Source organism: Eucalyptus grandis, chromosome 1 (assembly GCF_016545825.1).
Source record: "Eucalyptus grandis isolate ANBG69807.140 chromosome 1, ASM1654582v1, whole genome shotgun sequence".
NCBI classification, from domain to species: domain Eukaryota; kingdom Viridiplantae; phylum Streptophyta; class Magnoliopsida; order Myrtales; family Myrtaceae; genus Eucalyptus; species Eucalyptus grandis.
In genome coordinates this window covers 20847881-20919462 of record NC_052612.1, presented here as the reverse complement: position 1 = coordinate 20919462, position 71582 = coordinate 20847881, and the positions used below count along the sequence as shown (strand labels likewise).

Genomic DNA, 71582 nt, shown 5'->3' with positions numbered 1-71582 from the left:
GTGAGAGGGAACGGGTGGAAGTGAGCTTCGGTAGAAAGCCGCTTGGAGAGGACGAGGGTGGAGTCCCAATGCCAGGATCTAGTAAAGGGGACGACTGGTGATCAAATTTTAGACATCCTCATCTAGTTCGATGACGTGTATTGATGTCCTGCGACTCTGATCTCCCTCGTGGTCATTAAACCTAGTGCTTGCAAGCTGCTTTAGCGGGGATTCATCAATTATCTGTTTAAAGGAGCTAGCAAATGATAAATTCCATGTGGTGGTCCTCTTCCTTTTGGTTCTATGAATGCGATTGCCAGCTTGAGTTCTACGCATTCACTACTTAGTGCTTCATCTTTTAATAAAAGTTCTGGGACTTTTGGCTTAATCTCTCTTCCATCAATCCTCGTTCTGGAGTCTACACATGCTTCGAAGGCTTGTCTAAAGCTAAAAATGGAAAAAAGAGGGAATAGCAAGGGAAAGATAAGGAGAAGATAAAAATTGAGACCCATGAGGAAAGAAAAGAAAAGGAAAAGGAAAAGGAAAAGAAATTAAAGAGAAGGAGAATAATGCCAAAAGGTGGGCCACATAAGGGACAATATAATCAAAACACTATAATATGGAGTGTCTAAGCTAAATGAGAAGCAAAAAATGTGCGGCCTTTTAACTATTGCTTTCTTGTTTTAGGGAGGAAATGCTCGAGTTTTTTCTTATTCTAATACTTTTTTTTAATTATTATTTATTTATTGTTATGTGTGAGTAAAACATTTCATCATAACTGGCATCCACTCTTTTTTTTACACTCTTTAATGGTAAGATTTACTACTAGTTGCCCATTTACTTCTAACGCCATTAATATGTCATATAATTTAGAATATCCCCCACACTGTTAGAATACTTCAAAAAGCCATCATAGTACTAATTTTAGAATACTAATAATAGCTAGAGAAGTATGAAACTAGTCTGATTTTTTTTGTTAGTGACAAGTTGCAATAACGTTATTTCATTTATTTGTCAAATATAAGGTATCCCCACATTTTTAAAATAACTCAAAAACTCATCATAATCCTCAATTTAGAATATTAATAAATTTAGGGAAGTATGGAAATAGTCATTCTGTTTTTTTTTTTTTTTTTTTTTTTTTTGGTAGTGATAAGACATAATTGTGTTAATTTTATTGAAACCAGATAAAAAAAAATGTCAATACCCGTTTGTTAGTGCACAAGTTATGAGAGCTCATAGCATTGTTGATTTCCTGTATACGAACACAATGTACTGATAGGGATCATTTGGCTAAGACGGATATCCTAGTGGACCATTTGATACTTGTATGGCAAACTTATATTTTTCCATAGTTTGTGGACTTAGGGAATTGTGCAAATATGCATTTGGTAATTTAATTAATCTTATCATAATGAAATGAAAATTCCATATGGGATATTAAATGAACAATTCATAGCAGCTCAAACAATGGCTTCATTTTTTTCGTATCACAGTCTATTTTGGCATAACATGTTTCATTTGTTCATGAAGACTAATTGCATTTCCCTAAGAATCCTTGTTCATGTAAGAAAGTTGTCTTAAATTTCATATCATGTAAAATTTTTAGGAAATTGCAAAAGAATTCGTGTGGTATTTGAGGCCTTAATTGCGTTCTTTGGGTCATAACTCAATGAAAAATGTTCTCCAATTTTTTTATGCATAAAAAGTAACGAGTGGTATAGACTGCAAGGTAATTTAATTAGTCGTAACACGTTTCATGCTTATTCCAATGCAATATATTGGGCCTTAGTCATCAATCAATTGAAATGGCATCAAGCGACCCCCCTTAATTGTGTCTTCTAGAATGTTGTGATTTGTGAAAGGATGTTTGGAGATTCCTACTTTGAGGTCATAACTCAATGTAATCAAATTTATAATGTCATTTTTCAATATGTTAGGTACAATTTCCTCAGCTTAAGTCAATGGTTCTCTCCCACGTGGACAATTTAAGCAAAATATGGGGAGACAATTTTCAAGAAACTCTCACTTTTGAACATTTACAAAATGTGAAGGTTGAGAATTGTAAGAGCCTTGAAAATCTATTTCCGCATTGGGTGGCTACAAGTCTAACCCAACTTGAGGAACTTCGAGTGGAGTCATGTGAGCTCGAGGAAATAATCACAAGTGGAGATGACACTTCACACTCTACTACAGCTCAATTTTTTTTCCCGCAACTAACTTCTCTAGTGTTCCATGATATGTCACAACTCAAGAGCTTCAGCCCTGACTTGCTCCCTTTGAATTGGCCATTCTTGAAGGAATTGCGAGTGACTCACTGTGACAAATTGAACATACTGTCTTTTGTGGCATCCATGAACAAGTGGGCTCAAAGAGACGATCAACACGACCTTTTAGACCATGAAGCAGGCTTCTTGCTTGAGAGGGTATGATTGCAACCGCTAATCTTTTATTCACCCACTATAACTCATGTGCACAACATAGTCATGTCACATTATGATAATATAGTAAACATGAACCCTTTACATAATAGTTCATTGACAACATAAGATATTTCTAGCATCTTTAGGTATACTTTTCATTTGTGGACACCCAAAATATTTTTAGTAACACTATGTGCACATCGTCACTTGAAATTTCAAGGAACTACATATTTTTGTTGACAGGATTAGATATTCTCAATAGTTGGTTGGGGTGATTATCGTGCCAACGCCTCTACTTAAAAATTCTCTTAAAAATTTTCGATGCCAATAAAAAAATGTGAATTTCCTATGGATTAAATTGAGAATCAGGCACTGACATTTAGCAATTTCTTTCCAAATTGCAGCAAGACGACCATCTTTCTTTTGATGTTTTTTGGGTAAAATGGATTTTCATTTATTTGTTTGATCATTCCTATGTCGGTACAGTTCTTTCCCTTTCTCTAATTATTACAATATGAGCACACAACCAACCCCGGTTGCCTGTTGGCCATAGTGGAGCATTTTTTTACGATTTGCATTTTCTGGCATGACTTTAGAAGCTTGGACTTGTATGTACTATTCTAGAAATTAATAAAATGTAAGAATAGGGCCCCTTTTCATGGGAGTTAACCGACTTGAGTTTACCTCTAATAGCCCATGATTTATTGTCAAACCTTGTTGAATTTGTTTCTCTCATTTTATTGGCAATTTGTAGGGCATTCCCACCTTGGAGAGACTTTTATTATTTGACAAGGATATTCAGATGATATAGAATGGAAAATTTTCTGATGACGTCTTTGGCAAGCCAAAAGCACTAACATTGGCATGCTTTCATGATGAAAATGTTGTCTTTCCTCCCATATCCCTCTTGCAAAGATTTCAGAACCTACAAAGCCTTGAGGTTTTCTGTAGTTCTTTCAAAGATATATTCCCTGATGAAGAGCTTGTTGACAAGGGAAAACATATGGTGCTTGAAAATTTGAAAGAACTTAAGTTACGCAAGTTATACAACTTAAAGCGTGTTTGGAGAGAAGGCTATTTGGTGGCAAAAATTCTTCAGAGTATCAACAAATTTGAGGTTTGGGATTGTCCAGGTTTGACAACATTATTTCCAACCGTGACATCCTTTCAGAATTTGACAAATTTAGTAGTGAAGAACTCCTCTGGATTGATACATCTTGTGACAGTTTCAAAGATAGTAAATTTGGTGCATCTCACCAACATGACTATAAAAGGATGCGAAAGAATGGAAGAAGTAGTGACGAACGATGAAAATGGAGAAGGAAAAGTGATTTCTCTTGAAAAGCTAAGAAGGTTGACACTCCAACATCTACCGAACCTAGTATGCTTTTCCTCCACCACAAGTTGCATCTTCAAATTTCCATCCTTAGAAAATATTGAAGTGGAAGACTGCTCGCAAATGAAGATTTTTTCCAAGGGCACGCTAAGCACACCAAACCTATGTTTTGCCTCACTATTCAAATACAAGTGGCAGGGGAACTGGGAGGGTGATCTCAATTCAACCATACAAAAGTTATCGGCATAAACAAATGCCCATAAAATTGGTAAGATTTAATTAATGTCATTCTCATTCACTATTTTTTTTCGCTTGCCTCTGCTTCTCAATTGTCCGACACCTGAAGCACCAAAAGTTCTAAAAATTTTATCGTTTTAATTGTCTAGTCACTGATTAAGGGAAGGGTAGATACCGCAACTGGTATGGAGATCTAGAAGTTACTGAGACTCAATCAAAGGTTGAGATGAAGAAAATTCCTTTCAAGGTAGCGATTCTATTTCCAGTTTTACTCTTTCTAACTAAAAAAATCACGGTTTTGCAAAGCTGCTGGTGATAGATAATTAGGTAATAACATGATTTTCTCACCATTTGCCCCCTCAGCACGACTGCCTAGATCACAGCATCCTCATTTTTCATAACTAAACTAGACATCCCATTTCCTTTCTTTTTCCTCCGAATCTCTTCTCATTCAAACGAATGAAGATGTTGATCCGTTCTTTTCTTTTTCTTTTTTCTTCAGTTGTAGCAGGTAACCAAAGTTTTAATCTTCATTTCTTTGTTATAGGAATTACTAGTGAGATTCTTAATATGAATAAATGCCTGAAGTACTGCATACGCTTTGTATGCCATGAGATTCAGAAAGTTTGTGAATCTTAGCCTATTAGTAATGCGTTGCTTTGTATCATTTTTCCTTCTGGCCTCTACCTGACTAATTCAGCTAGGATGGAAAATTGCGAACGCTAGGTGAACCCCGCCATGCTGGCTTCTCATAGTTCTAAACATTCGAAAAGGGTAACTACAGCTCTCAAAGGAGCAAACAAGGATGAGCTGCAGTATCCCTCCTTCACAGTAGTTATCGGTCACATAATCTATTGAAGCAAAATGTGGTAAGAAAAGATCCTGAGATAATAGTTCTTATGTGCAAAAATGGACAGGAATGAAATCTATTAACTTCTTGTATGTTACCATCGTATTCCTACATGATTCGGGTCTGCCTCTGAGATTACACACGTGTTCTGGCAAAAATTTCATGTGTTAGTCATCATACCTTTCACGTTCTTACTCATAGATCATTTATTGATCAAAAACCAACTCTGCAGACTGTCCCAGGCGGGATTTTAAGGGAACACATCAATGGAAGTATGCAAACCACAACTCTTAAATGTACAGACTGATCATGGCCAGTGAAGCTCCTATACTACCCACAACATGGCTCGGGAAATCTCTCAGCCGGTTGGGCCTCATTTCACAGAGGAACTTCTTTGAAGGAAGGAGATGTCTGTTTGTTTGAGCTTGTTAGAATTGATAATATTGAACTCAAAGTCTCCAATTTCAGAAGGAATGTCAAGATTTAGGTGTAAACTTTGGTATACCTACAGAAAAATCTATGCTTCGCTATGTTTTGTTTAGTTAATCAGATCAAAGAAGGCAAACCTTTCTGTTGCAAAATTGCATTTCCTGATGTTTTTTGGAGAGTAGTGAACATCGCACCTGGACATTGCATTTTCCAAACTTGTGGGTACTTGTGTGCCTAATTTCCATCCTGTTTGTGTACTGTGTCTTTATTCAACCAAGTATAAATCGAACTCATCCACAGCATCGGATCGATAAAATAAAAGGTCATAAGAGATCCTTATCTATCGCCAATATGGAGAGTCGATCAACAACAGAGACTTTAGTATATTTCTTGAAGTAAAATCTTTCACCATTGAGGTGGTCACAGAAAAGGAAAGAAAGAATGTCCTGCATTAACTCTGTTATCTTGAAATATGCAGTGGTCTCTAGATATCAATACACAAAGATTCCAAGGAATGTTGAATTAGGGATAAACCTTGCAGGCCATCAATAACACAAAAGGAATTTTGAATAAGAGGGCTGGTCTTTTATCTTTTTGCCTTACAAAATGGGTGAACGACATTAATAGAACAATAATGAATCTCATGATAATTATAAAACTTAATCGCCATAAAATTTCCGTAACTCATGATCAGCAGCTATCCCAATGCTATTGACCTTAGGGCTTTGAAAAATAAAGTAAAAACACCATCTGTCAGTGAACTTGCTTATATCCCGCGGAATAAATCATTAGCAGTAACTATCCAGCAGTTTCTGAGTAAGACACAGCCGGATCAAAAGAAAGAGCACTACTCGGCTTGCTGTTTTTTCCTGATGAGATTGCAGAAGCGGCTATTGACTTCCGCTCCATAGATGTGCCCCATCTAGGAGCGTTTTGTCTCCAAGTATCTCTTGTTCTCCTTTGTTATGGAAGTTACTAGAGGGAGTCCCATTGATAGCCAAGCCATAACCTTTAAGCCCCACATACTTCGACGGGTTGTTCATCATCAGCTTCATTGTTTTGACTCCCAAGTCACACAGCATCTGCACCGTAAGTCAATATGTTAAGCACTAAATACGAATGCCTTAAATGCTATGAAAATTCTGATGATGGAGTGACTCTTTGTACTGATTAGATCTTGTCCACTGAAGATGAGAACTTGAGGCTCTGCTTTAGTTACTAGTTTCCTCTAGTCCTACAAATGATGTACATCTATAGAATAGTCACTGAAATTCAACTACCTTTAATTTCATATTAACATTTTAGTTTCTTTGTCCTCGACAATGGCCATGAATTGAACTCATTCAGAATCTAAACTATGCGAGATCTCTCACATCAGTGTAATTTCTGACTAAAGGAAGGAATGTCGGGTCACCAATTTTGTACTCTCCAGGGTCAATGGGCAATCCGAGCTCCACATTTGATATTACGGTGTCACGCCCATCGTCCTGCAGGTTATAGGCACATAGTTTGTCCCTCAAACCTATGCCTCTTCCTTCTTTCCCTCGGAGGTACACCAGCACGTCCTTACCAGCCGCTTCTATCTGCTGCAGTGCAAGTGCAAGCTGGTTGCATAACACCGAGAAGTTTTTGTTTAGCATACCAACTGCAAGAATCGTCCCTGTTTTGGGGCATTGTTCGTTGTCTCGCTGGTTAGTGTCACAATCTATTCAGCCTCAAGAACCGGAATAAGATCCTCCTTAGAATCTAAAAAGCTGAGAATAATTGTTATTAACACCTAAATTTTTGCATAAAAAAAGAGTTAATTTTTACCAAAAAAGAATTGCATAGCATATAATTTTAGGCACATCTTATTCTAATAAGGAATAACGATTTGATATGTTTAGTAAATCTTTTATATTTTCAAACAATATATACTGAGAGATATATTTCGCTGAAAATTGAAAGGTGATAGAATATTTCAGACGTGATATATATTTGGCGTTGGTCTTCAGGTAATATGCATTTTTGACATAATAAAAGAAAAATCATATCTTTCAATCGTCGATGGGCGTGAACAAAGGAAAGAAAATGAAATAAAATCAAAAAAATTACGCCTTGGCCGCTCGAGATGCAATCGAAAATAAGAAGGAAATTTTGCTTCTCCCATACAGGGGCTCAATTTCGTTGCATATAAAAGGGGGTTAGCCCCCACGAATGAAAGGGGGAGCAAATTCGGACAAAAAATTTTGAGAGAAAAAATTCGTGCAGTGAAAAAATTCGTGCAGGAGGGGCTTTTTCTTCGTTTCTTTTGAGTAAAAGAAAACAGCACAAAAAGGGCTATGTCCGTCGGGGGCTTTTTCTCTCGGTCAAAAACTCAAGAAAGGGGGAAAAAACTCTTTTTGTTCTTTTTTAGGGGGAGGGGTCGAAGTCAGCAGAATTTCTGCTGAGAAAGGACAACAGGAACAGGGAAACAGCAGAGAGAAGAGACAGAGAGGGGACGTGCGGCAAAGAAAAAACGCTGTTCATCTTTTTCCTTGCAAGTTCCTCTTCTGCCGCCGACCCCTGCTGCCCGAGCTTCCGCGCCGCACCACCGCGCCCGCACCTCCGCGCCGCGCCTCCCTCGCCCCCGAGCTCGCGCCTCCGCAAGCCTCTGCCTCGTCTGCCCAAAAGCCGCGAAGCCGCCGACGACCACCGTGCCCTTGCCTCGCCTGCAGCCCGTGTCAGTTCGCCCATCGTCCCCTCGCGCCAGTCACCGCATCAGCATCGCCGCTCCGCGCGCCCGAAGTCGCGACGCTGCCTCTGCCGGCCCTGCTCTCCGCCCGACGCCGCCGTTGCTGCTTCCCTCCTGCCGTCGCTCGCCCTCAGCAGCTGCCGGAGCCCCTCGGCCGCCGCCTACGCATCCGCTCGGAACTCGACGCCGCCGCGCCTATGCAATCCGCGACCCAGCGCCGAGCACTGCCCAGCTAACGCCCGTGGCTCCGGATCCGCTGCCCGACGCCGTGCCTCCGAAGCCCGCGGCCTGCTCACCTCCGCCGGTCCTCTCGCCGGAGCTCCGACGCCGGCCACCCCTTGTCCCAGCAGCCACAGCCCGATCCCGGTGCAAATTGTCAGTCGCAAATCCGGCGCACCGGCCCTTTTAAAAAAAAAAAAAAAAAAAGTCAGGGTAGTTTTTTTTATTATTTTTTACCTTTTTTTTATCAAGTTTAGTTGTTATTGCTCAAATTGAAACCTTCGATGTCGATGTTCATTTTATGAATATTGTAGGCATTATTCGTAGGATTTTGCCAAAAAAATTAATGTGATTACTAATTTGATCCGAAAGATGTCGGATCGTTTTTTTTTTAATTATATTAATTTTGAAGCATTTTTTAATAGATTTTTGATTATTAAGTTATTATAATTATTAATTTGGTCTGTAAAACTTCGAATCAAATTTTTAATTATTTTGAACTTTCTTATATGTTGTGATGTTTAGGGTTATGATAATTGTTAATTTAATCCGTGAGACAACATATTATTTTTTTTCGATTATTTTAATCATTCATTTGATGAATATCTTGATTGGTTTAAATATAATGTTTATCTGATAATTGCATGTCTTGAAAAACAATAAAAATCAAAAAATCAAATCTTGCATGGAGTGTGTTAGTTTAATAAATTAGGATTGCATTTTTTAAGGATTGCACTTTTAGATAATTTTGGAATAGATTATGATTGAATTTTTTTTTTTTTAGATAAACCTTTAAATAATGTCTACACATTTTGATAATCTCATTTTTCTTAAAATAATATTTTTCTAAGATAAGATATGATTTAAGTCAAATTAACCTCTAAAACATATTAGAAAATTATCCCATTTTAGATAGTTTAATTAGTTTTTATTACGAATTTTAATAAAAAACATAATATAAAAATATTAGGTGCATGTCAATTAGTTTGCATGTTAGGATCATTTAATTAGAAATAGCTTGTTAGTAAAATTATGTCATGTGGTTAAAGTGCATATTTTAATTTCGAGATAAAAGAAAACCTAAAACATTTATTTGTTGTATGCATTTAATTCTTTTGATGCAATTTATTTGATTCATTGAGTGTTTAATAATGGTTGAGCATGAGAGTGGTATCAAAATAACCAAGTCCCCGTACCTAAAATCTCTGGTTCGTACGAGTAAAATAATTCTCTCATTATTTTACTTAGTATCTAATCAATCTACCATGAACTAATTAGTGGCGACTCCTAGCTAATCGAATTGGTATGGGCTTGGGAGAGCCCGAGCTTAGTTTAGACTTAGCAGCTCATTAGTGCTGTATCCGAAATTTAGGTCGCGACAATTGTTTTATCCACTCAACTAACCACAAAGTTATGTTCTCAATTGCACTTTTCCCACTAAATCCCTTCACAAGATTGAAGAACAGAGAGCAAAAGGCAAATGCTTCACACCAAAGATTGAGTCCATCCATATATCTAATCGCTTTCACCAACTTCTCCTCTTGCAAGCATTGGTCCAAGGATAATTCGCTGTCGCTGGAGTAGCTTTGTGCCGGAGACGCCTCATCAAGTTTGTCCTATGTGACATACTCATACACAGTCACAAAGCAGTCCTGATTTTGCACCTAGTCTGGATTTCATCGAATGTTTTTGTTGCCCCAACAGAACAGATCCTTAAGAATTGTTGTCTCATCCTTTTCCACGAGGAATGCCAAAAACTTCTTGAGAAAGTATAGGGAGAATCTTGCAAAAAGGGTGTGATGGTTTTAATTGGTGATGTGCTTAAGGCCCGTCCGCCCATGCTGGGCCCAAAAGGCCCGGCCCACGGGAATAGGGCCCGCGGATGGGGGAAGGTATAAAAGGGAGGAGAGAGAGAGAGATGACACTGGTTGGAAATTCAACGTACGTCTTCTCCTCTCCCGCGCATTCTCTCTCAAAAAGAAAAAGAAGAAACAGTAAGGCAAAAAGGCACGTTTCTTCTTCCCTTCAAGGCGTCATCGGATCGAACAGTGCCAAATCTCATCCTCTTATCGGCGTCGGTGTCTAATTTGTGGCTAACAAGGTACGCACGAATCCGTGGTGTGCTTTACGATCGGTGATATGTGTTATTCCCGGGCTTCGTCTTCCGCATTGATTTAGGGGTTTGATTTAGTGTCAAATCCGGTTTTCGGGGATCCGTTATTCTCAACATTGGTATCGAGCCCGAGTTCACGTTTTTCCCGACCCCTTTGATGTTTTTTGATTGAATTTTTGCGAAGAAAATCGGCCGTACGGATCGGGGCGAGAAATCCCGACACCCGAGCGCTGTTCGGCCATTTTTATGAGTTTTTGTAAGGCGAAATCGAATTCTGAAGACACTAGATGAAGGAGGTCATCGAGGCGAGTCCGGCGACATGTTGTGCGCCGCCAGGCGATGCCGCACGTGCCCGGAAGCGCTGGCTCGCCCCGCGCGTGCGACACACGCGCTAGTCGGCGAACCAGCACGTGTGCACCGGCTGCCGGCGAACCGGCACGCGCCGGTCACGGACCGACGCGTGCGGCGTCACCCAACGGTCGGTAACCGCTGGGATGACGTCATCGATGACGTCTGCACGACGACGTTTCGCCAAGCGGTCACCGGCCGGCGACCCAACCGGCGACCCGACCCGACCCGAAGGACGCCGGCACGCGCTCGGCACGTGTCGGATGACGTTTGCGTGACGTCATCCCGTGCACGCGTGCAGCACGTGCCATCGGTTTGCCCGAACCGGCCCGACCATTATGTCCGGTTCGACCGGTCCGACGACCGTTGACCCGAAAAAAAAAAGAAAAAAAAAAGAAAAGAAAAAGAAAAAGAATTTGTTTCTTTTTTAATTATGTCTGTGTGGGTTAGAGGTAATCCATTTTTTATTCTGCATTTGTTGCATGAATCATGGAAATTTATGTATTTTCCATTTTGTTTATTATGGATTATAAGTGATCCATTTTAGTTCTGCATTTGTTGCAGGAATTATGATGCGTTATGCACGATACCTGCAATCCCGAGAACGGACGAAGGAAGAGCTAGACTGAAAAGGCTGATGAAAGAGTTAGCTGATTATCGGTGGCTTGATAATGATTTAGTATCACACATGGTCAAAGTCAATCAGATGATACAGGAAATCATCTGGAATGGTTATCTTATGCCGGATTTTGAGAAGATGCCGGCTTTGATGAACACTCTTCCACCTGAATGACAAGCCGTGTTAGATCGGTTATGGGAGGTCAACGTGGTCCCGGATTATAGGAGGCTAGTGAAAGCTTTTGTAAGAGAGTACTATAGGATTGAGTTGGCTAAAACTTCAACCCTTAGATTGAGCGCCACATGGCGTAGAGTGAATGCGCCTTGGTGGCGATATGAAAGCTCTTCAAAAGTTTTTCCATGGTTGGCAAATGTGCCTTCAGTTTTCTCAGATGTTTTGACTGATAGATTAGAAGGGACATTCCTTATTTATTTCTTAGATTAGTTTGAGATGTTATTGAGTGTGAATATCTTTTTTCTATGTTGATATTTTCTTCTGTGTATATTACTTAGTGTAATGGATTGTTGTATTAATTGAAAGCATTATTGTTTTATTGGATGTCTATTATATGTTGCTTTCTGTTATTGCTGGTTGCTGTGGGTAGTTTAGAAGTTTTTGTAGCTTCATAGAATTGATTTTGCATATGACAATCATATTAATAATAGTTTTAAGTTAGGATTTTTGGAGGATGATTGGAAACGTAGTGACTTTTTGATTCTAAAACCTTACTTGAAATTGTTCATTAATATGATGGGTCTGTGCAAAAGGGATGCATAAAAGATAGGCATTAATTATTCGTGCATATAAGTCTGATGTGTTCAGATCGATGGTTTCAGCAACTAAGAACGTAATTGCTGATATGAATGGCAACAATTGTGGAATATTGAATATCAAGATTCAATATATGCTGGAAAAGCTAGAAGCACTAGAAGCTCTTGACCATATCATGGAAGATCTAAAGGATGTTGTGCGCCACCTTGAGCTAGTAGAGGACTGCCTATCGGCATTAGAGCCGAAAATAGACATTGGCTATGCTGGTCCTAGCTCAGAAAGGGCTTTGAGCTCTAAGCGCAAGCATATTGATTTGTTCAATATGTGGGAATGCAAATGATCAAGTCCTTATTGCAAGAGATCAAGAGTTAACCAACACAAGAGAGGAAAATGTCCTCAAGTGAAGAAAATGTCAAGGGTGAGGTGTTACAATTGTGACAAGAAGGGTCACTATGCTCGTGACTGTCGTGAGCCAAAGAAGGTAAACACCTCTTGTACATTTAAGAACTTTGCTTTTGTGTCAAGTTCTACTTTATAAACTGAATCCAATCCTTTGTGGACTATAGATTCAGGAGCAACAGACGATGTAGTGAAGGATAGAGGATCCTTCGTGAAATTCCGACGAATACCAACTGGAACTAAGTGGATCTATGTGGGAAACAACTCCAGAGCTGAAGTTAAAGGGATTGGCACCTGCCAACTGAACATGTGTGGTGGGCGCACCTTGTTCCTACATGATGTTCTAAATACTCTGGAGATTCGTCGAAATTTAAGTGTCTGTTTTGATGTTGGTTAAGCTTGGTTTTAGAGTAAACTTCCGTAATAACGGTGTAGATTTGTATTTGGATACAAACTACTATGATTGTGGTCACTTTCTAGATGGTTTTATTGTACTAAATGTTGATTTGTGGTGATGTCAATATATGTTATTCCCTTGTTTCACGTCTTCTACTTCATATGATAATGATGTGATTGTGTGGCATGCTAGACTTGGTCATATTGGCCAACAACATATGAATAGACTGGCCAAAAAGGGCTTGTTGGGCAATATTGAAAAATGCGATTTGCCAATATATGAGCATTGCCTAGTAGGGAAAACGACAATGAAACCATTTGGAAAAGATAAAGAGCTGAATTTCCTTTGCATTTAATCCATTCTGACGTTTGTGGTTCAATGAATGTGAGAGGAAGGCATGGGGCTGTTTATTTCATCACTTTTATAGATGATTATACTCGATCCGGATATGTCTATTTGATTTCTCATAAATCTGAAGCATTATGTTGTTTCAAAAGGTTTATGAACTTGGTTGAAAATCAATTAGACAATAAAATAAAAGTATTGAAATCTGATCGAGGTCGAGAATATTTATCTGATGAGTTCAGAAAATTATGTGATGAAAAGGGAATAGAAAGACAGTTGTCTATTCTATATACTCCTTAACAAAATGGTGTTGCGGAGAGAAGAAACAGAACCCTACTGGAAATGGTTAGGTCCATGATGGCGCATGCTAACTTACATATCACTTTTTAGAGTGATGCGTTGTTAACTGCTGCCTATATACTTAACCGGGTGCCTTCCAAATTAGTTAGTTCCACTCCATATGAGTTATGGACAGGTAGAAAACTGGACTTAAGTTTTCTTAAGCCATAGAGTTGTACTGTCTATACTCATGAGTCCTCTCACAAGTTTGGGAAATTGGGTCCTAAAGGAAAGAAGAGTATTTTAATGAGATACTCCGAACACTCGAAAGGGTATGTGTTCGTAGGTAAGCAGGAAAGTGGGAGTTTAATTGAATTTGAATCACGGGATGTCGCATTCTTAGTGGATGAATTTCCTAAAAAGGGCGAAATAGGGGAAGATTACCTCTATTTGAAACATTGGATCAAGATAATGATATTAATGGAGTTCATCCAAGTGGGAGTAATATGAGAAGTGATGAATCGAATTCAACTTATTCTCAATTACAACCACATGATGAGATGATATCGTCATTATCTAATTCGAGTGGGAGCATGATGGGGAATGATGTGCTAAGTGTACAATCTCCCATACGATGAACAAGTCGCCAAAGTATTCCCCGTCGACGTTTTGACATTGAAGGGGAAACTTTTATGATTGCTTCGCAAGATGAGGATGAGCCAAGAAATATTAATGATGCTCTAAATTGCCCTAGTAAGGAAAAATGGATTTATGCAATGAAAGATGAAATGGAGTCAATGAAATCAAACCAAGTCTGGGAACTGGTTGATCTTCCAAAAAGGACGCAGAGCTATTGGGAACAAGTGGGTTCTCAAAATAAAGCGAAAGGCTGATGGCTCGATAGAAAGGCATAAGGCTCGCCTTATGGCGAAGGGGTATAATCAACAGGAAGATATTGATTATGAAGATACATTTTCTCCTGTAGTGAGATTTACCTCGATTCGCATTATTATGGCAATAGTGGCTAGTCTGGATCTTGAGTTACATCAAATGGATGTAAAGACTGCTTTCCTCAATGGAGAATTAGAGGAAGGAACATATATGGAACAACTGCTGGTTTCATAGTGAAAGGCCAAGAAGAAAAGGTATGTCGACTTTTGAGGTCGATATATGGCCATAAGCAGTCGTCAAGACAATGGTATATACGATTTCATAATGCCATAATGGCATATGATTTTACAATGATAGATAAGGATCATTATGTATATATCAAAAGATCCAAGAATCAATTTGTGATCATATCATTATTTGTTGAGGATATACTAATTGCCGGAAGCAATATGGAACTTGTCAATACTGTCAATAGTTGGTTGTCTTCCAATTTTGAATTGAAGGATATGGGATTGTAAACCCATTGACACTCCTATTGCAAAAGGTGAAGGATTGAGCCATAGATTTTGTGTCCAAGGACTCCACAAGAGAATGAACAAATGAAACATGTTCCTTATGCTAGTCTTTGTTGGGAGCTTGATGTACGCTATGATGTGTACAAGACCTGACATATGTTATGCAGTTGGAATGGTGAGTAGATACCAATCCAATCCAGGTCAAGCACGTTGAAAAGCCGTTAAATGAATACTAATGTATCTAAAGGGGACTGCTGATTATACGTTGAGTTATTATGGAAATGATCGCAACTCAAAGGCTATTCGATGCGATTGGAGAGGAGATTTAAATGAAAGGAAATCTACCTCTGGGTTTGTTCTCTTACCGAATAATGGCACCATATGTTGAAGCAGTAAGAAACAAAAGTGTATAGCCTTGTCCACAATGGAAACTGAGTTCGTGGCATTATCGGCAGCAGTATAAGAAGATGTTTGGCTTAAGAGATTATTGGATCATTTAAATGTTATTGGGAGTGCTGCAAATTTGTTATTAGTTAACTGTGATAGCCAAGCAGCGAAAGCGTACACCAAAGATCCAAAATATCACGGCAAGACCAAACCTATAGATACTAAGTATAATCTTGTCAAAGATATGATTGCACGAAAAGATGTGAACTTAGAGTACATACTACGCATAGAATGGTAGCAGATCCTATGGAAAAGCCAATATCTAGAGATGTGTTTTGTGGCCATACGAAATCTCTAGGATTGCGTAGAGGCTGATGCACTGAATATTGTAATTTCCCTAAGTGTTCACATTTGATGAATTTGTGTTTTCATCATTAATGCATATGAATATTTGTTTGATCTTCATGCATCTTAATGCTTAATGCATTACATTTAGTTGAGAAAGTATGTCGGACAGATATAAGATTAGCCCACTCACATGGGTAATCGCCTCTATTTACTGTGTGATAAATAGAAATGAGACAGTTTTTAAGCTTATTATCTAGGTGATAATCGAGAGCTCAAGTTTAAAATACGTATGTCGCCTTAACTGAGTGTTAAGATGAGGACATAATACTTACTATGTTCGAAAGTAAAATACCCCACATATTTTACTTTATCTGTCTAAGATGCTAGATGTGAGTTCTGATGAATTTTGTAAATGAGTAGATACGTGAACTCAAGTTAGACATTGGGTATGTCTGAACTATCATCTGTACGGTAATGAAATGTGTAGACATATGCTTCATGGGAAATGAGTTAATACCGTAATACGTATTTCATACTACGTATGCATGAGACGACCAATAAGAGTGGCAAAAGTTTGATCTCAACTTTTTATGTCGTGCGAGACTCTTGAAGAAAAGAGTTCCTCAATTTTTAGTCCCCTCATGACTCTTACTTATTCTCAAGATTTCTATTTAGTGTTTGCTATCTTAGGATGTTGCCAATGGTCATGAGTTCGATTCGATCTAATGGGGCATTTCTAGAAAAGTAAAGGCGAACTGAAATTGAGAGTTTGAAGGAAAGAGGAAGATCGATTTTGGAGAATCACATTGTAGTTTTGTATTCACCGGTTAACCAATTATGACTGTCTTTGGGATAATCATAATTGTGAATACAATATATATATATCATTGTTTAAAAGAGATTAAGAGAAATATAAATGTGATCGATCGATTTAGGGTACTGCATACTAAATCTACTCGGAGTGTGACGCCCATTATGAGCTACTATATATTCCTAACAGATGTATAGCAACGAGCTCTCAAAGTATGTTGGTCGCATGGATTATTCACCGGTATGAATGTTGAAGAGAGGTAAAGAGAATCTTGTTCAGCCCACCATGTGCGAGTGGGAGATGATGGTTTTAATTGGTGATGGGCTTAAGGCCCGTCCGCCCATGCTGGGCCCAAAAGGCCCGGCCCACGGGAATAGAGCCTGTGGATGGGGGAAGGTATAAAAGGGAGGAGAGAGAGAGAGATGACACTGGTTGGAAATTCAACGTACGTCTTCTCCTCTCCCGCGCGTTCTCTCTCAAAAAGAAAAAGAAGAAACAGTAAGGCAAAAAGGCACGTTTCTTCTTCCCTTCAAGGCGTCATCGGATCGAACAGGGCCAAATCTCACCCTCTTATCGGCGTCGGTGTCTAATCTGTGGCTAACAAAGTACGCTCGAATCCGTGGTGTGCTTTACGATCAGTGATACGTGTTATTCCCGGGCTTCGTCTTCCGCATTGATTTAGGGGTTCGATTTAGTGTCGAATCCGGTTTTCGGGGATCCGTTATTCCCAACAGGGTGCTATTTAGGTTCCAAATGGCTGGATTTGGCCAGCGAGGAATTGGAAGTGTGGTATGACATGGTTTGGTTATCAAGGGGTTGGAACAAATTTGTATAGCCTTGTTCCAATTGTGATGGCGCCTTTTTAGTCTTAAAATAAGAATGGCGACTCATTTCCCATGTACTCATATTCGATAAAGTGCATTCGAGATAGAATATCCGCTGCCGAATGCTAGTGGTGGAAAATCAGCCTCAAAGTCAAAGATAGTAAATTCATCTTGCCCAAAATGGAAGTTCTCGATGATGATGATGTTGTTTACGCGAGAATACTTTTTGCAATGCATTATCATCAACTCTAATCGGTGCAACCAAGACTATCTTTTGCAGTTGCTTCCTTGAATAGACTAGTCTAGGATCATAATAGCAAAATCAGTGAATGCTTACATGTTTGTTACTGACCCTCGCATAACTGTCTGTTTTATCTTGTACGTATGCTTGGTTATGTCTTTTTCTTCTTTTTGATGATAATACATTTCAAGTTGAATGATTGCTTAATCATTCAATTCTTTTAAAAGGGGCATGTGTTGACATAAAAACATGACGAACTTTTGATTATTATCGACAAATGAGAAACCAAGTCGATAAACAGTTTCATCAAAACAATTGACAACTCTCTAATATAGTCATCAACACCAAAGATTAGTTATCTATGAGAACCTTCACTAGTCAACAAAATTGCAGAATTACTTAGTGTTAGAACTTGAAGGCAATAACAATGAATTGACGCCATAACATAACCAACCTGTGGTTATTTTATAACTTCTTATAGATAAATGTTGCTTAATAGTAAGAGATTGGGGTAGAATTTCTTGTAACCGCACAAAAGATTAGGCAGTTATTTGTTTATTTAAATTCAGTAACCATTGTATGTAATAGTCGTATATAACTGTCTTTAGATACTTAAATATATCACAAGTGTATTCAATTCATTGTAAACCTCCTCAATCAATCAAACTCATTGTTTCTTTCTTTTTTTCTTTTTTTATCATTACTTTTCTACAATTTACCTTTCCCTGCATTTACATGGCTGGTCTCAATTGCCTCCTATACTTTTAAATTTCTCGTCATTTACTTCCCTTTCCAAAATCAATAAAAGACCATTTGAACCTTTGTCGATTAATTTATATTCTTGAAGGTTATTTCATAATTTTTTGTGAAACAATGATGCTCTCTAGTGATCAATACACACGTAGATCCAGATTGAAATCTAGTAATCACTCAATTGAAATAATAACTATGAATTTTAAAAGCCTGCACCGACATTGAAGGAGGAATTTCCATGAGAGGACAAGTCTTCCACCTTTTCAACTTATATAACAATGAATGAAATTGAACAAAAGAATCATGAATGTTACCTAAATATTAGCTGTAAAAAAAAATTATGATCGCCGTAAAAATGCGGACTTACGGCCAAGGAATGTCCAAAGGCTAAAGTTCTTCAGTTTATAGCAGGTACGCAGAGGTACCAAATCTCTAATTTTCATTTCTCAGTTATAATAATTACTAGTAAGACTCTCCCAGCAATAATATTATTAAATGCGTAGATTAATCTGGACTGGACGGAGGAAATAATAGGTTGACCACCTTAAACGTGATGGATACCGATCTAAATTTCAGTGAATTATCTTTGCCTTTTACCCTAATCATTATCTTTATTTTTATCCTAATCATCTCTAATGCCTAGGGGTAGTGTTTGGCCTCACGGCATAGTCTGCCGAGACCCGCCAGGCCGCAGGTGCAAAAGAGAGGGCCAAGACAAGCAATTCCCTCCTTTAGCTTACCATGCAAACCTAGACCCACTCAGACCATATCTAAGTTAATTAATTATTTGATCATTGGCAAGTCTCTGAAAGAGTTTTTATGCCGAATACTTTAATCGACCCACTCGTTGGTCAAGTCTTTGGGCTGACCATCAAGTGGCAACGGTCATACTGATTACTTATTAATACAAGCATAACATATCAGAGATATCACGAGAACTCGATACATAAATAAACGTGTCATACTCAAACATTCAATAAAAATCTTACACGTTATTTTGTATATTAATTATATCGATATTGGTCTTTGTATCTCTAAAGTAGCATGCAAGTGTTAACATCTCTGACATTATTCTTGATATAATTTCCATCAGCCAACGTATCATCCTGCTTTTAATTCGTTCGATTTCCTAGGTGTTCTTAAAGAACTTCCTAAAGCATTCCCTTGTTGATCAACCATTCTTCATCGTACTGTAAGCTAAGCTGGCAATTGTCAACCATTAATATCTATAGAAAAGATGAATAGCTTCCCAAAGCTAGCTTTTATCCTAGAAACGAATGTTTTTTCCAATTTAATGATTCATTTAATAAAGTTGGCTCCCACAGAACTAGGTAGATTCAGATCTTACAATCCATTACTCACCTTGTGTTCAAGAGATGACTTCTTGTCGCCGAAAAGGAGATGAAGAAAACCGGCAAAGTTTTGTGCCGGAGACACCTCATTTCTTCAAGATCATATTTTCTCAAACACTTCAAATTGGAAGGCTTGTAAGTTCTTTTCTTAAAAATTCTTTTTGACCTACCGAGGCTCAGAAGGTTGAAGCGTACTACAGACTCGACTTTTCTCTGTTGTTAATGTTAAAATATATCAGGCACTGCTTGTTTACTGTTTATGATGACTTTATATGTAATGAAATTAGGGTATTCCAAAGAGGTTTGTGAGAAAGTATGGCAAGAATCTTCCCAAAATGTTGCGTTTGAGGGTTCCAAACGGTGGAAGTTGGAGGGTGGAGTTGGAAAAGTAGGATTACATGGTTTGGTTGTCAAAGGGTTGGAAAGAATCTATGAAGCATTACTCTATTTGTGAGGGCCACCTTTTAGTCTTCAAATACGTAGAGAACTCAGATTTTCACATGCTAATATTTGACAAAAGCACTTCGGAGATAAATTATCCGCTAATGAACACTGACAGCAAGAAACCGAACCTCGACACTATCAAATTTGTCCCGCCTAGAATGGGAGATGCTGATGATCACAATAGTATCTCAATTGAACTTCAAAGGCTGGATGGTTTCTCCCCGGAGAGAAAAGAGAAGGATAAATTGCATCTAAAACCACATCATCACATGCCTTCCAAGGTGATCAAATCCGATCCTGTTTGTCATGTCGATGATGCTACTATTTCCCATGCAATTGGACTCGCATCAGGTTCCAAATCAAAAGGCTTCCGAACTGATGAAGGAGCTAAGCTTCTGCAACAAGATTCAGAAGGTGTGCGAATCTTCACCTATTAGTAATGCATACTTTCTGTATGGTTTTTCTAATGCTCTCTGCCTGACTGATGCATGTAGGATCGAAAATTCCAAACGCAAGGTGAGCCCCACAATGCCAGCTTCTCGTAGTTCTAAAAGTTTGCAATTACGGCTTTCAAAGCAGTCAACAAGTACGAGCTCTAGTATCCTTCCTTCACAGTAGTTATCCGGTCACATAATCTATTGAAGCAAAATGTGGTAAGAAAAGATCTTGAGATAATAGTTTTGTGCAAAATTTGGACAGGAATGAAATGTATTACCCTCTCATAAATTTCCATCGTATTCCTACATGTTTTGGCTTTGCCTATGAGATTTTACACGTATTCTGGTTAAAATCACTTGTGTCAGTCATCATATCTTTTTACTCATAGATCATTTGTTGATCAAAAATCAACTCGGCAGACTGTCCCAGGCAGGGTTTTAAAGGGACACATCAATGGAAGAATGCAAACCGCAACTTTTAAATATTCGGAAGGATCATGGCCGGTGAAGCTCCTGTACTACCCACAACATGGCTCAGGTAAGCTCTCTGTCAGTCGGGCTGCATTTCAGAGAGGAACTTCTTTAAAGGAAGGAGATGTTTGTGTGTTTGAGCTTGTCAGAATTGATAATATTGAACTCAAAGTCTTCATTTTCAAAAGGAATGTCAAGACATAGGCGTGAACCTTGGTACGCCTACAGAAAAATCTTTGCTTCACTATGTTTTGTTTAGTTAATTAGTTCAAAGAATGAAAACCTATCTGCTGCAAGTAATTGAACGGTGATGTATTTCCTGATTTTTGCAGACTAGTGTACATGTGTCCTATTTGAGAAAGTATCAATTGAACTCATACGTAGCATGGAGAGTTGATCTATAACAGACTTATATCCAGCAGCTCCTATGAGTCAGACACAGCTAGATCAGAAGAAACAGTACTATTCGGCTTGCCGCTTTTGCTTATGAGATCGCTGAAGCGGCCTCTGACTTTGGCACCATAGATGTGCCCCATCTTGGAGCGTTTCGTCTCCAAGTATCTCTTGTTCTCCTTTCTTATTGGAGTTACTAGAGGGACTCTCCCAGAAATAGTCAAGCCATAACCTTTAAGCCCCACATACTTTGACGGTTTATTCGTCATCAGCTTCATTGTCCTTACCCCCAAGTCACACAACATCTGCAGTATTAGTCAATATGTTAAGCAACAATACAAAGGCGTTGAATGCTAGGAAAATTTCGATGATGGAGTGATTCTTTGTACTAATCAAATCTCATCTTTTCAAGATGAGAATTTGAAGCTCTGCTTTAGTCACCAGCTTCCTCTAGTAACCCTAAAAATGATGTACAATTTCTGAAACAATCACTTAAATTTAATTACCTCTAATTTCTGATTAACGATATTAGTTTATAAATCTTCTCCATTTCATGAAGCATAACGACAATGACCATGAACCAACCTCATTCACTAGCTAAATTATGCAGGTCCTCTCACAATAGTTTCTCACTAAAGGAAAAAGTAGCACCATTTCCGTACTCTCGAGCGTCAAGGGGCAATCCGAGCTCCACATTTGCTTCCACGGTGTCACACCCATCGTCCTGCAGGTTAAAGGCACGCAGTTTGTGCCCCCCCAAAACTATGCCTCATCCTTCAAGCCCTCGGAGGTACACCAGCACGCTCCTACCAGCCGCTTCTATCTGCTGCATCGCAAGTGCAAGCTAGTTGCCACAGTCGCATCTAGCAGATCCAAAAATGTCTCCTGTGAGCCATTCCGAGTACCCTCACAAGGACATCCTGACCATCTCCACCATCACCCTGTTCAGACGATAAACTACAGAGTATGAAACACATGAAGAGAAATATGGCTGTCTGAAGGGAGGACATAAAACATAAAATAAGAAAAACTAAGAACACTATTTTTAATCAAAATTACGGCATTCCTATATCAAATGCAGACACATACAGTCCCCTTTTCAATCATTTCGTAAACATTAAAAAAAAAAGAAAAAAAAAAGAAATTACTGTTCTCATCAGTTCATTAATATCCTAATAATAATTTTTCCTGATGTCAAACATTCCTGCCCAGACAACGTTGTTAGCCAATTGGTACACCGGATTTATGATTGACACATGATTAGACATTTGTTTTACAAACTTTGATATAAATTTAACAGCTTTCCACTATAAAGATACCATCAATTTACCAGTACAGCTAGTTCCAGTAAAAATACTATCAAACAAAATCATGCACTAGAAATACATAAGATGAAGCACAAATTGAAGTAATGTTGAAAAACCCACTGCTACAAACAAGACTCTCAAAGTTTACAATTAATCCATTCGAAACTCTGTATTTATTAGTTTCTAAAATTCTTTGAACAATTTTAGCAAATAATTCATAATTTATCTCACCTTGACCAGTGCAAAGTGCTCATTTCCACCTAGTATCGATCTATAGCAATGGGCTATGAATGGCCCCCATACTGTTGGTAATCTTGCAGCAGCGGCAGCATGCTCAACTAGTGTATTCCTTTTCCGGTGGTACAGGTAAATTTATGCATCTAACGGGAAGTGAAATCATTTCTCACTCACACAGTATAAGAAGCTTCTCAATATACAAGTCTAAATACAACAGACAAGTACTTTTTTGACAATCTAGGTGTTCTATCCTTATTTCCTGGTGATAATGCCGAGAATGCGCCTCAAACTTTGCCTCAGTTAACAGAGCCACGGGCTCATTTACATGACATTGACAAGAAACCTAGCCAGTTATAACCAAATGCTATAGTTAGACATCGGGTAAGAAAGGAACCCATATACTAATCTAACACCGCCATACACAAAAAAAATAAAAATAAATGAGAGAAACAACTCTTCAGAACCTAAACCATTGATCTGCATGGTGTCGACGAGTGGAATAACAATCGCAAGCTTAAAAAATGAAGTAAACTTGACACATGAATAGACCAAAACAGCTCATACTTCTCTCCTTTTTGCTATGTAAAACGACAGCCCAACAGCCTTCCATAGAGACTCTTTTTCCCAACCACCCTCCCCCCCCAAAGGGTTCCAAGGTTCTTAATTTATCCACTCCCAGAAAGGGGAGATGCTGCTTGGAAAACATCTTGGGCCAAAAACGCCCAATACTTAAGAAGTAAAAGTTGCAGCTGGAATTTGGATTTGACTCCTAAGAACTATTTGCATTTGGATTACTCGGAAGAGAATACTTTACCTGATTAGATCGGCAATAGATACAATTTTTAAATTCTCCCGCTACGCAAACTTGTGAAGCTTAGGTAATCTTGCCATGGAGCCTTCATCATCCACTGCCTCACAAAGAACTGCCACAGGTTCCATTCCAGCTAACATAGCTAGGTCAACGGAAGCCTCTGTATGCCCAGCTCTTTTCAGGACACCACCCTTCCTGTACTTCAACGGGAAAATGTGTCCCGGCCTGTTGAATTCTTCAGGTTATGAATCTCTAGATGCAAGAGCCAAAACTGTCATTGCCCTGTCACGCGCTGATACGCCTGTAGTTGTCCCATGCTTTGCATCCTATAACAATATGTCTTAATTACCATCCATTACAAGGTAAGAGAAAAGCCAATCAGATGTCGTGACACAGATAACTAAGCTGATTGAAGGCTTTTAGGACGTCAAGAGTTGAAGAAAACAATATTGTTCTACTAAAGTATGAAAGAAAGTGGGAATTATTCATCATTTTTTTTATAATATTCATTTCCTACTTCACAAATCAAGACCACTGGGGACAAGGAACAATCTAAAGTGTCTTATTCTCCAGAGGGCTGTTTCTTAAAGTACATAAACCTCTAAGAAACCAAAGCAGAATAACAATACATACACGGAATAAGAAACATAAAGTTTAAATTTTCCCTACCTGAAGGAACCGGTGCCAGTCAATTATCTTCAAATAAGTTTTGAGAAAAATTTTCATGGATTGAACAACAGATGTAGAATAAAGTACATACCACAGTCATAGTGTACACAGTCCGAGGCTTCTCTTCATTCTCTGTCACTCACCATCAAAGGAAGTTGCAAGCGCTCCAGATCTCCCTCTTTCATGCTCACGCAAGTGATCCTAGTGTCGTGCTTCACAATAAATGCCATAGCCTCAGGCGTTGCCTTTTCTGCTGCCAGTATAAGATCACCCTCATTCTCTCTGTCCTCATCGTCTACCACCACTACGATCTGGAATTCAGTTCCAACCATGACATAGACATTCATGGATGAAATATTAAAATGAGCTCAATAATGTGATACAGAAAACACACCAACCTTTCCTTGGCGGATGTCCTCAATCGCTTCTGGAGTAGATGCAAAGCCTGCTGTGGGTTGGTCCAAGTCAAATTCACCACCTTTGATGGGGAAAGAAGTGCTTATAGGTGCAGTATCAGCTGCAAACGCCCCAAACGCTATTGCATCAGGCTGAAATCGAATGCGAACTGATTCCTCACCAATCAGAGTCTCGCTCACAGCAACATCACCAGGATAAGACAAAGTTTTACCTCCGCCAGGTATCACTGCAGCTTTTGCTTTAACAACACCCCTCCCATTGGAGGATAATTTACTACCCAACAAATCTGCAGTTAGATCAGATGAAAAACCAATTTGCAAAGAGGGGTTTGCCTGAAGCAGCAAATTGGATGATTTTGAGCTTCTGGAAACTCTGCATGAAATAAGGCCAGTTAGATATTAACCATGAGGATTAGCTTGGACAAAAGCATCAATCTTGGCACATTCGCAAAAGCTACTTAAACTCAGCGCATCCGTTCTCTAGAAGTCGAAACTAACAATGAAGGAACTAATGGTCAATCCTTTCGAACAACTAGTTAGCAGTACTCGATACTTGGAGGAGAAGCATCCCATATAGATGCCTACCAGAGATGGTCTTGTTTTCTTCCCAACTTCTTATATGGCTGCTGATGCATCAATCAGTCATGGGAATTAACAAGCAAAAAGGCAGGTTGACTTTGCAGAGTGAACACAGGCCATCAACTTCATCAATTACTTCAAAAAGCACATCATGATTTGACTACTTATGGACAGGAGCCAACATCTCCAAATATGTTCTTGTGAGACAAAGACAAACTTATCCCTTGTTAAGTCAAGCATAGGAGGATGACAAAATTAAGTCAAGCTAAGTGGGTTCGACTGAGTGTTTACTTCCCAAGCTACCAAGGATGGACTAAGCACAAAGCTAGCGACAAACACAAAATCTCGTCCACCATTTATGAGCTGCCTCCAAATTCTAACGAATTGAGAAATTGATAAGATGATTGACTTGCAATTGCAATTGTAACTAATGGATCAATGTTGTGCATATTCGATCGATCTACATGATCTTGGCCAATGCCACATAGATTTTCGTCTTATGTATTACCCTAGTATGAAGGTTAGAAAAGGTCGCGTCACCTTTGCCTACCTTGGCAAGGAATGCTACACCCTCATAGTACTTGGACTAGGGTATGCGATTCTGTATGGGTTCCACTTGGAACCTAAATCTATTTGTTAGAACAAGCTCCCTAATTTTTAGATCCTAGAACCTACAATGTCACAAGTTATAAGGTTGGTTCCCCCGTCATACGTTTAGGGTTAGTTCTAAAGTCTACCAAAATTTCACGTGTATTCTTAATTGAACTATTACCTTTAATGACCATCATTTGTTACGATTCACTAATATAACTCATATTTATACATATGGAGATCATGAAATATTAACAAAATTATAGTCTACATCACGGATATCATTGGAAATAGAAATTCAAATTAGTGATTTTCAGATTACACACTTATCATTGGATGCAACTGAAAATACTGCACAATTACGTGAAGATATAGAATAAGAAAAATACAAAGACTTGTTTTAAGTTCCACATACCTAGTTTCAATTTCCACTGGGAACTTGAACCAACTTATCATAATAGATTTCTCAATTCTGGAACTTGGTATCTACCTTGCATATTCAAAAATTTGAAACAAGACGGTTCCCACCAGTCCGGTTTTCAGGTTCTCGATTTTACCTTAGAACCATTAAATGCGATTTCAATAGTAATATATTATTTCAGTTAGAAAATGCAATAAGATGTTTGGAGGAGTATAAGTGATTAACAAGTGATAATTCATATCATGGAGGAACTCTACGTAGAGTTGCATCATAATTAATGGGTGGCTCCGCAATATTTTATGGGCACAAGCATTCTAAATAATTTAGTCTTATGGATCTTAATTATTTGCATATGGTCTTTTTTTTTTCCTAGGGGCTCCTTTTGTTTGGGCTTTTAGTTTTAATGTTTCTACGGGCCGGCCGGCCACCCTGGGTAACCCACTCACGTGGGAGTTCTGCCGCCTCTTCATTTTCAACCCAACCTAAGATCTTTAGGAAAAGGGCTTCACGGGGATCTGAGGTGGGTCCCTAACCCTTTCGGGCTTGACAGGCATGGTTATTGATAGGAACTTATTGAATCCACCGCTTGGGCTCAATCCCTACCTTAGGCTACTCTAACAATGCAGCAACAATCACCTAAGCCTAGCCATCCCTCCACTCCCGTGCAACAGCGAATTGTGCCTCTTGAATAGGTTCTTGCTTGTATTCTTTTTTTTTTTTTTTTTTTTTTCATTTTTGTTATCCACACAACTATCAACTATCGTGAGAAAAAAATTGTCATACTACTCAGTCTAGTCAACGTGTGATCTAGTATAAACTCAACATTACACGTTCATATCTTCGTTCGATTAACATGAACATGGACAAAAAAATACAATTGTAAAAATAGAATTAGACAAAAAAAAATATGAATCATATTGGATAAATTAAAAAATTAAATTCACGCGATTTATCCCAAAATAAATAGTCAAAAATGATAATTTCGCGACCGTCGCGATTCAGCGGCGACTCTCAGGAGCGCCCTTCCCGAGCTTCACCGCCTCCGCTCCGTTCCGCGTCTTCTGCGACGGAGCGGAGCGTCCGAGCCCTTTTCCTCACACAAAAGAAAAATTCAAAAAATAAAAATAAAAATAAAAAATAGCCATATATCTCTCCGTTAGCGTTGGGACAGGCTGGTTTCGAATTCTGTAATGAGCCCCGCCCCCTCAATTTACCGTTATCTCCTCACCCACCTTAGCCCCTCATCCCGAACGACCCCGTGCCATTCCCCCATCTCCCGGGGGCAAAATCGTAATCTCGCCCTCCTCAATTCAACCGCACCATCGCCCCCTTCTATCTCTCTCTTCCCCCTCCCCTTTCCTTTCTCTCTCCTCAACCTCCGCGTCTCCCTCGAGAGGCCTCCGTTCCGATCCGCGAGAATCCGCCATTGTCGCCGCTTCGAAACCTTCCGGCTCGCAAGCCGCCGCCGCCGCCGCCGCCGCCGCCGCCGTCTCTCCGCCGGATCGATCGGTTGCTGGCCTCGGTAAGAGGAGGCGGAGCGGCCTCTCCCTCTCTCTTTCGAGAGCGATGGGGGATTTCAACCTCGCGCTCGTCATCGTCGCGGCCGTCGTGTGCGTCCTCGTCTTCCTCTTCAATGTCTACCTCCTCGTCAACTACCAGCACCCGGACGACGCCAACCAGGCCTACTTCCCCAAGGTCGTCGTCGTCCTCGGCCTCTCCGTGGCCGCCATCTCGATCCTCATGCTCCCCGCCGACGTCGCCAACCGGCAGGCCTGCCGCCACGCGATCTACAACGGCGCCTGCAACCTCACCCTCCCGATGAAGGATCTGTGGCTCGCCATCTACATCGTGGACGCGGTGCTCGTCTTCTTCGTCATCCCCTTCGCCATGTTCTACTACGAGGGGGACCAGGACAAGTGCGTTTGGTTTAGGGTTTTTTCGGAGCGGCGAGGTCTCCGATCGAGTGCTTTTTCGTGCGTGCGTGTGATGCGGCCGTTGATTGGCGGGTTTTTGGTTGCAGGAGCGTGGGCAAGCGGATAAAGAGTGCGTTGATATGGGTGGTGACCACCGGCATTGTGTGCGCTCTCGTGCTTGGCATTTTGTACGGTTAGTTCTTGAATTCGCTACAATCGTCATTTCGTTTTAATTAGCTTCATGCTCTGGGAAAGACGCGATTGAAGTTCATGAGGCAGCGGTTTCCGCCAGTCAATTCATAAATGAGGTTCTGAATTCCATCCGATTGAGGATGCGATAGGCTTGTGTGCATTGGACTGCTACTTCCGGTCTAGTGGATACTTGATGAATCGATTGCTCAGCTGTGGAACAGTCCGTCTTCCTTTTTTATGATAGATAGACATATGTTTTCTAATGGTCAAGTCCGCAGATAGAGTACAAGATATATCTTTTAGCAGCTGTAGCTAATCTTGATTGTTTTGAGTTTCCGCTTAAATGCGCAGGGATTATGATATTATCTCTCTAATCTTTAGCTCTTGAGCCGAGAATTCAAGCATGTCTGCTCGAGTGTTTTGATGTGTAATATGCATTTCACTTGTTTCTTTGGTACCAGGGCTTATTGGGAAGGTGGACTTTACTGTTAGGCATCTCGCTTCGACCACAACTTCCTTTCCCAGCAGTTGGACTTCTTTTTCCTCTGGTCATGAGTGTATTGGCAGTTCAAATCAGGTTTTATTTAACTTTGGGCAACTTGCTTGTGATTTCATTTTCTGATGTCTAGAAAGTAGAAATAGATAATTAATTAATAATGGTCCTTTAGTTTTATGGCATTAGTTTGTGCTGTATGCATATGTAAAGGTTCTCATACCTAGTCTGTTTGGATGTTGTAGTGTTCCGCCTATACTGCACCAGCCTCAGCAGAGAAAACCTGGACCATGCGCACTACTTTCCCAGAATATGTTGTTGCTCTTGCTACGGTGGTTGGATCAGTGCTTTTTACGGTATGTCTTTCTTTGGTGAACTCTATTGCTCTGAGGAGATGTGTTCTGTTGTATTTCCGGTTCAAGCATACTGTTGCGTACAGCGATCCTCAGTAGGGTGAAATTTTATGCTTAGTTTGGGATTTTAATATGCTCTGTCATGTTGATGAGCAATTGGTGTGTGACTAAGACTGAAATGAGAACATGCCAGGACCCGTGATAACATTTTCTAATGTATAAAGCTTCAAATAGCATCAGATTCAGTGAATGGATAGCTCACTTTGCACCTGTCAATGTTCATCAGATATTTGGTGGTGTTGGTATTGCTTGTCTGCCGCTGGGACTTATATTTTCGTTCATCCGGCGTCCAAAGGCTGTCATCACACGGTCACAATATATTAAGGTGCTTTCTTATGTGCTTTCTTATGTTCATCCTGTGACTGTCATCTAGTGATTCTATTAGTTAATCATATGTCATAGGTAGGTGCAGTATGCAATTTATGTCTTTGACTGATGGACAATATGCTACAGGAAGCAACTGAGTTAGGTAAAAAGGCAAGAGAACTTAAGAAGGCTGCTGATGCTCTCCATCAGGAAGAAAGAAGTGGTGCTAAGGGTAGAAAGTGGCGAAAGAATGTAAAGGCGGTAGAAAAGGTACTTCCCATTTACTTAAAAAAAACGGAGCTCCTTTTACTGTGTTTGACAGGTTGGCCGATTATCTACTAGTTATTTAGGTCTAATCTGATTATGTCAAAATCTTTTTTCTGTTTGTGGTTTTTTCTTTTTCCTAAAATGTATAAACCTTTTCCCTGCCTTTTATTTCTGTAATATTAACAATGATCTGCTCTATCATATGATATTTGTTGCATTAGTTTGGTTTTACTTGTTTGTGACATAGTTGGTCTTCTAATTAAGGCCAAATATGCTAATAAGAAAGTGTGGCACTGTCCACATGACACCGCACTCTGGTCCAATTGGGATTGCTCGGATGTATGCAATGTGATTTAGGCTCTGGTCATCTACAAGTTGCAAAATGTCGAACTCCTCATAAGTTGGATCATTGCGCAGTAACTTCTCCAAGAGGGTCTTCTGCAGAAATTGCGAGTTGACTTGCACTTGTTTATTTCTGGTTTTGTTCATTTGGGAGGGTGGTAAATACCATTGGACACTGTTACGATGAAATGTGGCTCCTTGTTATATGCCTCTTTTTACGCTTAATTGGTTGCTGCAACTAATGTACTGCTTTGCAATCATACAGGAATTGTTGCAGTTGGAAGAAGATGTGAAACTTCTGGAAGAAATGTATCCTCAAGGAGAAAAGGTGATGATCTTGGTTTTGCGCACTAAGAAACATTCTTGATTGATTTCTGAGTATACTTTGCTGACAATTATGTCCTCTTCCTTTTTTCAGGCTGAGACTACTTGGGCTATGACTGTACTTGGGTATCTGGCAAAATTCGTGTTGGGTATCTTGGGGTAATTTCACTCAGTCCTATTGAAGAATGACTAGTTTTAATTAATTGCATCAAATAGCTTTTTATATCGCTTGTGAATATTTCTTGTTGTTCTCCTTTTTCTTTAGAGAGATGAACTAGCTTATTTGAATTTTTTGCTTACCATGCTTTGTATCACTTGATAAATATTTACTATGAACTTTTGAATTTTAAACCGATTTATATTAAAGAAGTGAATTTGATGGCATAAGATGGGGAAAACTCTCTCAACATGGTGTCGGTGTGGTAATATTAGAGAGATATTAATGCTAGCTATACCATTGTTTGACATGTTACTTTAATAACTATAGTAAAATGACAATTGTTTGCCAAATGTGCTTATCTTATGGAACTGAGCAAATGGCTTTATAAAAGTACTCATTTGGCTGTAAATTGACTAATATTACAAGATTGCTTTGATTTTCCTTGTATTTTATTTGGCTGTAAATTGACTAATATTACAAGATTGCTTTGATTTTCCTTGTATTTTTTACTCTATGCAGTTCTAATATTGAACACGTATGAAAATGATCTAGATAGTCATGGAGCCTGTGTATTAGGTTAGTCTGTTTTCATTCAACAAGGATGGCGTTCTTCTTCTTTTTCATCTTTACTGGGTGAAAGGAATGGTTTCTTCAGAGGAACTAGAGGATGTGACTAATTGTTATACCCTGAGACATATGTCAAACCACTTGACAACTGCAGAACACCACTGGGTTCTGTTTCTTAATATGATCAATTGGTGACACTGCTAGAAATTACAATCCTCCCGAGGTAAAGAACTTGTCTCAGGGCGAAGACTGAAGATTGAGACTATTAATTGAACTGAGCTTGTATTTCTCACGGCTTTATGCATTGGCTTGCTGCAGTGTACTATTTCTGACAACTTTGTAGTGCATCATCTAAATCAGGGTCTCTTGGTGTGGTACATTCAACTTTGTTGTCCAGATGGTCGGCTAGTGTTGACTGGAATCATGATAGATAGATCCAACATTATATTCTCATCTTGTTTTGTTGGATTTCTGTCATGTAAATGTGAGATTATAACAAGTGATCAATTCCTTCATAAGTTTCAATGTCTAATTGTATCATTGTTGTTCTATTAGGCTGATCGTTTCAGTGGCTTGGGTTGCTCATATCGTCATATATCTCTTGATAAATCCACCTCTGTCTCCTTTCCTGAACGAGGTTTTCATCAAGCTGGATGATGTGTGGGGTACGTTAACGCCCTCAGAATTCCATGTCAGGCATTTTAAGATGTCTCCATATCTTTGCTCCATCAGATGGATTATCTGATGCTGAACTATTACCGCATACTTCTTGCAGGGCTTTTGGGTACTGTGGCATTTGCCTTCTTCTGCTTCTATCTACTATTGGCTGTAATTGCTGGGGCAATGATGCTTGGTCTAAGATTAGTGTTCATAACAATCCACCCAATGAAGTATGGTGTCCCAGCTACCACTTTTATCTCTTTCCTTTTTATTTAAAAATCTGCTTGCTGCAGATTGGCTAGAAATGCATCAAAAACTTAATAGTCTGCTTTTGGTCATTGATAATTGATTTTGTCAAATTGTTTCAGGTGGGGGGCCACTCTCATGAACTCCTTTCTTTTCAACGTCGGACTCATTCTTCTCTGCTCTATCAGGTTTTGCACTTTAGTCCCTGTGCCTTCTCCTTTGCATATTGATGCCCTCTTTGTCATCATTTTCTTGGAAAAATCTCTGTCGGGACTGCTACACTGTCTCCACAGAAAATATTAAGAAATTCTCATGTTAAAAAAATTAAGATTCTATTGTCACAGAAAGAATATCTTCATTTCTCCTGCAATATGTCTAGTATTACTGCTTGTTATGGAGATATATGATAAGTGGAAACTAGTAGACATGGTGGCAACTTGTGCTCTGAGAATCTCTAGGAGGAAGTGATCTAGGTTAACTGGAACAAATAGCAACTCTTCTATTGGGTACGTATAACTGAATCATCATTGGTTAAAAAAGTTTAACTGTGATCCTGTTGGTTCAGTGTTATCCAATTTTGCGCAACCGCATTTGGATACTATGCTCAAGCAACCGCAGCACAAGAAATTTTTGGGCACACATTGGCGTCCCTTCGTGGAATTAAATACTTGTACAAGTGAGTGGCCGCTGCCTCTGGGTACGAATTGATAATTATGTGTCTGATACTGATTGGTTTGTGCATGCTATGGCATCGCAGGTATAATGTATTCCAGATTGCTTTTGTCGCTCTAGCTGGATTAACCTTTGTGTATTATGCTGCCTTTGTAAGTTCTTATGATCTCCCCTTGCCGATCTCCTATGTTTTGTGCGCACATTCATTTTGAGTCTCTTGGTGTGTTGTACTGTTCTATATTGTTGCTCACGGTGGAATTTCTCAGGGATGGAGGAGGAAAAAACCCAGTGGCAGGTTCCAGCTTTCTAGCTAAAATTGCATCTTCCAAAATGGGCTAAGAGCTTCCATTGTTAGTTGCTTCTCCGGTCCTCTCCAGAGCGATCTTGAATGCAGATATGGTTATGCCCTGATGTCGTCTAATGTGGAAAGAAGTAGAGGTTTTGGCAGTAATCATCTGTGATGGATTTGATTGCTGCGGAAAGGATGACTTTTTTGCGTGCTGGCCACAATTACTGATGCTCTTTCTGCAATGCCCTTCTGTATGTAGAATTTATTTGTTCTGATTGTAGCATACCTTGTTTGAGCATGTGATTGAAAATGGAGAGTACTTCGTGACATGGAGGATTAAAGTTACCACTGTCCTGAGATGTAAGATAACCAAATTGAGGAGAACGCTTTTTTTCAAATTTATTGTGCTGTGTATTTTTGAGTGGGTTCTTGGTGTGCAAACAATGTCTTGAGTTGGATAGTGAAATTAATATTAGATGGGAAGTTCATATAACGTTCGTTCTCTATGTTGTAACCGGTGTTTCCACATGAAACCATGCGGAACGGTTGGAGTTGTGTGGAAGTTCAAACATGTGGTTGATCGATACTGGTTCAAATTCTTGGGGGTAGTTTGAGTGGAGTCAACAAGATATTTAAGCCCGACTGGACTCGAGTAGAAATTTCAAGGTTTGATACTTGGCTCAATCTTCATCAAACTTCATTCTTTGAGCTTGAGCTTGACTGTATCAGTCGGTCAATTTCACTTTTAATAGGAATTAAGGGTCTATTTAGTGAGGTCGCGTTTGGTAAATATTCTATTTTGGGGAATAATTTGTTATCAAAATGATTCTTTTGATATAAAAAAATGAGTTAGCTTGATTCTAGAATTGTTCCCAAGAGTAAATAATCAACTTTTTTTTACTTCTCAAATCTTTTCTAAATCTACTTTTGGGAACAAGAAACTAAAAATTTGTTCTCGAAACAAAAATTTTATTAAATGGATTTCTGTTCTAAATCTACTTTCAAAGAACAAAAAAATAAAAAATTTCACTGTTTGGCAATGCTAAATGCGCCTTAATTGTCTAAAATTTATATTTCCATAATAGAATTGTGCTTGACATTGTCTTTAAATTTCTACTCCAAAGCATTTTATTTTAATTTTTAAATATTTTTATCATTTTTTTTCTTTCCCTTCTTCTTCTTCTTCAAGCTTTGACCGGTCACCAACGTTCTCAAATAACGATCGGCCAAACAAGGGCCGTTGACCTCACCAGTATTGCTGGCCCTCGAAGAGACCATGCATTGTCGACCAAGCCTTGTTAGAAATTAGGTGAGGCTTGGCCAAGCCTTAGCTAGGCAATGTTGACCTCGCGGTGGCCTGGTGAGGTCGAGCCTTGCCAACGGCTAGGTGAGTTTGACCTTGTCAGATCTAGGTGAGGTCGAGCCTCGCCCATCCTCACCCAACCATGGCTCGGCCAAGCTTCGCCATCGCCTGGCTAGGCGAGGCTCGTTGGTGGTCGAGGGAGGCTTAGGCAAGACTCACCAATGGCTGGGCAAGGTTGCCAAACCTCGGCCAACTGGTCACCGGCAATCAGCGATGGCGGTGCTAGTGGTGGAAGAAGAAGAGAGAAGGAAGAAGAACAAGAAGAAAAGAAGAGTAGAGAAAAAAAAAATTGATTGATTTTGGAATTGAGAACAAAGAATCAACCTTTTTTTTTACTTCTCTATTCTACTCCAAATCTATTTCTGAGAATAAAAAAATTTATCAAACGAATTTTTATTCCAAATATACTCTTGGGAACAAAAGAATATAAATTTTCACCGTTTAATTGATCACGAAATGTGTCCTAACTTACCAAATAATACTTGATTCTATTGTTTTGTTCTTTGAAATATAAAACTTCTTCTTCTTACCCTCCTCCTCCTCCTCCTCCTCCTCCTCCTTCCCCTCCTCCGCCTCCTCCTCCTCCTCCTCCTCCTCCTCCTCCTCCTCCTTCTTCTTCTTCCTCCTCCTCCTCCTCCTCCTCCTCCTCCTTCTTCTTCTTCTTCTTCCTCCTCCTCCTCCTCCTCTCCTCCTCCTCCTCCTCCTCCTTCTTCTTCTTCTTCTTCTTCTTCTTCTTCCTCCTCCTCCTCCTCTCCTCCTCCTCCTCCTCCTCTTCTTCTTCTTCTTCTTCTTCTTCCTCCTCCTCCTCCTTCTTCTTCTCCTCCTCCTTCTTCTCCTCCTCCTCCTCCTCCTCCTCCTCTCCTCCTCCTTCTTCTTCTTCCTCCTCCTCCTCCTCCTCCTCCTCCTCCTCCTCCTTCGCTCCTCCTCCTTCTTCTTCTTCTTCTTCTTCTTCTTCTTCTTCTTTGGCTTGGCCTTGCTAGATCTGAGCTCGCTCGGCCAAGGCTTCTTCTTCTACTGAGTTGGCTTGGCCTTGCTAGATCTAAGCAAGGTTGAGCTCGCTCGGCCAAGGCAAGATCAAGCCTCAATTAGCTGCTAGGGAGGCTTGGTCAATGAGGCTCGACTTCGTCGCGGGCCTACGACCAGCCAAAGGAAGAAGGAGAAAAAGAAAAGGAAAAAAAGAGAAAAATGTAATAAAAGTATTAAAAAGTAAAAGAAATTATAGTTCACAAAAGAATTTGAGAGTTTACCAAATGTATTTTTCTCTTGAGAATATAAATTGTGAACAATTACCAAATATCTTCAAATGTTCACAAAATCGTCTAGGGAACATAATAAAAAAGAATAATTTCTAAATAGAAATTTTTCCCAAGAATAAAATGATTACTAAATAAGCGCTACACTTATGATTAAAAAAAAACAAAGATTAAATTAGAGCTTGAAAATATGACGCAATAGAAAAACCAATGATCTTTATCTACTCGTTCGTATAGGCAATATGATGTATGATAAACATAAAAATATTAGACTCATGAGCTATTCGAGCCAAGTAAATTCGAGTTCAAGCTTTGATTGGATTAAATAATCAACCAACGTAGACCCAAAAAGCATTGAGCAAGATTCAAGCCTTAATACACATCAGAAGAGCTGATATGGGAAATGAATCGGTTGGCCCTAAGCTGCTAGTTAAGCTCGAGTAGCTTGTGAGTACTTGACTCGCTTACATCCCTTGTTTTTCTCAATGGACAAGAACAGAAACCATATGACCTGTGCCATGGAAGCTATTGATTAGTGACGAACTGGCCCAATTTTCCATACCGGATGCAGGGTGTTCGGGTGTGGAATCAACTTCTGCAGTCTCTTGGAATCAAACGGTAGGAAATGTAATGGAGAATGTTGACCACTGTATCCCTTATTTCTTCTAGTCTAGTTCATGAGGTGAGGTAAGTCTTCTAACGATAAAGATGATCATGCGGCGGTATCTTTACACTACTTGTCCAAATTTATTAAGCAGAGCATGCACGGCGCAAGGAAGCAGATGCGAAACGCTGCGGCCATTCACAAAGCCAGTTCCTTCCCATTCCATTCCTCTAATGGCTAGTTTTAGACCTGCAAAATTCGAACGGTCTTTCCTCGCGTTAAACCGTCATTTGTTCCATCACGAAAGGTTGGATAAAGGCACAAGCAAATGATTAACTGGTCCTGGAATAATCCAAGGCTTTTCGTTTTGCTTGCCTTGTCTGAGAGCTACCATGCGTGTACATTGTTCATGAACTAAAAAGGCAAATCTTATCGTGGCCTGAACTAGGGGGCATCAGGCATACCAAAGCTGTACCACGATCATCAAATGTAAAATGGGGACATGCTTGGCATCAAACGTCAGTTTCTCTCTCCGTTCTTTGTGCTTATTTCTTTATGCCGGCCAATGGAATACAAATCCAGGAAGGAGCACGGATTAGGAGGACAAAATACCCAATTGAAAGCAGTTGAAATTGCTCTCTGCTCTCAGAGTCTCCGATAGTCTCTTGTTGTGACAAGCAGAGCTCTACTTCAAACGAAGTCGTTTTTGAGTATTTACTACAGGGTTACTCATGAGGAGATTGCTATCTGACAGGTTCACGGTGGTCTTGCCGTCGGGACCTACCGGGTAATAAGGTGAATCCTCTCCGAATTCAGCAGGCATCGACTCCCAATAAAGACTCGGTTCCCAGTCAGCCTCTTTGAGAACTCTCAGTATTTCCTCCACCACGATCTCACTTGCCTCTGAGGAGAAATGGATACCGTCCCTGCATAAAAAGGATCAGAGAGAATAGGTTTCAGCCAAAAGCGAACTGATCTACCATGCACAAACCCTGTCTATCTATTGACTAGATTAGGATCAAACAAACATATCTCATCTGTTTTGGCACTCACAACTGATCGAGGAAAAATTGAAAGTGAGCTGATTTCAGGCTCTGTTGCTTGCACTGGGGACATCGTTTGATCATTTACGTCAAGTTAGGAGGTCGTAACAAAGTCTAATGAACAGGTCTTGTTTGAACTGTGGTGGAATCTGAACAAGGGGTGTTCTCAACACTATATTAACTAGTTGCAGCTAACCAATTCTTGGACTTAATCAGATGAATTATTTGAGAAGCAAATCATACCAGTGATAGCCCTGATATGAAGAGCTTCCGTTACCTAAAGAGATTAAACACTGCCTCACAAACTAAAATTATAGTGGTTGGTTTCTGCAATGCAAAACCATTGCAACCATTGCTATTCTGTGTGTTATCAGTTAAGAGCACCGACACAGCTTTAGAGCCTTTCTTTAGAACAAGTCTAGATTAACTTTAGAATGGTATTGAGCTTTTTACTTGATATAAATATACGGAAGTTTGAACCGGAACGGTTGAGGTAACCATGTTTATCCTACTTTTTCTTCATCTCTCAATCCTTTTCATGTGTTTCTAAGCAAACTTACGTAAAGCATGCCGTAGCCCAATCATCCCTCTTCTGTATTGCAGTCCACAGATCAACAGCCTTGATGTTCATCTCCCTGCACAGCTTTAAACAGGCCTCCGAGTATACTCGGCATGCATCGTTTGTTCGACCTAGATCTTGAAACTTATCGCTGATCCCAGGTATAAAGCTATATCAGAATTCAACAAGCAAAACAGAGACTAAAGAAGTATGAGAAATTCAAGATAACAGACCTCAAAGATTCGCGAATTTTCTCCTCATTGATAGGTGGAGCACTAAGAAAAATGACGCGTGTACAATCCGACAGGCTCTGCTAAGAAAGCATGACACTCTTAGAATTTGTCTTAAGCAGAGAAAAAGAGAAATGTTTCTTCTTGGGATGATACTAAAAGGCTTGTTGGGTAGTATCTCTTGAGCTCAACAGTTTACGAGTTTACATCATGAGTTAGTCTACTCTCTGTGGTGAAACTAAGCATCAGTGCACAATGGTGACTATGAGAAACCTGATAAAAATGTCGTTATCATAAGTCGCTCTTACCCCTTTGTTTACGACGCACTCTTTCAAATCATTCCCTAGAATTGTCATCAAAAGACAATTTAATCATCTATTCTACCTTGAGATATTTGGCAATCTTCCTCATGTTCTCGATATACTCAGGAAGCGGTACATGAGGGCCAAGACCAGATGGGTGAGGTCGCATTGAGTCATTTCCGCCAAAATAGACGATCACCAGGGATGGTTGTGTGGCTGCATCCTAGCATTGAGGTAGTTACAGAAATTTAGCTGCAGATTCTTTATTAATTGACACTAGACCAAAAAAATAAGAAACGTTGATGATCACGAGATGTGATCTTAAGAACATAAACTAGACATCCTCCACAAACAATTGCTGCTAAAGCTTTTCAGCATGCAGCCCCATCTGGATACAATGCCGATGAGCAAACGATGTATCTACAAGCAAAATGCCGAAAATGTATAACTTCAAGAAGGGCAGAAAATTATTAAGAGCCCAAGGATTTGAGCGATACCTTTGGAAACACTTTTTCCAGGACTTCAAGTGCGAGCCTCGAGTTCCATCCGGAGTACCCCCTCAAGATTATGTCTGCCTGCACAATTCACGGCTTCTCTAGTATTCCAGACAACCAAATGAAATAAGGGTCGAAAACTGAGTTCCAAACTGGAAAATTTTCACCATTGCTTCAGTTCTTTGATTTCTTCTGTTACTTTTTCAGTCGGTATTACGGTTGGCTTTTGACTTACGGCAATTCTCTGAGTCTATCTACAATCATTCATAGCTGGTTTCTTTTTTTCCCAACCTTCTGTTTGGCAAGTTAACAATTTCTTTTTGAGCAACATTTTAACAAACTTTTAGGGATCTATCACAACAATGAGGGTCATGAATGGCAGCTTTTCAACTCCAGAGTGCAAAAATTCACCCATTTTGACCAACAGGGTCCCACCACCAATATGCAATTGGATGTGGTAGCAAAGGATCACGACCTTCATGTTCCCACATCAATTGGGTCCAAAGTTCGAAACTTTTGACCAACATTCATGCCATCTTCAGAAAAAAAGAAGAAGGTTCATTTATTTGAATGAAAAAAATAAAAATAAAAAGTTAATAGAAACAGGGTTATATCGTAAAAATTCTTCTTTTTTTTTTATTTCGCATTTATCGTTGCAGAGTGACAAATATTCATCGAAAATCTGTGAAACAGAGGCCACAGCTCCTCCGACAGTTCTTTCCACCGCGATCCCATCGTCAACGGAGCATGCCCATGTAACCTTTTCTTGATCTTCCAATGTCGCTAAACGCAGCCTCCAAAAATGGAAAGAAGAACAAAAAAAAAACGAAGGAAAAGCATAAAAAAGAAAAGGTGTGCCACGATTTGGTCAATCTCAAAACCGAGATAAGATCGATGGACTTTTTTCCCCGGGGGTGCGCGGGTCCCGCCGCCACCGTCGCAGTGGGATCGATTCGGCCGTACTGAGGTAAGAAAGAAAGAAATTGTGGTGGGAGGGAGGGAGCTTGAAGTGACCCACGTAGACAGGACGTCGGAAACTGCGCAGGAATTCTGTCCCACGACGCGAGTTCGCGATAACGTTGTAACTTTGTCCCTCGACCCAAAAAAGAAAATTCGAGAAAGTACCGACCCCAGGCCAGACCCATCATTAATCTCATCCTTCATCATCCTTTCGGATAGAAAAAGAAGAAAAAAAGAAGCAAGAAAGCAAGAACAATGGAAATGGATACTGGACGAGGAGGAGGAGGACGAGGAGGAAGGGAGGAAGAAGAAGACCTTGCGGGCGTACAGGTCGGCGAGGGACGCACCCCATCCTCCGTTGCCGAAGCTGAGCTGGACTATCGACGAGCCGAACAGCACGAACTGCGCTCTCTCCGGTCCGACCATTTCTCTCTGTTTCTCTCTCGTTCCCTGCTCTGCTCTGCTCTGGTTTCGAGAATGACAAAAAAAGAAATGCTTTGCGAGCACGCCACTTCGGCAGTCTAAATAAATTGCTTTTACTTTCGTTTGGTATGCATTAATTGGTCCACACCGACAAGACTTTATTAGTGTGGTACGCATTCATTTAATAAATGAGGTATGGAAAATGACACGATTGATACGACAAAGACACTGGGTTCATATATATAATCGAGTGAGAATATTCTCACAAGGGTTTCTTTTTATAATATATTTGGTTGGCGTCAAAGAACAACCTCACATGTGATATTGCGTTACGACATGACAAGAATGCGCTTTATTGTATGTTATTAAATCGTGTTGGAAATTAATTGATTCATCCTGTTAGGTCATCCACTATTTGTAACATTGACTTTAAAAAAAGGGTAGAGAGAAAGGAAAATGATGATGAAGAATGGAAAATAGACATCGATTTATAGTGAACACTCATTTGATAGGCACTTTTAAAATGCATTTCCAAAATTTCTTGTATAATAAAAAAAAATAGGCGCACGAAGAATGGTTCATTGAAGTTTCTTAAGAGATTCTTGCTCTAAACCCCTTGAACTTTGGCACTATTACATTATAAGCTCTCAAATATTGCAAAATTATGGATTACTCACAGAAGTTTTCACATTATTGCATAGTAAGTCTCGAATTTTGAAAAGTTACACGGTTGCTCTTTAATCTTTGTCATAGTTTTTAGTTGCTCCTTCTGCATAGTCATTTGGTGGAACCTAAAAATGGAGTTACTTATTTTCTTTATCGAAATTGCCTCTATTACATGTTTTATGAAGTCAAGAAGAGAGAAAAGATCCATGGTTGATGAGGTTTAGAAAATTTAGAAAAGATCATTTCGGTCGAAGAAAATGAGTTAGTCTATTTTCAAGTAATGCTTGCCTAAATGTATGTATGATGGACAAACATATAATCAATTAATATAGTGCCTTGATTCCTAGACTACTCGGATAAATTTATGCACTCTATCAAAAAACCAAGAGAAAATTGTCCAAAATATCCTAAATCTATCATACAATAGCCAATTTAGTTATAGAATTTTTATTTTGATAAATTTAATCCAAAATCTTTTGATAATTCAGCAATATAGTCATTTTTGTCAATTTTGACGGGAAATTGCTAAAGTGAATGCCGGTTGTTTGACACAATCGATGTTGAGGTCGTTTTGCAATTTTTTTTGAATTTTTTCTGCTTTTTTTTTTCCTTTTCTTCTTTTATTCTTATTTCCCTCCACTGGCCCATGGCCTCAGTGACGGTGTCATAGCCTTTGCCTATGGTTGGCAACCTCTGCCAACCATTGCCAAGGCTGTGAACTAGCGGAGGAAATAGGAAAAAAAGAAAAAGGAAACAAAGGATACAAAAAGCAAAAGAAAAACACAATTAGAAAAATTTTAAAATTTTGCAAAAATTGCCCATGTTAATGAGACCATGCCACATAGGATGGCCAATGTCTATATTAGCAATTTTCGAAAGAACTATATTGACAAATTATCAAAAAAGTTTGGAACTAAATTGACCAAATTAAAAATTATATATATAATAGGTTTATGACATTTTGAACAATTATCATGATATTTTGACCCTCATTTTCTCCATTGATAATCGGTTCTCCGCCAATCAACATTTAATTGCGTTGATGTTGCATTAGCCAGTAAGTTTCCAACAATTTTTGTTTAACTGATTTCTATACCTTAAATAGTCGGGTTCTTATCACATCGGTACAAGTTTAGGTGTTTTGGCAACACACTAAAAAGTATGGGCTAGTTTAGAATTCTCGATGGTACAGTAAATTTAAGTTAGTGTTGCAGTGGACATAGTTTAGAAATTTTTTTATGTTATTTAATTAAAAAAAAAACCTTTTTTAGGGATAAAAATGATAATCTTGATGTACTTCAATGTAAAAGTGGAGAATGCGAAGTACGGTTCACTGATTTTTTATTTTTATTTTTATTTTTGGTAAAGGTAATAAATACGGTTCACTGATTTTTTATTTTTATTTTTATTTTTGGTAAAGGTAATAAATACGGTTCACTGATTTTTTGTTGAGCAGGTCATTGATCAAAACATGGCCCTAGGAACCATTTATATCTTGAAAATTGAGTGAATATACATTGCAATATATATATATATATATATATATATATATATATATTTTTTTTTTTTCGGTTGATAAAGCATAACTTGTGGATATAAAAAATGGTTCACTCCTTGTGTTTGGTGGCAACACATATAAGAAATTGCACCACAAGTGATGATTGTTATAAATGGTATGCAATCAAGTCATAAATCTTTTAATCAATTCATTCAAATCTAATCCTTTTATCAAAATATGCAAACGAGTCATAAACCTGAGTTTTATTAAGTTGAAGATCATGACATACTTTTCAAATTATAAAGCGGATTACAAAGGGAAAAAATATTAGAATAGTCATAAATCTATTGTATTGATGCCAATTTAGTTCTAAATATTTTGACTTGATGCAAATTCAGTCATTCTAGCTAATTTTGGTCAAATATTGCTGATGTAGATGCTGGTTGGACGTGGCATCATCGATGTTAATGTGGACAATTTTTAATAATATTTGAATATTTTTTTGATATTTTGATTTTTTTTCTCTCCTTTCTTCATCCTTTTGCTGGTGACCGATCACTAGCCACAGGCCATGGCCGACTCTCACCCAGGTTGAAGCGACCTTCCTCAAGTGAAGGCGACCCTTGGTGAGGGAAGCCCATGTTGTTGGCCCTCGCCCAGGCGAAGGTGACCCTTGACGAGGTTGCCTTGGCCTGGCCGAGGGCTAGCTTCGCCAAATTTGGAGAGGAGAGTCCTCACTAGGGTTGCCCTTGCTAGGGCTACCCTCACCTAGGCTAGATCTGGTAAGGCTAGCCCGCCTTGCCATCGCCTGTGGCCAATCACTGGCAAAAGGAAGAAGAAATGAGAGAAAAAAAGAAAGAAAGAATAATAATAAAAAAATTGAAAATTTATTAAAAATTGTCAACATCAACATTGGCGATGCCACATAAGCCGGCCTGTCTCCATGTTAGTTATATCTAGCCAAAATTAGCTAGAAAGACTGAATTGGCTCCAAGTCAAAAGATTTATGACTAAATTGACACCATAAATAAATTTAGGAGTAAATCGGCACAAATACAATAAATTTAAGACCTTTTTGACACTTTTCCTGATTATAAAGTCTTCATTAATCTATACTAACTATGGATGAATGTCACGCTTCTATTTTCAATTTCATTTCGGCTTTGAAAAAATCACCCCTCTGTCTTAAACTCTCCATCTTTAGATGTGGGTGCTCTAAGTTCAAACATTTCTAGACCTCTTATTTACCTCACTTTTTTTTTTCATGCTTTAATATGAGACTCCAACTCAACTTACACGTGAGGAGGGTGTTAGAATATTGATATATTAAATTACATCTTCATATAAATTTAAATTTTTAGAATAGTTGACAATATATCCATAAAATCTCACAAAAAATTATAAAGAAGAAGTTGTTTGTAATGGATTAAATGGGCAAATTTGGGTTATACAAGCCAAAGAATTTGATCTGAGCCATCTTCTTAGTCCCCATCCATGTGGTTGAGCAAAATCCTCAAGTGATGGCTACAAGCTGATTTGATGCAGGCCTGTTTGGTTTAGTTTTGGGGAAATACCCTTGGGAGAATGCAAATACCTTTGAGATAAAGAGGTTTTCCGAAATGCAAGACTGTTTGGTAAACATATATTTGAAAAGCCCTTTAGTATGACCAACTTAAGTTTTTTAGTTTTAGTATTTTTAAAATTGCAAAAAAGAAACAATGACTATATAACTTTTTACATTTTCATGTTGAGAGTAATTAAAACATATATATTAGTAAATTTATTTAAAAATTATATTAAAAGAATTTGATTATAGATTAAATGCAAAGCTCAACTTTTGGCCTAGGGGTTTTTAGGTTTGTTTTCAACTTTGAATATTTTTTTAAATTATTGTAGTATTAATCATCTTCATTAATTAATGATCATTCTAGTGTATTGATAAAAATTTGGGCTACTGATTGTCAAAAGATAAAAATGGCAAAAAAAGAAGAAGAAGGTGAACCCAACATTTGCAAAGGGCTTTTATTATTTAAAAAAAAAAAACATAAAATCCGATGAAACTCCGTCGCCGATCAACGATGGTTAGGGTGTGGGGAAGATGATCAGTTTAAAAAAAAAAAGAAGTCAATGGATGAACAGTAGAGGTGGACTTGCATTTCCGAAATGCTAAAAGCCCAAAACAGGTCTCCATGTGTTTTAAGCTTTCAGCATTTTAAAGGCCATCATTTGGCCAATGACATCTCCAAATGCTGAATCAAGTACCTAAATTTTTTCCCAAAGGACTTTCAGCCCTGAAAGCCCATTGGGAATGCTGATCCAAACGGGGCTAAGTCAGATATCCAAGTTCAAATTGCCCGTCATGTCTCAACGGATACCACCAAATATACTTGCTACCGCAAATATGTCAATGTTGCCTTATTTGTGTATTTCATCCAGCATGTTACACCTCTGAACAAGTCTCGGCTTCAAGTTGCAAAACATTCTCGTGAAAAGTGGCAAATTAAGGTTGTCTCTCATTTCAAGAACTTGATTAGAAGATCTTCTTTTGGTCCTTAAGTTTTGTCATCTTGAGAATAAGGTTTCCTGAGAGCATTTTCTGTGTAGAGACAAATCCATAGCTGGAGGTTCACATTGAAGGGAAGATCGAAGCATGAAAGACTCGGGCGGATTAAGCTGTGACATTTCTTGTTTCTCGTCTCTAGTGAGCTCTCTCACATACAAAAAAAACTGAACTGTGCAATTGCTGCCTTGAAGATGGTGCTCTTTTCTTTTTTTTTGAGAGCTAGCGCTTCATCTAAGTTTTGCAGCAGTTTTTCTAGTAGTATATATGGTAAAACAATTTTTTGGGTTGATGAAGGTATGAAACCTTGTAGCTGGCTGAGAATGTCTTCAATAAATTTAAAGTGGGTATAGAATGCAAGTATAAAGAAAAATATTGCATATACAACTATAGAAGGCACATCATGGAAGGGAATTGAGAAATTATTACAAAAAAGTTACCACTATATAGGTAGATTTGTTTAGAAACTATACACGTACAATATGAACTAATTTCATGAACAGACGAGGTATTTTACGAATCCAAACATGATTTACAAACTTTAATTAGTAATTGTAATAAAAGGCAGAGAATTACTACTGTTGACACCTAATTTTGGAAAAATAAAATTGCATTTTGAACAAATAAAAGGAAAAATGAAAAAAAAATGGAGGAAGTCGATTTGATTGATTATGCATGGAAATTTGAAATTCTGATGGATATTCAGATTTTGATAAAATGGAAGGAATCGGTGCAAAATCGAGCTGATTGCAAAATCATGCTCCGATTTGTATCCTTGATTTAATGCAACAGAAGATGGAAGTTTGAAATATGCCATACAAAGCAGCTGTTCGGAATCAGTATAAAAGAGAGCTTTATTTTTCGTAATTAGGGGGCGAAAAAAAATTGGGGTGAATTCAAAAGAATCTAGAGAGAAAATTCTTGCGATCATCCATCTTAGTCAAAGGGAAAACCCTTTTTCCCTCCTTTCTCTGACAAGAAAAAGTCAAAAAGAAAATACAGTAGAGAGAAGAGACAGAGAGAGGAGACGTAGGAAGTGACGTGAGGGAGAGAAAAAAAGAAAGAAAAAAAAAGGAAACGCTACAGTGTCGTCTTCTCCAAAGGGGCCTCCCGATCATTCCAGGCGTGCCCGCGCCGTCCAGCGCGCTGGCCAGCGTGTAGGTGCGACCACCCCCGGCCTCAGCCGCATCTCCGCCACCGCGCCTCTCCCCCGCCGGTGATCCCTGCTACCCAAATTGACGCCCACTGCCGCGCCTTTGCACCCACGACCTGCTGCTGCCCAGCCCGACGCCGGAGCTCCGAAGCCTGCCGCTCCTGACCTCGCTGCGCCACCGCGCCGCTTGCCTCAGCCCAGCACCCGACACCTTGCGGCCCCGCCTTGACTGCCCGTTGCAGCAACTTGCACTGACCCCCTCTGCTCCGCCTGCAGCTACACCACCGCCCAGTAGCTCGAGGCGCTGCTGCTGTTCTCCGCCAGGCAACCCAACGCCGTTGCCTCCTGCTCGCTTGTCACCGCGCCAGAGTGCTGCCCGATTCGACGCACCCCTATGCCGGAGCTTGACGCCGTCGCCGCCCAGCAGTCCGCGACGCCCCGACGCCAGCCGAGCCCCGCACCACTGCCGACGTCGCCACCTAGCAACCCGCGGTCCAGCTCCACCTCCGCTCCGTTCGAACACCGCTGCCTTGCGACAACCAACGCCCGACACCCACGGTAGCCCATCGTCCTACAAATCGAGGCCACAAGCAACACCCGAGACATTTACTCGCCGCACCACCGCTCGGAGTCCGACGCCGTGCGCCTCTGCAACCGGCGACCCACCCGTCGCTAAGTCCGGCCCGTTGCTCGCCTCCGCCTCAGAATCCCACTCACCAACGTTGCTGCAAGTCCCCTCCCCTCGTTTAGGTAGTTTAGTTTATTTTTTTATGTTATTTTTATTTTATTTGATAGCATCTTTAAGTTTAGTTATCTAAATTGCAATATTGGATGTTAATATTTGTGAATTTAGTATGCATTATCTGCAGGGATTTTTATTTGGAATTATTATAATTATTAATTTGATCCGAAAGACATTGGATCATTTTTTTAATTATTTTAATTGTTGGGCTTTTTAGTGAGATTTTAATTGTTAAATCACAATAATTATTTAATTTGGTTCGTAAGACTTCAGATCAGATTTGTAATTATTTTGATCTCTTTGCTGTGATAATTAAGGTTAGAATAACCGTTAATTTGACCTGTGAGACGATAGGTTATTTTTTCGATTATTTTAATCCTTCCTCGCTTGATTTTGTTGATAGTTTAGATTTAATAATTACTTATCTCTTAAAAAAAACTAAAAAAATCATAAAATCAAAAAAAAAAAAAAATCAAAATTCTGTATGAGCATATAGGTTTAGTAAATCAAGCATGTAGGTTTAGCAAATTAGAATTTTCTTAGGATTACATTTTTAGGATTGCATTTTTAGGAATAAGTTAGGGTTGAACCTAAATATTTTTTTTGGGTTTTAGATAATGTTCACATATTCTAATTATCTCATTTTCCCAAAAAACAAAAATAGTTTTCTAAGATAGGACAGGGTTTAAGTCAAATTAATCCCTAGAATAGATTAGAAAATTATCCATTTTTAGATAGATTAATTAGGATCTTTATAAATTCTGAATATCAATAAAAAAAAAATCCAAAAATACTAGGTGCATGTTAACTAGTTTGCATAATAGGATTATTTAATCAGAACTTGTTAATTAGTGAAGTTAGGTCATGAGGTGCATAATAATTAGTTTGCATAATAGGCCCATTTAATTAAAATTTGCATATTAATAAGATTAATTCATTTAGTTTAAAAATGCATTTTTATAAGAGAATTCTAATTTTTAAGAAAATCCAAAAAAAAAAAAAATGATTGCTTGCTTTGTGTGATGCAATTTATTTATTTGAATGTTTTAATAATGGATGAGCACCCGTGTGGTCACCATTTGCATGATAGTAATATAGCTTAAAATAAATCAAAGCTGCCTGAAAAAACATTTTTGAAATTAAAAAGAAATGATACTGAAAGGGCATTAGAAAATTCTAGTGTAACCAAGTCCCCGTACCCTTAGTCTCTGGTTCATAGGAGTAAAATAAATCTCAATTTATTTTACTTAGGTGTCTAATCGACTTACCATAAACCGATTAGTAGCGACTCCTAGATATTAATCATTTGCACGTTAAATAATTGAACATTAAGTCGCGATTTGGGTATGGGCTTGGGAAAGCCCGAGCTAAGTTTTTTAAAAAAAAAAACTTAGTAGTCCATTAACCTAGTTTTAGGTGGTGCACCCGAAAAACAGGTCGCGACAGCTTGGCGACTCCACTGGGGAAATTGTGTTGAAAAACTTAGTGGACTTAGGCCAATTTTCTTTTTAAAATGTTTTTGTTTGGCAACGAGGATCCCAGGTATGTCCCTAACATTTCTAATGTGTTAAATGTTCTTGCAGATGGGAGGTATAAGAGGAGTAGTCTATGCTAACCTTTGTCTTGCAGGTTGGAGTGTGAGATTAATGATTTATTTTTCCATGATTAGAAGTGTTGTTTGCATTTAAACTGTTGTGCATGATTTATTGTTTTTAGCACTATACTATTGCACACACAACTTGTGGCCGGACCTGGGCTGCGATAAGATTTCTAGGACGGTGTTGAGAAGGATACTTCCTCCAAAGCGAGACTGCTATGTAGAGGTTGACCTTCTCTTCCCCGAAAGTTTTTTCATGGTGTCGAATATGTTTGTCCATAACCGCGAGACTGCGTGACTATTGGACATTCCATTCGACTGAGCCAGAGTTAGGGGGACCTGACACGTTAATGCGAGACTGCAACGGTCAGATCATCCTCTTAGCTCCACTTTGTTAAGCCATTTAGATAGAAATCGAGCCTCACATTTCATGCGTGTGTCTATGTGCTTGTCATCCCTTCTGGTGAAAGTAAGTTGTCTAAATTCTTACTTCGCAATTTACTTACTTTATTGCAATTTTGTCGGTCCATGACAATAGGTCTCGTCGTCAGTCTTGTTTTATATGCTATGGGGAGGACCGACGTACAATTCATTTCCACTCCGAAAAAAGAGCTCAAGATGTGGCTGGATCAGTTAGATCAAGATGGCCAGAGGTATGTGAAGACTAGGATTGCCCGACTTCTCCCACTATTGGAGATCAACATCCACTCTAGTGTGATACAAGCACTCCCCCACTTATGGTGTCCACAAACTTCTACCTTCATATTTGGTGAGTACGAATTGACTCCAACTCTTAAGGAATATAGTGTTGCCATTGGAATGCCCCTGTAAAAAGAACTTGTTAGACCACCTATTGGTATAGATTCTATTTCTAAATTATCACAGTTTTTAGAAATCGAAGCCGAAAGAGTGAGGAAAGTTGTCAAAGCCAATTGTTTTGCATGCCCATTTTTGTTTTTGGAAAAATGTTTTGCAAATCAATCAATGATTTCAAAAGCTAGGATCTTCATGTTAGCATTTTTCGGGCTAATTGTTTTTCCTTATCGAAGAAATGCCATTAATCCTTCAATTTCATGGGTGGTTAATCGTGTTTGTGACGGCTTAAATTATGTCAATATGGTTTTAGCTTAAACATTTTTGTCATTAAACCGTTTCAAACAAAATGAAGAAAAGACCATGCGTGCCCTCCCCAAACTTTTACAAATATGGTTTTTTATCCCACATAAGAGGATTTGAGCACCTCATGAAACAATTTAAGATTGATGATTTTAGGCATCCCATACAAAAATTTGCGGTCTTAGAGCGTTTTTCTCCAAATAAATAGTACGCTCGTTGGATTAATTTTTTGAAAAATCATAATCCTAAGGCATTCCTATGGCATACTAAATGGTTTTGAGTTGAGGAGGCTCGTTTCTCACATAAGCATGATGAGCCCATCCCGTTGTTGGGTCTTTCTGGTGCGACTTCTTATTACCCATATAGGGTGGCCCGCCAGTACAAAGCTCTTCAGGAAGTTCCTCCACCACTCAAGATAGAGATGTTCCAGGTTCGTTTTGTTCGAACAGACTATAACTACTTCAACGAGATCCAGATGATCATTGCCGCATGGAATGAATGCCACCCAGAGAAGATTTTGGTGCCCAAAAGACTGAAAGGGGAAGAGGAACTCCACCATGCGTCGGCATTCTACATTCAACAACACCGGATTCTGCGACCTTGCGTCCAAGTGGTGCCGAATGTGATCGAGAAGCCCACTCGGCGAGCACAAATTGAGCATCTTAAGCGGAAAGTGGAAATGATTGAAGCGGAAAATAAGAAGCTTCGCAAGGCATTGAAATCCTGAAAGCATATAAAATGAGATCTTTTGAATTTTGATTCTTAGTCCGATGTCTAGGAAGTTTGATTTCGATTTTCAATTCAATGTTTTTAGTTCAATGTTTAGGGACTTGAATTTCAATTCTTAGTTCATTGTTTGGTTTAATGTTTCTAGTGAATTTTGAATAAAATCGGGCGATTAGACCATTGTCATGGGCCATTTTCTATCCTATCACTGGTTCTTACGTTCCCTCTTTCTTTAGGTAACAATGGATCCTCTGCGATCTCCAGTTATTACGCAATCAAAGGCTAAAATGGCTAACCAAAGTGAGATGCGCGATTGCATGTCCTCCGTGGAAGATCAACTCAAACAGTTAGCCGCTTCCATGCAGCTTGTAACAACTCAACTTCAATCCCTCCAAGTGAACCCGATTCCTCCACCCGCTCTCCCCGAGATAGTAGTCTCGAGGCAAGCAAATAGGGCCTAAATGAGTGATGATGAAATGCCCGAGCTGGAAGATGACATGGTTCCCAAGACAGATTAGGATGAGCGCATTGCAAAGCTGGAAGAGAAAGTGAGACAGCTACAGGAGTCTCAAAACTCACTCCCGTTTGACCTCTCGGTCTATGAGAAGGTTAAAATGCCGAGCAAGTTCAAAATGCCGGAGTTCGAGAAGTATGACGGGACATCTTGTCCAAAGTCTCATTTGCAGATGTACCACGTGCGCATGGCCCAGTACGTAAAAAATGAGCCCCTTATGATCCAGTCGTTTCATGCAAGTTTGACCGGGCCCGCACTAAACTGGTACGTGATGAAGAACATAAACCTCCTCGAAACCTGGAAAGAAGTGGCGGACGCATTCCTCAAACAATACAAGTTCAACATGGACATCGCGCCTTCCCGAGAAGACCTGAAGCGGATGGAAAAGAAAAGGAGTGAGTCATTTAAAGAATATGCTGTGAGATGGAGAAACTTGGCGGCTCAAATTACTCCTGAGCCTACCAACAAGGAGTTGATGAAGTTGTTCGTAAAGACCCTTCCATCTGAGTTCCGTAATCGAATGGCCAGTACGTATGTTGAGAGCTTCAATCAGCTTATTCCTGTAGGAGAACATATCGAGATGGGGATAAGGGAATGATGGTTTTCTGAGCCATCTACTAAAAGGTTCTTTGCCAAGAAGGAGAAAGAAGCAGCCGTGGATGTGAATGTGGCTTATAGCCAAGAAAGTGCCAAACGTGCCTCGGCTATACAGGTGAACCCAAGACAGCAACAACTCGCTGGCCGTCAATCATTCGCCCAAGCAAATAATAGAAAGCAGTTCTCCCCTCTCCTCGGGTCTCCATCCCAAGTGTTGACAGTCCTCCGAAAGAAGGGTTTGCTCACTAGTGAACCGAAGCGCCCTAACCGTGAAGGCATTCATGGTTACGACCCGACGAAGAAGTGTGACTACCATAACGGTGAATTGGGGCATTCAACTGATGAATGTTTCACCCTCAAGCACAAGATCCAGAATCTCCTTGATACAAAGGCCTTTTCATTTCAGACTGCTTAGCCAAACGTTCAAAAAAATCCGCTACCAGAACATGAGGGTACAGTGAACGCTATCCTGGAACCTAAAGTCGGACGGATAAGGAATTTAAAGGTGCATGTGGCAGATGCATACAACGGGTTAGTAAGAGCTGGGTATTACCGAGGTCAAGAAGATGTCCCTCTATTAGAGATGAGAGAAAGAGTTGCTAAAATGGTGGATGATGGCATCATTGTGTATGCTGATCGTAACTGCATAGTTTCTACTATCTCCCACCTTATCATCGATTGGGAGGAGGAATAGGCTACACTCGATGCTGACAAGAAAGAGGTTGATCCTTCGCTTGTAGACATGCCCCCATTAGAGGATGCATCTGGCGAAGAGATAGTAATAGAGGTGCCTTAGCCGTATGAGTATGTCAATGATAAGGCGGTGCCTTGGTCCTATGACCTAGATGTGGACCTTGTAACAAGGTCTGGTCGGACCTATGGTCAAGCCAGTGCTCAACCTGCAAAGCCGGTCACCGATGAAGAAGCTAAAGAGTTCCTGGCCGTAATCAAAGCAAGCGAGTATAACGTGGTTGACCAACTACGAAAGATGTCCGCTCAAATCTCCTTACTTGAGCTCCTGATGACGTCCCCCATGCATCAAAAGTCGCTAATGAAAGTGTTGAGTGAAATTCGTGTGCAGACAAGCTGGAAGAATTTGTGGGATCGGTCCTTCTTAAGGATTTGATTGCCTTCTCTGATGAGGAATTCCCTCTTGAAGGCAGGGGACATAACAAAGCACTCTACATATCTGTTAAACACAAGTCTTCCCATGTGTCCCGTGTGCTCATCGATAATGGGTCTGCTCTAAACATTTGTCCGTTGGCCACTCTCCACCGCCTCAAGGTAGACCCGTCGAGGATACATGCCGCGAAGACTTCAGTGCGAGCTTTCGATGGAACAAAAAAGGAGGTGATCGGAGAAATCCATCTTGATGAACAAATAGGGCCGGTCGTCTTCAACATTCCCTTCCAAGTGCTGGACATCCCTACTGCATTCAATTTCTTGCTAGGTCGTCCCTGGATACATACTGCTAGGGCAGTTCCTTCAAGTCTACATCAAGCTGTGAAATTTGTGATCGAAAGGAAGTTGGTTACCGTGTATGGTGAGGAAGACCACCGAATCTATCATGAGACGGGTATCCCCTATGTAGAGCCGGATTCCCAGGTTGAATCAAGTTACCATTCATTCGAATTGGTGTCCACCATACATGCTTCTTAGGGTTCATCACCGCCTACCCCTGAAGTATCAGATGCTACTCTCATGGTGGGAAGAGTAATGGTCGGGAATGGTTTCGTCCCTAGCAATGGTCTTGGGAGAAATGGTCAGGGCATTCGAAGCCCCATTGAAGCCCCTCAGAGGTCCCGTTCTGCTGGTTTAGGATACCATGGACGAGGTGGAGGAAGTTCTGAAGGACGAAGACAAGAGAGGCGGAGTTCGCCCCCTGACCAAGGGCGAGAGAGGCAAAACCCACTACCCCCAAGCATTCACGAGACATTCCCTAGTCCTCCAAGAATGATGCATGAAGAAGCGGAAGTGATAGACACTTTGGGGCAGCCTAGTGGCAAGTTTGATTACTTGGTGAAGTATTCAACCCCTCCTAGCTACTACATTGATCCTAGTGAGATAGTCCTAGATGGATGGGGTGGCATGGATGATCCGACACCCCCGAAAGCAGAGAACCCTAATGATGAGCTGGAAGGAGTTGCAAGCTTATTCGACAACCTCATCATAGGAGCCATTAATGAAGGACCCCCTGAAGAGATGGGCCTTGGCCCACAAGAGTAACTCTTTTATTACTTTTGCACATTCCCCTGCGTGGGAATTTTTATTATTTTCTGAATGATGTTTTCATTTTCTTCTTTTATCGATTGAGTGTTGCATTTTCTCCATGCAATAAATGTAATTGATTAATGAATTTCAATGGAATTACAAATTTTATTTTGAGGGCATGATGAGGTACACCAAACCAGCCCGGTGATGATATCCAACCGATAAAACAAAAGAAAAATCCAAGGAGAACTCTGAGGCCTGGTCTTCATCATGCTTCCTCGTGTCAAAATGTTTAAAAAAATGCTTTTGCAAAAGAATTTCAAAAAAAAAATTCACAAAAAATAAAATATGATTAACCCTGTTTGTCTTTTTGATCATTTTATTTCATGTTTCAGGGACGATCATATAACATGCCAAGGTGTGAAAATGGTCCAATCCAATGCAACAAGTGATGATAATGATGATCCTGAAGATTCAATCGAAGATTCCATTAAGGTGCAGCAAAGCTGGGAACAACATGAAAAAGCCAAGACTCTCACATCAGAGCAGACTATCACTATTAATTTAAGTGACACTGAGCAAGCCAATGAGGTGAAAATAGAGGCGAATCTCCCCAAAGATGAGGTTAAGCGCCTAATTCAGTTACTGAAGGAATATAAGGACATCTTCGCATGGACCTACGTTGACATGCCTGGACTAGACCCGTCAATCGTGGAGCATTGCCTACCTACTAATCCAAATGTGCCACCTAAGAAGCAAAGGCTACGGAGGACTAAGCCCGAACTCTCAAAGAAGATAGAGGAAGAGGTGATGAAGCTTTTGAACGTGGGATTTATTGAAGTCTCACAATACCCAGAATGGGTGGCTAATATTGTGCCGGTGATGAAGAAGGACGGTCGAGTTCGAGTTTGTGTTGATTATCGGGATCTGAACAAGGCTAGTCCAAAAGATGATTTCCCATTACCACACATAGATGTCCTTGTGGATAGTACTGCTGGCTTTGAACTAATCTCATTTATGGATGGTTTTTCTGGGTACAATCAGATAAGGATGAAGGAGGAAGATAATGAAAAGACTGCATTTATTACCCCGTGGGGAACCTTTCATTATAAAGTCATGCCTTTCGGACTCAAGAATGCAGGGACAACTTACCAGCGAGCCATGGTTGCATTATTTCATGATATGATGCATAAGGAGATTGAAGTCTATGTTGATGATATGGTTATAAAGACCCGACTAGGAAAAAGCCACATCGAAACATTGAAGAAGTTGTTCGATCAACTTCGTGAGTTCAAGCTTCGTCTAAATCCCGCTAAATGCGTGTTCGGAGCAACATCCGGTAAATTACTCGGATTTATTGTGAGCAGTAAAGGGATTGAGATCGGCCCTTCCAAAGCTAAGGCCATATGTGAATTGCAACCTCCATCAACGGTGAAAGAAGTCCGGAGCCTTTTAGGGAGATTGAATTACATAGCGAGGTTCATTTCTCAACTCTCTGAAACTGCCAAGCCATTCTTCAAGCTTCTAAAGAAGAATGCACAAGTCAACTAGGATGATGAGTGTCGAGAAGCGTTCAACAAGCTGAAACAGTACTTGATGAATCCACCGGTTCTTGTCCCACCCTCACCGGGGCATCCTTTGATTCTCTACCTCACTATTTATAGTGAGTCATTGGGCGCAATGTTGGCTAAAAAAAGTCCTATTGACAGAAAAGAACGGGCCATTTATTACCTCAGCAAGAAGTTCACTGTATCAGAGTTGAAATATTCTGAGGTTGAAAAGACTTGTGTAGCATTGGTGTGGGTGTTGCATAGGTTGCGACAATACACATTACATTATCATACATTCCTCGTGACTGAGAACGACCCTATCAAGTACTTACTTGATTGGCCAGCTTTGGTGGGTAAGTTAGCCAAATGGCAAATCTTGATTTCCGAATTTGATGTGCAATTCATGCCACAAAGGTCAGTTAAGGGCCGAGCGATCGCTGATCTATTGGCCGAGAATTCAGGAGTCCCTAATGATGATGACACCTTCCTTGATGACCATGTCTTGAGTGTAAATGAAGACTCATGGAAGATGTTCTTTGATGGAGCTGTAAACCTATCTGGTTCAGCATCTTGGAGCGCTTTTGATATCTCCAGATGGGCAACACCATCCGGTAGCTGCAAAATTGATATTTCCGTGCACTAACAATGTGGCCGAGTATGAAGCTTGCATCCTCGGGCTTCAAGCCGCAATTGAGATGGGTGTGGCTAAGTTAAAAGTGTTCGGAGATTCCGCACTAATCATACTGCAGACCGTGGGAGAATGGAAGACTAAGGATGCCAAGTTACTCCCATATCACAAGTATTTAGAAAATCTGGTGAAAGAATTTGAGGAAGTTTCGTTTCAATACTTGCTGAGGTCTCATAATCAATTTGCAGATGCACTTGCGACGTTGTCCTCTATGCTGCAAGTCACTGATGGGTTGGAAGTTGAACCCCGAAAATAGAAGTTTTGTCAAGCCACTTATTGTATGATTGTGACTGAAGAACCTGATGGAAAATCATGGTATTACGATATCATGAATTACATTAAGAAACAGGAATTCCCCGAATGAAGCACTCAAGCTGATAGGAAGTATATCATGAAGATGGCTTCGAAATTTTTCATCAGTGGTGAGAATTTGTATAAGAGATCTTACGATTCTGTCTTGTTGCGATGTATAGATGCAGTCGAAGCCACTCAAATCATGCAAGAAGTGCACGAAGGAGTATGTGGCTCCCATATGAATGGACATATGTTAGCCAAGAAGATTACGAGGTTAGGCTACTACTGGCTCACACTGGAAAGTGACTGCATCCGGCATGTTCGGATTTGTCACCGCTGCCAGATTCATGGAAATAAGATAAATGTTCCTCCAATTGAGCTGCATAAGTTTTCAGAGCCATGGCCTTTCTTGATGTGGGGTATTGATGTGATTGGCCCAATCAATACCAAGGCTTCAAATGGACATTGATTCATTTTGGTGGTGATAGACTATTTCTCCAAATGGATCGAAGCTACATCCTTTGCAAGTGTCACTGCTCGTAATGTTGTGAAGTTTGTCAAACGTGACATAATTGCTCGCTATGGTGTCCCTAAAGCAATCATCACTGATAATGGGACCAATTTGAATAACAAACTTGTTGATGAGTTGTTCGGAGAATTCAAAATCAAGCATCTGAATTCGTCTCCTTACCACCCTCAAATGAATGGAGCTGTTGAAGCGGCCAATAAGAACATTAAGAAAATTTTGGCTAAGACAGCCGTGAATTTGAAGTGCCTTAGGATGACGAAGAGCAGTTTTTTCTTTATCCTACACACTTTTGACTATTGCATAGCCCACTTGAGCCTATAAATTCATTTCATGTCAAACCCAATTGGTGATCATCATCACCCACACTGGGGCAAGATGAAAGACAATCATTCAGGTAGCATGGTCTAAAATGATCATAAAAGAAGACTGTGTAAGTCCATAGAGAAGAAGTGCAAAATAAAGGCATGAAAAAGCAGTGTGCCTGGTAAAAGTAAGGCCAATGCCCAAAAAGAAAAATCAAACACTTGTGTCGTATCCCCTACAAGGTGGTACCAAAAAAAAAAAACTCTCAAATGCTGTTGCAATCAATGGAGTTGTGATAAAAAATCTTTGACAGTGGAGAAGGAAAGTGGTGAAAATGTCAAGATGATCACCAACTTTGACCCACCCCTAAACACTTTTGAGCCTAATGATCCTTTCATTTCTCAATCCATGAGCCAAGCCTACGTTACGTCCCTTGAAGTCTCTTCAGATTATGGCACTTAAATTAACCTAGGGGTTCTCATGTTTTAAGCATCACTCGAAGAAGTGCGAGCAAGATTATTCCTTTCTCATTTTGTAGGGTTCTTGACTTGTAAACCTAGAGATGATTACAGAATATCACTCATTCTTTCAAAAGCCTCGACTCAAAGAGTCCCTTTTGTTAAGCCGTTGACCAGGCCCACATTACAATCCCTATTAAAGACCTCTCAGATTGGTAGGGTCGTACCACTTGCGAGATTGCACAAAACCTTGTTTAGCATGATGACAATGAGATAGAGTGATTGTCAAAATCCCGCGTCAAATGTCAGGATGAAACGACCATTTTTAATGAGGATGAGTGTCGCGACCAATTTTTTTCGAGTGTGAACCACCTAGGGTTTGGCTAATGGATTGTTAAGCCTAAACTTAACTCGGGCTCTCCCAAGCCCATACCAATTCACGACTTAGGTTCAAGTTCTTAACATGCAAATGGATTTTATTTAGGAGTCGCCACTAATTTATTTTTGGTGGGTCGATTAGAAACCCAAGTAAAGTAACGGGAGATTTACTTTACTTCTACGAACCAGAGATTATGAATTCGGGGACTTGGTTACGCTAGACTTTTCTAACGCCCTTTCGGTACCTTTCTCTTTTATTTCAAAGAAAATGTTTTGCAGGCAGCTTAGATTGATTTTAAATCTAATTCTCTAACATGCGAGGCGATCATGCGGGTGTGCAATCCATCAATTTAACACCCAAGAAAGCAAATAAAAAAATGCAGGACTTACCTTGTAGCAACGAAAGCATCTGCAATGTTAATTCAAAATCCACATCAACAACCCTGGATATGGTTTCTAATTAACACGCAATTTCTCTTCTTCTTTTTTTCACTTAATTAACGAAAATCATGCAATATGCAATGCAATATTAACTAAATGACCTAACTCTAATGACATGTAACTCCTAGTTGAATGGGCCTAGCAACAACTACCACATGACATGCATTTTAATGAATCTAATCCTAATGATGTGCATGTGACATTTTTCTTTTCTTTCTTTTCTTTCTTTTTCCTAAAAGAATGCAATCTATCCTAGAAAATAAAACTAATTCAACTTATGGCATTTTTTGTATTTTTCATGAAATTCGAAATTAAGTGAAATGTGAAAATTACCTAATTAGATTAAGATCCTAATTAGTTTATATTAGGAATTAGGTTGAGCCAAATCTTAATTTAAACCAAGATATTATCTTAACTTAATAGTCTCTAACCTAAGATGCAATTCATCTAAATCAATCTAAACTTAAAATGAAATATGCAATCTTTTTGTCTTTTCGGGATAAATAAAGCAATTAAATGATAAAACACCAAATCATTCGCAATCACCAAAGATACTATCCATCGCTCGAATTTGAAAACGATATCTAGTCCAACTCGATTATTTCACTAATAAAATCGATAAATTGATCTTAAGCCTTAAAGATCAAGCTATCAATTTTACTCCCGCGTGGTTAATTATTCCATCTAAAGGCTTATAGATGGAATAAAAAATCGGTGTGCGGTTGCGAATTGGGCAACAAATCCTAACCGGAAATACGTTCATAATTCAAATATGCATGTAAGATATTGAAAAGCACGCGTTAGGCAATAAAATATCCAAATCAAATTTAAAATAAGATAATTACCTGATTCCGCAAATAATGCTACCAAATTTGAACCGAACGGAATCCGCTCAATGGGTGACGGCGGTGCGTGGTTGTGTTTGGCTAGATGCGGAGAGGGCAGCCATGGGCGGATGATTAGTTTCCGCAATGGGACTAGCGTGAAGGATTCATGGATAACAGTTTGCATCAAGACGGACGGTGACTGGCTCACGAACAATGAACCTGCAAGAATAGAAAGTTCGTAAAATCAACTCGGTTCTGACACGAGCGGGAATGGCAGCATCGAGGCTTCGGACGAGTGCAGGAGCTCCGCCTAGGTTATTGAAAGTGGAGACAAAATCCACTATTTCGAAGGAAGCATGTTCATGGGTCCTTGTGTCGAATATGATAGTGAGTAAACATCTTCATGATCTCTGCCTGCCCTTATTTGGCCGAATTGTGACCTTTTCTACCGGAACATATTACTTTCTTCAAGCTCATCAATCTTTTAGACCCGTGGTTTTTCTCAACTTTGTTCCCTTTTTGAATTCGTGGGACGCCGCGGTTTTGTTGCTGGTCGTGGACAAAAGCACCGGTAAACCTGCAAAAGAGAGCGAGAACACAAGGAATCGTCTAGGATATTAATCCTGATAAACTTGCCGAAATTGCAACGGTTCAGCAATAAACAACAACTCAGTGAAACGAGGCAAGGATCGGCGTCGATGTTGAGAAGGCCAACTGAGGGACTCTTGGACTGTTGTTCACAAGTAGCTGGAGTAGATCACGGTTGGTGGTGGTGAAGATCAGGACTGCGGCTCGTTCACTTGGTCCAATACGGGAAGCGCTGTAGCTAGCAGGAGCACAGCGTCGCAGTGGGAGGAGTCGTGAAGCCGAGACCGCGAAGAAAATACCTCGCTCTAGCCTCTATTCTCTCTCTGGATTATTGTGTGCTCGGTGTTGACCAGGGAAGAGAGACAAAGCCCCCCTCCTATTGGACGAAGCAAAGACTCCTCCTTTGTCTTCTTCTCCCTTTGCTTATGGACGCTTGTTACTCTTTTTTTTTTTTTTGCAAGATGTTGACCAAAGACCACGAAGATCTACTGGAGCAATTATTGAACACTTGGACTCCTTGATGATTGCCGTGGAATTGGTAGCCCTGGCCACACGAGGAGTAGCGACAATGACGTAGGCTCAACAGAACGAAGCAACGAGCCGACGTAGATCTCGTAGCCTTCGGAGATATCATGGCAAGGCCACCTTGTTGTCGGGAGGTATGCGCGGCAATGGATTACCGTCTCGTGACGGCGAACAGCGACAGCCGATGTGAAGCTCAGTGGCAAGGTCAGCAAGGTCGCAACCACAAGAGGCTCGACATGTGATGACTGGCTGAACGCTCCTCACCCCCTCTCATGTTTTCTGCAGCCGTGTCTTCTCAATTGCGTGGCCATATGTGTCGATAGGTGTGGCCCTCCCCAAACAAATTGCACGTGAGGTATTATATAGGTCTAAAAAATGTATCTCTACGGTATATATTTTTTCCTTTTTATTCGCGCATGATACCCCTAAATATATCGTTGAAATATATCCACCTCGGGCAATATTCCCCTTTTGTATTTTTCACATATTCTATCCAAAATTTTCCTTTTTGCTCGAAAATACATCCTTTGGTGTATATTGCCTAAAAATATGAAAAGCTTGAACGGAATATGTGAAAAATCTTCCCTTCACCGGCAGCCTAAAATAAGATAAAACAAAATGAAAATAAAATGCTTCTAAACTATATGCCATGTGGTTTTTTTTTTTTTTTTAGTAAAAATTAACCCAAAAATTATGCAAAAATTTAGGTGTCAACAATGAGTGTAAAGTCCTTTCAGATTGAAAGATCCTTCATTTGACACATCCATAACGCTCATGTGTTTAAATTGGAATATCCTTTTGAAATTCTTCCCAATGGAAATTAGGTAATGCAAGAATGATAGAAATCATCACGCATGAACCTCATTTGAATTAATGCATGTCTGTGAATGCATATTGCTTTTCCTACAACTGTGTTTTGTAGGAAACGCATCCTCAAGGAACAGAGATGTCACCAGGTAAGTATATCTCTATCCATATCTTAAATACTTGTCATTGTACAGGTATTCCCTTTCAAGCACTGGCACTTGATGGAGTTCCCCCCAAAGAATTTTCCTAGATTCATCAGGCGACCGTAGAATGGTACGAGTCCTAAAAAATAAACCTTAGTTTAGGCGACCGTAGAATGGTACGGGTCCTAGACAACATTCAGGCGATCGTAGAATGGTACGGGTCTTGGAAAATAAATCCCCGTTTAGGCGATCGTAGAATGGTACGGGTCCTGGAAAACAGATCCTCGTTTAGGCAACCATAGAATGGTACGGGTCCTAGACAACCTCAGTTCAAGCGACCGTAGAATGGTACGGGTCCTGAAAAATCATTTTTTCGTCAAGGCGACCGTAGAATGGTACGGGTCCTGGAAAATAGATCCCCGTTTAGGCGACCGTAGAATGGTACGAGTCCTAGACAACCTCAATTTAGGCGACCGTAGAATGGTACGGGTCCTGGAAAATCATTTTTTTTTTCGTTTAGGCGACCGTAGAATGGTACGGGTCCTAGACACAACCAAACAATGCCATACCAGGCGACCGTAAAATGGTATGGGTCCTAGGAAAGCAATCACTTTGCGAAGTCATGTTACTATTCTGGGCGACCGTAGAATGGTACGGGTCCTGGGAATGTAACACCAATCTATCTTGAGTTACTCTACCATCCTCGAAGGTAAGTAATTTCAGGTAAGTTTCTTTGTCATTTGCATTAGCATTTCCATATATCATATAAATTTCATTTCCAATTGGGATTCATTTTCCCGGAAAAAAAAAAAAGTCATTCAGTACATGTGCATGATTAACATTTAGGTCTCAACTTGTCTTTGAAGGCAACCTCTACGAGCTCACCTTCAAAGAGGGGCAGCTGTTGACACCTAATTTTGGAAAAATAAAATTGCATTTTGAACAAATAAAAGGAAAAATGAAAAAAAAATGGAGGAAATCGATTTGATTGATTATGCATGGAAATTTGAAATTCTGATGGATATTCAGATTTTGATAAATGCAGAAACAATTAAAAATCAGGTGAACAATGGGTAAGGATTTTGATAAAATGGAAGGAATCGGTGCAAAATCGAGCTGATTGCAAAATCATGCTCCGATTTGCATCCTTGATTTAATGCAACAGAAGATGGAAGTTTAAAATATGCCATACAAAGCAGCTGTTCGGAATCAGTATAAAAGAGAGCTTTATTTTTCGTAACCAGGGGGGCGAAAAAAAATTAGGGTGAATTCAAAAGAATCTGGAGAGAAAATTCTTGCGATTGTCCATCTTAGTCAAAGGGAAAACCCTTTTTCCCTCATTTCTCTGACAAGAAAAAGTCAAAAAGAAAATACAGCAGAGAGAAGAGACAGAGAGAGGAGACGTAGGAAGTGATGTGAGGAAGAGAAAAAAAGAGGAAACGCTATAGTGTCGTCTTCTCCAAAGGGGCCTCCCGATCATTCCAGGCGTGCCTGCGCCGGCCAGCGCGCAGGCGCCACCACCCCCGGCCTCCGCCGCATCTCCGCCACCGTGCCTCTCCCCCGCCGGTGATCCCTGCTACCCGGATTGACGCCCACTACCACGCCCGCACCCGCGACCCGCGCGCGCCCGGCTCGACGCCGAGCTCCGAAGCTCGCCACTCTTGACCTCGCGCGCCACCGCGCCGCTCACCTCAGCCCAAAGCACCCGACATCTTTGCGGCCCCGCCTTGATCGCCCGTTGCAAAGCAACCCGCACCGACCCCTCCGCTCGCCCGCAGCCTACAAGACCGCCCAAAGTAGCTCGAGGCCATTCTTGTTCTCCGCTAGGCAACCCAACGCCGTTGCCTTTTGCTCGCTTGTCACCACGCCAGAGTGCTGCCCGATTCACCGCACCCCTGCGCCGGAGCTCGACGCCATCGCCGCCCAGCAGTCCGCGACGCCCCGACGCCCGGCCCGAGCCCCGCACCGCTACCGACGTCGCCACCCAAAGAACCCACGATCCAGCTCCACCTCCGCTCCGTTCGAACACCGCTGCCTTGCGACAACCAACACCCGATACCCACGGTAGCCCATCGTCCTACAAATCGAGGCCACAAGCGACACCCGCGACATTTACTCGCCGCACCACCGCTTGGAGTCTGACACTGTGCGCCTCTGCAACCGGCGACCCACCCGTCGCTAAGTCCGGGCCGTTGCTCGCCTCCGCCTCAGAATCCCGCTCACCAACATTGCTGCAAGTCCCCTCCCCTCGTTTAGGTAGTTTAATTTATTTTTTTATGTTATTTTTATTTTATTTGATAGCATCTTTAAGTTTAGTTATCTAAATTGCAATATTGGATGTTAATATTTGTGAATTTAGTATGCATTATCTCGAGGATTTTGTCTGGAATTATTATAATTATTAATTTGATCCGAAAGACATTGGATCATTTTTTAATTATTTTAATTGTTGGGCTTTTTAGTGAGATTTTAATTGTTAAATCACAATAATTATTTAATTTGGTCCGTAAGACTTGCATCGATTTGTAATTATTTTGATCTCTTTGCTGTGATAATTAGGGTTAGAATAACCGTTAATTTGACCTCGTGAGACGACAGTTATTTTTTCGATTATTTTAATCCTTCCTCGCTTGATTTTGTTGATAGTTTAGATTTAATAATTACTTATCTCTTAAAAAAACTAAAAAAATCATAAAATAAAAAAAATCAAAATTCTGCATGAGCATATAGGTTTAGTAAATCAAGCATGTAGGTTTAGCAAATTAGAATTTTCTTAGGATTACATTTTTAGGATTGCATTTTTTAGGAATAAGTTAGGGTTGAACCTAAATATTTTTTTGGGTTTTAGATAATGTTCGCATATTCTAATTATCTCATTTTCCCAAAAAAAAAAAAAAAAAAATAGTTTTCTAAGATAGGATAGGGTTTAAGTCAAATTAATCCCTAGAATAGATTAGAAAATTATCCATTTTTAGATAGATTAATTAGGATCTTTATAAATTCTGAATTTCAATAAAAAAAAATCCAAAAATACTAGGTGCATGTTAACTAGTTTGCATAATAGGATTATTTAATCAGAACTTGTTAATTAGTGAAGTTAGGTCATGAGGTGCATAATAATTAGTTTGCATAATAGGCCCATTTAATTAAAATTTGCATATTAATAAGATTAAGTCATTTAGTTTAAAAATGCATTTTTATAAGAGAATTCTAATTTTTAAGAAAATCCAAAAAAAAAATGATTGCTTGCTTTGTGTGATGCAATTTATTTATTTGAATGTTTTAATAATGGATGAGTACCCGTGTGGTCACCATTTGCATGATAGTAATATAGCTTAAAATAAATCAAAGCTGCCTGAAAAAACATATTTGAAATTAAAAAGAAATGATACCGAAAGGGCATTAGAAAATTCTAGTGTAACCAAGTCCTCGTACCCTTAGTCTCTGGTTCGTAGGAGTAAAATAAATCTCCATTTATTTTACTTAGGTGTCTAATCGACCTACCATAAACCGATTAGTGGCGACTCCTAGATATTAATCATTTGCATGTTAAATAATTGAACATTAAGTCGCGATTTGGGTATGGGCTTGGGAGAGCCCGAGCTAAGTTTTTAAAAAAAAAAACTTAGTAGTCCATTAACCTAGTTTTAGGTGGTACACCCGAAAAACAGGTCGCGACAACTACTATCGACGAACTTCTATGTAGCATGGAATTTATGAAAGCAATAGGTTATGTATGAACAAAAATTTGTTACATACAAAAAGGTAACATTCCATGTAGATTTTATATAAAATTTTAAAAATAACTATCCTTATGGTAAACTTCTTCATTGATCATAATTGTCCTTTATACTTCCTAACAGTCTTCAAATGATAGTAAATTTTGTAATTCATTGATTGAGTTCAAGGAAGGGAAGAAGGTTGATGTGGTAGCCACCATCACCGATGGTCCCCTTTACTACCCCACTTAGCCCTATCAAGCCCTCGCAAGGTTACATGACCCAAGCAACGTATCGAGCGGGACACATATGTCAGTCAAACTAAAAACCCCTTAAAAGGATGATCAGTTCATAGATTGGTAGATTTCATATTCCATGTGTGAAATCTACCTTATTATAGCCGTTTCCTAGATTTGGAACTAAGAACTAATCTTATTGACCTTAGAATCAACCCTCTAACTAAACTTGTCGGTCTGGGTAGGTTTCAAGGTCTACCCAAAAACCAATTGATTTTTTCCCCCTTTTTGGTGGTTTCCACTACAATCTATAGTGTACAATATCTCTGGGTGAGAATTGTGGCTTGTACGTTGATAATAAATTAGACATAATGAAGTTATTAGTGTGGCGACCTCTTTTTTTTCGACGCCCGATCGGGGCGAGCGCCTTCGGAGGCTGATGGTTTGGCTAAATTTATTAGGCCTAGACTCTCCCAAGTCTGGAGGCTAATGGTTTGGCTAAATTTATTAGGCCTAGACTCTCCCAAGTCTGCCAATTCACGACTTTAATAGTCTAAATTTTTAATTTGTAAGTTAATTTTTAAAACAAAGTCGCCACTAATCAATTTGAGGTGGGTCGATTAGAAACCCATGCGAAGTATCGGGAGAAATACTCGCTCCTGCGCAACTAGAGAACACTAGTTAATCACTAATGCCATTTCGGTACCTAATCTTGTTTAAACCCTAAGCTTTTTGGATTTTTTTAGGGATTTTCCATTCATTTGTGGGAGGAAAAACATTTTTGAATCTTTTTCTAATTTTTTTGACATAAAAGGGATTTTTTTTTTTTTGGTATTTTTGGAAAAATACAAGTCTTTTGCTTTTTCATGAATTTTTGGCTTTTTTTGGATTTTTGGCATTTTTTGGAATATTTTGATTTTTTTTTTTATTTTTGGAAAATAAAATATTTTTTAACATTTTTAAATATTTTTGGTTTTCTAGAAATTAAAATATTTTTTAATATTTTTCGAAAATAAATTATATTTTGGATTTTTTTGGAAAATAGAATATTTATTTATTATTTAAATAAAATTTAAAAAGCCGACCGGGTTGGATCCGCGGGTTGGGTCTGACCCGGGTCGTTGACCCAAAACGCCTCGACCCGCTCTCTGACCCGGTTCACAGCCGCGACCCGATTCGCGGAACCCTACCTCGGACGCCCGCCCGGATCCGCCCGACTTCGACCCGCCTTCCCTTCGCCGACCCGACTCGGAGTTCACGAGATCTGGCGATTCGCGGCGTTGATGAGGGACGGAGGGGGTCAGACAGACAGCAGCCCGGCGTCCGACGGCGGCGACGTCGCAGCCGACAGCCGGCCACTCAACTGGATTGACGACGGGGCTCGTGGCGCAGCCCAGCAGGAGACGCGATGAAGGCCCCCGATTTACTGAGGTCGAGATCCGGAGATTAATGGGTTTCGAGAGAGGGGGGGTGCGACGATGGCTACGCAACCGGAGGTGGTGGATACCTGGTGGCAGCGAATGGTGGTGGTGGCGAGGACAGGGCAGCGACGGCGGTCCCTCGACTCTTAGATCCGATGTGGCGTTGGCGGGTCAGTCGTGGCACGGCGTCGGGGCGAGGAACAGCAGCAGCAGAGCAGCGGTCGCAACGATGGCGCTGAGCTTCCAGCTTCCCAGATCTGGCATGGTGCCCTCCGATTCCTCTCTCGCTCAGCCTCCACCCGCTCGGATCTCTCCCCCCCAGGCTCGCTTGCCGCCGGCCTCCCCCGAAGTCTCTCGGAGGGAGGTCGTTCGAGCTTCGCGACCCGATCTCTTGCGTGCTCGCTCGTTGATTCTCCCTGAAGTCTCTCTAAGGAAGATCTCCGAGTTTGCCGTGTCCTTTGACGGAACTTGTGGCCTGCTATTTATAGGTGAGGGGGCGGCCGGTCGACGAAGCTTCGATCGCCGGTCTTCGCGCACCGAACGGTCCTCCTCGGCTGAACCGGCATCCCATCCGAGCTTATCCAGCGAAGCGTGCTCGGCATTGATGGCGCCTGAGATCTTATCCTCTCCGGCCGACGTCGGCCTACTCCCCTTGGCCGTAGGCCGTCCTTCGCGCGTCAGTGTCCTCTGTGCGCGTGAGCTGAAGAGGCGTAGGGGAAGATGGAAGAAGGAAGAAGAAGAAGAGAAGGGGCTGGGTTGGTTTGCGCGGGCCGGGCCATGGGGCTTGTGTGAGAGAGAAAAGAGGGGAGGGGCTGCTTTTTTTTTTTTTTTTTTTTTCTTGCTTTTTTATTTATTATTTATTATCCGAAAAAGGGAAAAAATAAATATATAAAAAAACTAATTAATTAAAAAAAAACGAAATTTAGGGGTCAACAATTAGTATACAAGTATAACTGGCATACTTAAAACTTCAATTGATATCTTAGATTTGGAAAAACTTAGAAAACTAAACAAGCATGATGAAGTTGTAATTATCCCACTATAATCATAAAGTCGTAAGTATGCCACTATAATCATCAAACTTATTCCTTGCACTCCTATTTGGATTGGCGATTTTTTTCTTTTGGGTGGTCTCCACTCTAATTTGTAGTTGATAAAAACTTTAGATAAGAACAATGGCTTGCACGCTGTTAACAATTTAACGTAATAAAGTTACAAGTATATAAGCATAGTTGGCATACTTAAAACTTCAATTGATATTTCAATTTTACAAAACTACATCAGTATGATGAAGTTACAAATATTCCACTATAATCATCAGTCTTATTCAATCCACCTCTTATTAGGGTTGGTTTTTTTTTTGGTCAGACTTGTTAGGGTTGGGTATTAGTTTTGAAACTGAGAACCTATTATGTTGACCCTAAAATCGACCCTTGAACTTAACCTATCAACCTAGGTCATTTTCAAGGTTAACATGGGAACCGACCGATCTTCATTCTTTTTGGTGGCGTTTACTACAATTTGCAGCCAACAGCAATTCTGGATGAGAACTTTGGCTCGCACGCTGATGACAAATTAAACATAATGAAGTTATAAGTTTTTAAAGTATAGTTGGCACACGTAAAACTTCAATTGATTTCTCAAATCTAGAGAAACTATGAAGTTATAAGTATGGCACTATAATCATCAGACTATTTCGTCTACCCCTTGTCACGGTCGGTTCCAGTCTTGGAACTAAGAAATGATCCTATTAACCGTAGAATGAACCCTCAAACCGAACTTGCCGACTGAGGCCGATTTTAGGGTCAATCGAAGAAACTATTGATTTTTCTTTTCTTTTTGGTTGTTTCCTCTACAATCTGCAGAAGACAACAAGTCTGAACGAGAACTATGGCTCGCACACTGATAACAAATTAAACATGATGAAGTTATAAGTATACTTGACATATTTAAAACTTCAATTGATATATCAGATTTGGAATTTAGAAAAACTATATAAGTATGATAATGCGTCGGTATATCTTTTCGCTTCTTGTTCAAATCTATTCAGCAGAGCATGCACGGCGCAAGGATGCAGGCGCAAAGCACTCCGGCCGCTCACAAAGCCAGTTCCTTCCCATTCCATTCCTCTAACGGCTAGCGTTAAACCTGAAAAATTCAATGGTCTCCATGAGGAAAGGTTGGACAAAAAGCACAAGCAAACTGGTTTAGGCAAGCTGGTTCGGGTGAAGCAAATGATTTGACTGGTTCTAGAATAATCCAAGGCTCTTCCTTTGCTTGCCTTGTCTGAAAGCTACTATTTGTGTTCATTGTTCATGAACTAAAAGGCAAATCCTATTGTGGCCTGAACTAGGGGGCATCAGGCATGTCAAAGCTGTGCCAGGTTCATCAAATGTAAATTATGGACAAAATGCTTGGCGTCAATCGTCAGTTTCTCCGTTCTTTGTGCTTATTTCTTTATGCTGGCCAAGAGAATACAGATCCAGGAAGGGGCACAGATTAGGAGGACAAAATACCACATTGAAAAAAGTTGAAATCGGTCTCTACTCCTTGCTCTCAAAGTGGTTCTCTAGTATTTACTACAGGGTTACTTCTGTGGGAATTGCTATCCAACAGGTTCACGTTCGTCCTGCCATTGGGACCTACCGGGTCAGTAAGGTGAATCCTCCCCGAATTCAGTGGGCATCGACTCCCAATAAAGACTCGGTCTCCAGTCAGCCTCTTTGAGAACTCTCAGTATTTCCTCCACCACGATCTTACTTCCCTCTGGGGAGAAATGGATGCCGTCCCTGCATAAAAAGGATCAGAGAGCATAGCTTTCAGCCAAAAGCGAACTGAGATACCATGCACAATTCCAGTTTATCTATTATTAGGATCAAACATGTCTCGTCCATTTTGGTGCTCACAACTGATTGAGGGAAAACTGAAAGTGAGCTGATTTCAGGCTCCGTTGCTTGCTTGCATAGGGGACATCGTTTGATCATGCACGTCAAGTTAGGAGGTCGTAACAAAGTCTAATGAATAGGTCTTGTTTGAAATGTGGTGGAATCTGAACAAGGGGTGTTCTCAACACAACATTAACTAGTTGCAGCTAACCAATCCTTGGACATAATCAGATGAATTATTTGAGAAGCAAATCATACTAGTGAAAGCTCTGATATGAAGAGCTTCCGTTACCTAAAGAAATTAAACACTGCCTCACAAACTAAATTTGTAGTGGTTGGTTTCTGCAATGCAAAACCATTGCTATTCTATGAGCCCGTCAATTGCTGAGAAAGGGGTGTTATCAGTAAAGAGCACTGACACAGCTTTAGAGCCTTTCTTTAGAACAAGTTTAGATTAATTTTAGAATGGTATTGTGCTTTTTATTTGATATGCATATACAGAAGTTTGAACTGGAATGGTTGAGGTAACCCTGTTTATTCTACTTTTTCTGCATCTCTCAATCCTTTTCATGTGTTTCTAAGCAAACTTACGTAAAGCATGCCGTAGCCCAATCATCCCTCTTCTGCATTGCAGTCCACAGATCAACAGCCTTGATGTTCATCTCCCCGCACAGCTTTATACAGGCCTCCGAGTATACTCGGCACAACTCATTTGTTCGCCTTAGTTCTTGATTCTTATCGCTGATCCCAGGTAATAAAGTTCTATCAGAATTCAACAGGCAAAACAGAGACTAAAAAGTATGAGAAGTTCAAGATAACACACCTCCAAGATTCACGAATTTTCTCCTCATTGACAGGTGGAGCACTAAGAAAAATGACGCGCGTACAATCCGACAGGCTCTGCTAAGAAAGCATGACAGCTTTAGAATTTGTCTCAAGCAGAGGAAAAGAGAGATTTTCTTTTTGGGATAATAATAAAAGGCTCGATGAGTTGTATCACTTGAGCTCTACAGTTTATTAGTTTACATCATGCGTTAGTCTACTCTCTGTGGTGAAAGTAAGCATCAGTGCACAATGGTGACTATGAGAAACCTTGAAAAGAATGTCGCTCTCATAAGTCGCTCGCACCTCTTTGCTTATGATGCACTCGTTCAAATCATTCCCTAATATTGTCATCAACAGACAATTTAATCATCTATTCTACCTTGAGATATTTGGCAATCTTCCTCATGTTCTCGACATACTCAGGAAGCGGTACATGAGAGCCAAGACCAGATGGCTGAGGCCGCATTGAGTCATTTCCGCCGAAATAGACGATCACCAGGGATGGTTGTGTGGCTGCATCCTAGCATTGAGGTAGTTACAGAAATTTAGCCGCAGATTCTTTATTAATTGACACTAGACCTAAAAAATAAGAAACCTTGATGATCACGAGATGTGATCTTAAGAACATAAACTAGACATCCTCCACAAACAATTGCTGCTAAAGCTTTTCAACATGCAGCCCCATCTGTAGACAATGCTGATGAGCAAACGATGTATCTACAAGCAAAATACCGAAAATGTATAATTTCAAGAAGGGCAGAAAATATTAAGAGCCCAAAGATTTGAGTGATACCTTTGGAAACACTTTTTCCAGGACTTCAAGAGCGAGCCTCGAGTTCCATCCGGAGTACCCCTCAAGATTATGTCTGCCTGCAGAATTCACAGCTTCTCTAGTATTCCAGACAACCAAATGAAATAAGGATCGAAACTTGAATTCCAAACTGGAAAATTTTCGCCATTGCTTCAGTTCTTTGATATCTTCTGTTAGGTTTTCAGTTAGTATGTTCATTGGTACGGTTCGCTTTTGATTCAAGACAATTTTCTGAGTCTATCTACAAGCATTCATAGCTGGTTTCTTTTTTTTCCCAACCTTGTGTTTGGCAAATTAACAATTTCTTTTTTAGCAGCATTTTAACAAACATTTAGGATCTATCA

General features: G+C 40.0%; 4 protein-coding genes and 1 pseudogene across 8 annotated transcripts in view; 2 read left to right on the top strand and 3 right to left on the bottom strand.

Annotated features, from left to right (window-relative positions):
• Window positions 1-5471, top strand: part of LOC108957752 (probable disease resistance protein At4g27220) — a 21511-nt gene extending 16040 nt beyond the window's left edge. The window contains exons 7-10 of one of the 4 annotated variants that reach the window (XM_039307919.1): window positions 2280-2405; window positions 3157-4006; window positions 4125-4222; window positions 5058-5471. In XM_039307919.1, the coding sequence (XP_039163853.1) occupies window positions 2280-2405; window positions 3157-3213 (183 nt within the window). In that variant the 3' untranslated portion in view covers window positions 3214-4006; window positions 4125-4222; window positions 5058-5471. Of the gene's footprint in view, window positions 1-1919; window positions 2406-3156; window positions 4007-4124; window positions 4223-5057 lie in introns of all 4 variants that reach the window. The other 3 variants (XM_039307894.1, XM_018868958.2, XM_018868955.2) reach the window with 3 other exon arrangements.
• Window positions 5472-21356: 15885 nt separating this feature from the next.
• LOC104435467 lies at window positions 21357-27628 on the bottom strand (annotated as a pseudogene).
• A 67-nt stretch (window positions 27629-27695) lies between these two features.
• LOC104433140 (LIMR family protein At5g01460) lies at window positions 27696-33692 on the top strand. Its single transcript, XM_010045796.3, has 14 exons — window positions 27696-28271; window positions 28376-28461; window positions 28922-29037; window positions 29199-29309; window positions 29593-29691; window positions 29820-29942; window positions 30547-30609; window positions 30700-30764; window positions 31888-31997; window positions 32108-32222; window positions 32361-32426; window positions 32804-32914; window positions 32996-33062; window positions 33177-33692. The coding sequence occupies exons 1-14, from the start codon at window positions 27922-27924 to the stop codon at window positions 33222-33224; spliced, it is 1530 nt and encodes a 509-aa protein (XP_010044098.1). The 5' UTR covers window positions 27696-27921; the 3' UTR covers window positions 33225-33692.
• Window positions 33693-36727: 3035 nt separating this feature from the next.
• LOC104433142 (GDSL esterase/lipase CPRD49) lies at window positions 36728-40512 on the bottom strand. Of its 2 annotated transcripts, none has more exons than XM_010045797.3 (6): window positions 40323-40512; window positions 39051-39128; window positions 38636-38776; window positions 38255-38334; window positions 38023-38172; window positions 36728-37345 (listed from the first exon to the last, which is right to left on the bottom strand). In XM_010045797.3, the coding sequence occupies exons 1-6, from the start codon at window positions 40431-40433 to the stop codon at window positions 37105-37107; spliced, it is 801 nt and encodes a 266-aa protein (XP_010044099.1). In that variant the 5' UTR covers window positions 40434-40512; the 3' UTR covers window positions 36728-37104. The 2 variants fall into 2 exon arrangements, with proteins under 2 accessions (XP_010044099.1, XP_010044100.1); XM_010045798.3 differs by having other exon boundaries at window positions 38255-38331; window positions 40323-40511.
• Window positions 40513-69083: 28571 nt separating this feature from the next.
• LOC104433143 (GDSL esterase/lipase CPRD49) overlaps window positions 69084-71582 on the bottom strand; it is a 7704-nt gene continuing 5205 nt past the window's right edge. Inside the window, 7 exon segments of the mRNA XM_018868965.2 lie at window positions 69084-69369; window positions 69371-69506; window positions 70194-70343; window positions 70426-70502; window positions 70807-70947; window positions 71221-71282; window positions 71285-71297. Coding sequence (XP_018724510.2) covers window positions 69274-69369; window positions 69371-69506; window positions 70194-70343; window positions 70426-70502; window positions 70807-70947; window positions 71221-71282; window positions 71285-71297 — 675 coding nt within the window. The 3' untranslated portion in view covers window positions 69084-69273.

Excerpts from the sequence above, each read along its gene's own strand:
- LOC104433140 (XM_010045796.3), top strand. The coding sequence starts at position 27,922 with ATGGGGGATTTCAACCTCGCGCTCGTCATCGTCGCGGCCGTCGTGTGC. Across the intron at positions 29,038-29,198 it reads GTATTGGCAGTTCAAATCAG|TGTTCCGCCTATACTGCACC; the intron begins GTTTTATTTAAC and ends TGGATGTTGTAG. Across the intron at positions 30,765-31,887 it reads TTCGTGTTGGGTATCTTGGG|GCTGATCGTTTCAGTGGCTT; the intron begins GTAATTTCACTC and ends TTGTTCTATTAG.
- LOC104433142 (XM_010045797.3), bottom strand. The coding sequence starts at position 40,433 with ATGGTCGGACCGGAGAGAGCGCAGTTCGTGCTGTTCGGCTCGTCGATA. Across the intron at positions 38,777-39,050 it reads TGGAAAAAGTGTTTCCAAAG|GATGCAGCCACACAACCATC; the intron begins GTATCGCTCAAA and ends CCTCAATGCTAG. Across the intron at positions 38,173-38,254 it reads AAAATTCGCGAATCTTTGAG|CGATAAGTTTCAAGATCTAG; the intron begins GTCTGTTATCTT and ends ACCTGGGATCAG.